The 69,207-nt window shown below is 43.4% G+C and overlaps 2 protein-coding genes across 2 annotated transcripts; one reads left to right on the forward strand and one right to left on the reverse strand.

The window, feature by feature from the left end:
• Nucleotides 1–19,871: 19,871 nt before the first annotated feature.
• DYDC2 (DPY30 domain containing 2) lies at nt 19,872–28,161 on the reverse strand. Its single transcript, XM_081105203.1, has 4 exons — nt 28,103–28,161; nt 22,718–22,872; nt 22,283–22,405; nt 19,872–21,136 (listed from the first exon to the last, which is right to left on the reverse strand). Exons 2-4 carry the CDS (start codon nt 22,862–22,864, stop codon nt 20,933–20,935), a joined length of 474 nt encoding a protein of 157 aa, XP_080961329.1. The 5' UTR covers nt 22,865–22,872; nt 28,103–28,161; the 3' UTR covers nt 19,872–20,932.
• A 3,454-nt stretch (nt 28,162–31,615) lies between these two features.
• On the forward strand, nt 31,616–47,507 carry DYDC1 (DPY30 domain containing 1; the record flags this gene model as incomplete). Its single annotated transcript, XM_081105289.1, has 6 exons — nt 31,616–31,762; nt 32,267–32,368; nt 37,901–37,990; nt 46,384–46,440; nt 46,901–47,020; nt 47,467–47,507. 6 exons carry the CDS (start codon nt 31,616–31,618, stop codon nt 47,494–47,496), a joined length of 546 nt encoding a protein of 181 aa, XP_080961415.1. The 3' UTR covers nt 47,497–47,507.
• Nucleotides 47,508–69,207: the final 21,700 nt, after the last annotated feature.

A 69,207-nucleotide genomic window follows, 5' to 3' on the forward strand; every position in this document is an offset into this window, starting at 1 on the left:
TGATTGTTTAGCTGTACCACTTCCCCTCTGTTGGTGACACTGTGATTGCTTTGGGTTTTTCACTGTTGTAGACATAATTTTATGAACAGCTTTGTGCATACATCTTCATACATCTTGACAAATTAAAAAGCTTTTCCTCATACCTACTGCCTTTGTGGGAGCAGAGAGTCTGCAAACAGAAGCTGAAGAGCTCTTTCGAGAGAATTCCTCAAGACTGCGGGCAACAAGGACCTGCTTTTACAGCCAGGTGACAACAGGGGGCACAAAGCGGCAAGCGGCTGTCTCCCCTACTGCTGCCAACATGCCCCATATGCTACCAACTCTGCCTCTGGGGACAAGGTGCCACCTTAGCCCTTTGAGGGTGAGCAGTGCAGCTCCAGACAGAGATGAACAGAGATGATCTATCTTAGCAAACAAAAATGTAAATAGTAAGTATAATAGTAAAGCCTATTAGTACCTTAACTTTAGGGGAGGTAGGCCTCTGGGGCACCAAGAGGTAGGTAACTTGCTCAGGGCCATACAGCTAGTAAGTGCCCTTGATTGGAATCGAACCCTGGACCCTTTAGTCCTCAGGCCAATGCTCTATCCACTGAGCCAAACCAGTTAGGGCCCCATATAGTCATTTGATTTTTCTTTGGAGTTTCTGAAGGATTTGATGCATCTTTAGACCTGATGTTTTGTTATGCTGTTGAAAATCTCTTAAGCAATAGCTTCTTAGATAATTTCACCATCATTACTCATGTCTAAGGAATATCACTTACCCACAGTGGAAAAGTTATTTCCCCATAGAATAACCATTCTTGAGAAGGAATTTTACTCAGATTGGGGGATATCAGAAGCAACTCAATTTTGATTAACAGTCCCAGGGGACTCGTGTCTTGTGAGGAAGCTTGCTCATGAGTGTGGCTGGCTCATTTATTTCTTCCCAGTGATGTCTGTTCACTGGCTTGACCTCCAATATCCACCGCTCCTGGAAAGACAATCTGGTAAACATCCTCTCTCAGCTGCCAACTGGTCTCTGAAGGCGGAAACACGTTGAGAACGTCTTCACTTGCTACAGGAAAGCCTTTGGGAATCATTCCTCGGGCAACTTCATCCCCACCGACCTCATTCTTTGATGCTGTGACTTTCTCTTTTGTTTGCTAAGGTAATTCATCTTTGTTCATCTTTGTCTGCGGTTACCTTTTGTGAACATTTTTGAAGAGATGACAGTGGTCCTCCTTACCTGTGGTTTCAATTTCTGCAGTTTTAGTTACCTGCAGTCCATCTGAAAATATTAAATGGAAAATTCCAGAAGCAAACAATTTGTAAGTTTTAAATTAGGTGCTCTTCGGAGTAGCATGACGAAATCTCGAACCATCTGGCTCTGTCCCGCCTGGATGTGACTCACCGCTTGTCCAGTGCACTATGCTGTACGTGTTCCCGCCCCTTAGAGCTGCCGTGGTCATCAGTTCGACTAGTGTGGTATCACGGTGCATGTGTTCAAGTAACTCTTATTTTGCTTAATAATGCCCCCAAAGCCATTCACATAACTTTTATTACAGTATGTTATTATAATTGTTCTATTTTATTGTTAGTTATTATTGCTAATCTCTTACTGGGCCTAATTTATATATTAAACTTTATCATGGGTAGGCAGGGATAGCACATACAGGGTTTGGTACTATCTGTGGTTTCAGGCATTCACTTGGGAGAAGACTTGTTGGTGATTTTGCTAACAGGTCAGTCTGAGGCTTAACCCTATATCGGCTCCCCACATTGAAAGATTAGCGTCCACCAATAGAATTGGCCAGAAGGAGATAATACAGGAAAATAAAGCCTAAAGATGAAAATGTTCAGAACAAAACCTCAAAGCCTTCTCCCCATAGGTAAGGGAGGACTACTGCACCTTTGAGGCACTAAACGTAAGCAAATTAAACCTGAATGGAGAAAATCTTTGCGCCCTCGTGGCTGTCTAGAAATGGGTCTTAGAATACTGAAGGCCTTCTGAGACGACATCTGTGGGAATAATGGGCCTGGATTTGCTTTACCTTGGTTATCTGTTTCTCCTGAAGACACATGAAGTGAGATCACGGAACCAAGCCCAGGAGAGGTCATTTCTATAGGAGAGCAAGCAGGACACTTCCTCCTGGTGGGCCACAGGCAAACGGCATTGCGAGCTCGCCGCCAGCGCAGTTTCATCTGAACGCCTGCTGCTTCCTGACATTTTGCCTCCCTTCTTTCTCTTTGTTGTGTTTCTTCCCTGCAATAGTGTTTGCCAGGGCATCTCACTGAGGTGGATCCTCTCCAGAGACTTCCCGGCAGCGTTTGCTGGGAGAATTGCCCTGCCTCCCAGGATTCAGGGCTGTGTCTCTCTGAAGAACTGCGTGGAAGATATTCATCCTGACTAATCTAACGCTTGAATCTTTCCATCTCCACATGGCATTATTTGACTAAGCTTATGTACTATTATCTGCCGGGACATTTGCTGAGAAGTTGGTTCTTTATTTCGGGTTTTTACTTAGTAGCTTTACCCATGAAAATGACAATTCTTCTGATATTTTGTGTTTAAGGGACCTGGAGGTGAATATTAATGTTCCTGAAGGCATATTCTCAGGAAGATCACCACGCAGAAGCTCCCCCGCACACCTGGCTGTTCCCATGAGTAATCCCAGGACACTGCCTTGGGGCCTCCCTGACACATTGGTTTCACTCCTCCTGTTTCAAGATTTGCTTAGTTTTATCGTTTCTCATTGAATCAACAAGTCACCCTTCAGAGTCCACCTCCTTTGAGGTTTTGTTCTGAACATCTTCATCTTTAGGCTTTATTTTCCTGTATAATCTCCTTTCTGGCCAATTCTATTGGTGGAAGCTAATCTTTCGATGTGGGGAACCGATATAGGGTTAAGCCTCGGACTGACCTGTTAGCAAAATCACAAACAAGTCTTCTCCCGAGTCTTAAACAACCCAATCCGAGAGGTGGCCACTGATTTACACACGCTGTCATTTAAAAAATAAAAATGGGGGAATTTGCCGGAAGCCGGTCCACCCTTGGTGCTTGACGCAGTCGCTGCAGGGAAGAAACATCTGCACAGCTTATGTTTCAAGGGACCTGGCGTATATGGCATATGTTTGCTCCCCCGCTTAGCGCTATGTGTTTTAAACAGGACCACCTCCCTGAGAAAGATTGTTTCCCCAGGTTAGGGATTAACAGGACTAAGGAAAAGAATGAATCAGTAAAACCCCCTAGTGTGACAGAAATACCATGTACTACTAATGAAGAACTTGGACTAAGACTGTTGGCAATAAATTTGGGACTTGTTGGGCCCACATCCCCAGGGGTCTGCCCACCAGGGAAAGCACCAAAGCCTATACCCCTGGAGACCCACTGGCACAGGGCAGTCCCAGGGAAGCCAAGCAGCGAGGCTGGGAGGACATAACCTTTACTGGCTAGGATAATCTCCTTCAGTCACTTCTTTGTAGCCTATCAGTAGAGCAGTGACCTTGGAATAGCCCTTGTAATGGAACACGGAGATTAACCTAGACAGGATTAAACTCAACAGAACTAGATGGAGACAGGATTTTTGGCAAAGGTCAGATAAGAAACAAGGAACTGTAGAACGTTACCCAAAACATACCATGATATGATTATAGAGGTATGCTTATAGGGCCAAATGGTATAAATATAGATGTAATAGGAGAATAAAAAGAGAGCCTCGCTATGCTGATCAACTGAACGCTGCCTCCGTGTCCTTCATTCTTCGCCGACTCCGTCCACACCTTTGGGAACCTGGACCAGCTGGGGCTGAACCCCAACATCTTTCTAAGGCTGTTTTCTCAGTAATTATGTTCTAAATGTAGCACTGGAAATGCTTCTTCCTGACCAGAATTTTTGGGGACTTTCCCCCTGGATGTCTCTGTCAATTTGACTCAGTGCTCTTGAATAGGCGTGAGGAATCACTTGTTGGTCAATCTCTTTTCTACATGGTAATCCCCCTGAAAAAGCTGCTTGGGGAATGGGACCCCAGTTCCATTTGTCCACTGATGAGATAGCCATTGATATCACTTGAGCAATGTGCCCCTATCCTTTTATGAAAATTAAAATTATTTTTTATTCTTTATTTTTATTGATTTTAGAGAGAGAGGAACATTGATGTGAGAGAGAAACATCAGTTGCCTCCTGTATGCACCTCAACCGTGGCTCGAACCTGCAACCTGGGTATGTGCTCTGCCCAGGAACTGAACTTGTGACCCTTTGGAGCACAAGATGATGCACAATCAACTGAGCCAGCCAGGGTCTATTTTTTTTTCAATGAGCTCATGTATAATGAGCCAAATATATGTATTCATATATATTAAAGTATATGTTTATTAAAAATTATATAAGTGAAAAATAAAATTATATATTAAATATGTATTATATAAATATATATTTATATATTTTAAGCATTGCTTTTTGAAGAGCCTTGTCTTTTTTTTTTTTAAACAGGGTAAGATCAAATTTTAATACATGCACATGGGAAATTCACATAAGCATGAAAATTGCAAAGACAGTGAGGCAACATTAGGTATATATGAAATTTTCACAAAGGAATAAAGGTGGGGAATGGGTCTTAGTTTTTAGAAGTGAGAATTGGGCAATTTACAGATAATTGAGGAAGAGCAGAACACACATGGCAGGCAAATTCTTGCCAGGCGACGCAAGAAACCATGATACAGGGAGTATCTAGCTAAAAGGCTCCTGCCTAAAGCTCCTTAATTCAAATTAGGCTGACATGAGCATCCTAAAACTTCCTTCCTATGGTAGGTTTTTCTGTCTGAATCTTAAAGAGCCTTGTCTTGCAGAGTTTTAACCAAGGATCTTAGGCCTTCAAGGGACCCTCCTGGGCTAATTATTCTGTGGCTGATTTTACTCATAGAATCTCTTTTTTGAGCAACTGGTTTTTGAGGCGACTCACAAACACTGATTTATGCACTGATGGTGACAGTGGTGAACAAGGAGGAATTTTCCTCTGGCTGGCTTTTCTCATAACATTGCTTTCTATGGGTCATGTTTCAGGAGGGATTTTCTTGGCCAGGTGCATCTGAAGAATTTACCTTCCCTGGGGATAATTCTTGCAGTCTCTCCTCAGCTAGTTGTATCCACAGAGTTAATTTCTCCAGATAAATGATTTGGAAGTTTTGCCTTCTGGCACAGGATGGTCTTGGAATATGTCCCTCAAGTGGTGACTTTGGGGGGGGGTGGTGGTGGTGGTGAGGAGGTAACTGTAGCCTGGCTGAAAATGGCTGGGTTTTGTCACTAGGGGCAATGATTTCTCACCAGTTCCTCCTTTCTTGGAATTACATATGGATCCTTTCTTTTCTGTTTCCTCCTGTGAAGCAATTTTTGCCCAGTAACCTCATCTGTGCACTGTACATCTCCTGGCCTTTTTCATTATTCCATTCCACTTCAGCTAAACTTACCCACAGTGTGGTATTTTCAGACAATGAGATCTTTGGATCTTGTCATTTTATTTCAGAGGGTCATCTTTTCTGATGATCGCAACTGAAGAATGTTTCCTTTTCTAACAATTTCTTGGGAAGGGGTGTCTTTTGATCAGGACGGTGAAGAACAGCAGACCCAAGCTAGTGCCAGCACGACTCTCACCATGGCTTTCTGGGGACCCTTCCTGAGATTTTCCTCCCTCCATGCATTTGGACTTGCCTTTTGTTGAAAGGCATCAGACGTTTCTTCTTGGCAAACAGAACTCAAACATGAAAGCAGAAAGACCCCGAGAACCTTCCCTTTAATAGGAAATGTGCCACTGTCTCAGCTGTGAGTCATCCTTGTGTTGGCTCCAGCCTCAAACTGTCTTCATAATGTTATGGGTTGGCTCAACGAGATAGACCACCGACTCAGAATTTAAATTTAAGAGCCTTTATTAAGCTGGCCAGCTGACCACAGAGCCTATCTCCCCCTCTGGGAGCTTCGGAGCATGTGGCAGACAGAGATCAAGGGTGCAGTATGATCCTTTATAGCAAAACAGTGTTAAAAAAATACAAAGCATTTCATTAGCTGTCCCTTAGAAGGTCACAGAAAGTTCATAAGCACAAAGGGGAGGTAAACGGAGTCACACCTGGCTGGAGCATATCATAACATATTGTTTTTCTAAGACAATCTAGCAATTTTTCTTCCATGGTTCCTAACCCTGACACAATCCTTCTCCATATCCTGACACAGTCCCCCCTCCCAGCACATTCAGTTTCTCATGTTTCATTTCCTCCCCTTAGCACATTCTGTAACATTCTGTAACCCTTCCATGGCTCAGTCCCACACCCTGTAAGAATACAAACCACAAATGTTAGTCCTGCGACGAAAACCCCTCACTAGTCATTCTTTGCTGACAAGCATCTTTTTTTTAAAAAAAAATTATTTTTATTGATTTCAGAGAGGAAGGGAGAGGGAGAGAGATAGAAACATCAATGATGAGAATCATTGATCGACGCCCCCCTATAGGGGATCGAGCCCGCAACACAGGTATGTGCCCTTGACTGGAATCGAACCCGGGACCTTTCAGTTCACAGGCGGATGCTCTATCCACTGAGCCAAACCAGCTAGGGCACAAGCATCTTCTTATAGCTACATTTTTAGTTGATGTAGCCATTTTATTCTCAGATTCTGAAAATATCTGGTGTGATATCACAGCTTTTGTATTAATTTCCCAAAAGTCATATTCTTTTTATTTTTTTATTTTTAATTAAATCTTTATTGTTCAGATTATTACAGTTGTTTCTCTTTTTCCCCCCCATAACTCCCCTCCACCTGGTTCCCACCCCACCCTCTGCCCTGACCCACCCCCACTGTCCTCATCCATAGGTGTACAATTTTTGTCCAGTCTCTTCCCACACCCCACACATCCGTTTCCCCTGCGAGAATAGTCAGTCCACTCCCTTTCTATGCCCCTGATTCTGTTATAATCACCGGTTTATTCTGTTCATCAGATTATTTATTCACTTGATTTTTAGATTCACTTGTTGATAGATGTGTATTTGTTGTTCATAATCTGTATCTTTACCTTTTTCTTCTTCTTCCTCTTCTTAAAGGATACCTTTCAGCATTTCATATAATACTGGTTTGGTGGTGATGAACTCCTTTAGCTTTTTCTTATCTGTGAAGCTCTTTATCTGACCTTCAATTCTGAATGATAGCTTTGCTGGGTAAAGTAATCTAGGTTGTAGGTTCTTGCTATTCATCACTTTGAATATTTCTTGCTACTCCCTTCTGGCCTGCATAGTTTCTGTTGAGAAATCAACTGACAATCATATGGGTACTCCCTTGTAGGTAACTGATTGTTTTTCTCTTGCTGCTTTTTAGATTCTCTCTTTGTCTTTTGTTCTTGGCATTTTAATTATGATGTGTCTTGGTGTGGTCCTCTTTGGATTCCTTTTGTTTGGGGTTCTCTGCGCTTCCTGGACTTGTAAGTCTATTTCTTTCACCAGGTAGGGGAAGTTTTCTGTCATTATTTCTTCAAATAGGTTTTCAATATCTTGCTCTCTCTCTTCTTCTGGCACCCTCATAATTCGGATGTTGGTACACTTGAAGTTGTCCCAGAGGCTCCTTACACTATCTTCATATTTTTGGATTCTTTTTTCTTTTTGTTTTTCTGGTTGGGTGATGTTTTCTTCTTCGTATTTCAAATCTTTGACTTGATTCTTGCGATCCTCTAGTCTGCTGTTGGAATTCTGCATAATATCCTTTATTTCAGTCAGTGTATACTTAATTTCTAGTTGGTCCTTTTCCATAACCTCAAGGGTCTCCCTAGATTTCTTGAGGGTCTCACTAAATTTATTGGCGGTCTCACTAGATTTCTTGAGGGTCTCACTAAACTTATCAGCGGTTTCTAGAAAATTCTTGAAAAACCTTAAAAGTGTGGTTTTCAACTCTATATCCAGTCAGTCGTTTGCTTTCCTCCATTTCTGTCATTTGTGACTTGTTTCTTTGTCTCCACATTTTTTATGCTTCTCTGTGTTGATAGAGTGGCTTCCTGTGTTAGGTGTCCTATAGGGCCCAGTGGCTCAGCCTCCCCAATTACCTGAGGTGGACACTCTTTGTGCACCCCTTTGTGGGCTGTGTGCACAGTCTTGTTATAGTTAAGCCTTGATTGTTGTAGATATCACTGGGAGGAATTGACCTCCAAGCCAATTGGCTGTGAGAACCAGCTGTCTACAGTGGGAGAACTTCTGTGCCGAAGACACCCTTATGGGGCAAGACTTGCTTCAGTGGGCCTTTGGTGCTCACTGAGTCTGCCCCTGAGTGTGTCCCTTATGGATCTGAGGAGTTGTAATCTGGATGGTCCCATTCTGACCACTGGGTACACTGGCTCTTGGATCTCTAAGGAGGTGCTATTTTAGCCTCTGCCTGAGGCTACCCAGCAGGAGCTATGGAGAGATCTGCAGATTCCTCTTCTTTGTTTGCGGTTTGGAGGTGCTCAGATGAGGCCCAGCTGTGAAGCAATGCAAGCGGCTGTGGGGCCTTGGACCTTCTTTTGGAAGTTCTGGGTCTCTCTGATTCAGCTGCGGTTTGTTAGGTAATTTTCAGGTTGCAAAGGGCCAGGCCTTTCATATGCAAAAGCCTCTGCGCACAGCTTGGGTGGGGCGGGGTCTCAGGGGATCAACAGGGCAAAGCAAACAGCTATGGCTGCTCCCCAGTCCTGCCCTAAGAGGCCCCACGTCTCAGTGTTCCGGTAATCACTGCAAGCACCTCTGAGAGAAAGCCACCCTTGAGTTCTGAGTTCTTCCCGCTGCCAGACAGCCCAGTTTCTCCCCGTATGAGTCTGGGTCCCCAGAGACTCACCTGGAACTGGAGTTCAGAGCAGTCGGGAGCTTGAGACTCCCTCCCGATTGAAAAAGACAACTGTGTCCTCAGCTGCCAGCCCTTTCCGTGTGCACCTCTGTACCTCTGCACTTTATTTCCGCACCTCCTCTGAGTCTCAGTGCTTTTCTCTTTCCTTCTAGTTGTAGAATTTCCACTCAGCCAGCCTTCCTGTGGTTCTGGATGATGTCCGTTTTGTCTTTTAGTTGTATTTTTGAAGTGATTATGTGAGGCAGCAATTTCCGGTGTTTACCTATGCTGCCATCTTGGTTTCTCACAGTCATATTATTCTTATTTTCTTCCTAAAGATAGATAAAGGTGGTTTATTTTTCCACAGGATATTATTCAACCTTTAGAAAAACATATTTACAATCTACATAAGGATCATAAGAATGATATCACTCAGTAGTAATTATTCTAAAGAATGTTTTCCCTGGAAGATTTTATTCTGTCACCAGGAAGAGTTTGAATATGTGGACTTCATCACTTACATGGTTATAACTATGTCTTGGAAAGACCTCACATGAATTTTTGAAGTATCCTGTTTGGGACTGTAAATGCTTAGAGCAGTGGTTCTCAACCTTGGCTGCACATTAGAATCACCTGGAAATCTTTTTAAAATCCTGATTTCTGGGCCTCATCCTCCAGAAATTCTGTTTCTTTGTTATGGGGTGGGGCCACAACATTAGTAACAAAGAAACAGAATTTCCGGAGGATGAGGCCCAGAAATCAGGATTTTAAAAAGATTCCCAGGTGATTGTAATGTGCAGCCAAGGTTGAGAACAACTGACTTAGAGCCTTGGCTGATTTTGGCTGATAATCAAGAAAATAAAATATGCATAAGTGAGCTTAAATGCTCTGGAAATGAGCCTTTGGAAGCTCTTTGAAGATTTCATTTCACCTAAGTCTAAGAGGTAAGATAAAGACAGACTGACTTGGAGCAAAATTTTAGCGGACACGGGAGTTAGACGCTTTTATTACAAAGCATGGGCAGCATGGCCTGGCGCTCAGGTGTGGGCTCCTGACAGAGAGACCGAGTGCCACCTCCTGGGCGTCTGACCCCAGGCCAGCCATTAACCTTTGACCCTTGGTGGTTTCCTCATCCATGCCTGGGGCTTCTTAAAGTGCCCAACTCTCGGAGCGTTGTGAGAATTAAACGCGATGTGCCTGGCATATATTGAACATCCAACGCAAGCAAGTATTATTATTATCGACAACTAGGATAATGCTTTTAAACCATGTCTGTCTCTTTCCTGACCAGGTGTGGAGGAATAAACTGGAGTGGCAAGGGGAAACTTCCACATTCCCTTTAGAGGAGCCTAGAAGTGTGATGAGCACACAAGCTTCGGGGAAGACCTGCTCCATGCCGGATCCTAGCTCTCTGAAATGGTCCTGCTAAGAAAGGCACTTCTAAGGCAGGCATTATTGTAGGAAAATGTACTCGCCCCCTTAATTTCCTAAGCAAATAAAAGCTGAATTTCTTCTAGACTTCTCCCTCCCACTCACTGTAAATCCCTCCCTCCCCCCAACCTCTCTCACCCTGAGTCTTGCTCCTGCCTCCATGCCTTTGCACCTGCTGTTCCCCTGGCCTTTCCCCTGCCTTTGTTTCTGCCGTCATCTCTCCCTGCACTGGACTCGCGCCGTGGTCACTGACCACCTCCCACATGCTCAGCACTGAATCCCTTACCACTCCGGCCCACCAGCTGCCCTAATGGACAGACAGGACAGGTGAAGAGAGCTGCCAGTCACAAGAACTAGGAGACAGCGAAAGTAAGACAGCCTGTCTTAATTTAGTCTCAGTTGCTCAATAAGAGCAAAGCAAGCTTGGTCAGAGCGAGCTACCCAGTGCTTATCTTGGAGAGAGGGGAGGAATGCTGTCCCTTGGGGAAGGCATTCCGCTCCCGTTTGAAAGAATATGTCCACCAGAAGGGGGCAGCACAAGCACTAGCTCGACCTTGACACACGCCCCGGGGAGGGAAGAGGGACTTTACTACACTCCCCTCCCTCCTCCCCCAAGCCCTGTCCCTAACCTTGCGATCACTAATCTAGTCTCCATTTCTGGAATTTTGTCTTTTCGAGAACATCATACAAAAGAAATCATATAGTATGTAACCTCTTGGGATTAGATTTTTCCACTCAGCATAATTTCCTTCAGATTCATCCAAGTTCATGTATCAATACATTTCTTTTTATTGCTGACTATTGCATGTTGCGGATGTATCACAGTTTAGCTCTTCCCCTGCTGAAGAATATCTGGGCTATTTCCAGTTTAGGCCTATTCTGAATAAAGCTTTTATAAACATTTGCATGCAAGTTTATGTGTGAACCTAAGTTTTAATTTTTCTGGGATAACTGTCCAAGAGAACAATTGCTGGGTCAGGCAGTAGTTGCATGTTTAATTTTATAAGAAACTGCCAAACTATTTTTTGAAGTAATGGTACCATTTTACATTCCCACCAGCCAAGTATGAGTTATCCAGTTCACCCTCACTATCACTACTGTTGTCACTACTTTTTATTTTATTTTTTAAAATCCTCACCTGAGGATATATTTATTGATTTTAGAGAGAGGGGAAAGGGGAAGGAGAGAGAGAGAGAGAGAGAGAGAGAGAGAGAGAGAGAGAGAGAGAGAGAAACATTGATCTGTTGCCTCCCATACACACTCCAACTGGGGATCGAAACCTAGGTATGAACCCTGACCAGGAATTGAACCCTTGGTATACGGGATGACGCTCCAACCAACGGAGCCACCTGTCACGGGTGTCACCACTTTTTAACTGTGTGGAGTGATGCATCACTGTGATTTTAACCTGCATGTCCCTAACGGCTAATGATGCTGAATGTATGTTCATACCTTGTGTCATGTGTACATACTTTTCGGTGAAATGTCTGTTCATGTCTCTTTTGCCTCCCAAAATGCAAATACAGTGTACCCATGAACAACATGGGTTTGAATTGCATGGGTCTGCTCATACTTGGATCTTTTTCAATAAATACTGTAAATATATTTCCTCTCCCTTACGATTTTCTTAATAACATTTTCTTTTCTCCAGCTTGTTCTATTGTAAGAGTAGAGTATATAATACATAAAACATAGGAAATATGTGTTAATTGACTGTTTATGTTAACGGTAAGGCTTCAGGTGAGCAGCAGGCTATTAGTAATATTTTGGGGGAGTCAAATGTTATTTAGAGGTGGATTTTCTACTGTGTGAGGGTCAACACCCCTAAGCCCTGTGTTGCTCAAGGATCAACTGTATTTTTAATTTAGCAAGTCATAGTTCTATCACAGAGATTTACTAAGATACATGTACAAGAAAGTTCACTATAGCCCTAGCTGATTGCTCAGTGGTTAGAGCACTGGTCTGCAGATGGAAGAGTATCGGGTTTAATTCCAGTCAAGGGCACGTACTTCAGTTGCAGGCTCCATCCCTGGCCCCACTGTCAGGGCTGGTGTGGGAGGCAAATAATCCATATCTCTCACATCGCTGTTTCTTTCTCTGTCTTTCCCCCTCCCTTCCACTCTCTCTAAAAAATCAATGGGGAAATAAAAAGCATCCTTAGGTGAGGATGAACAAAAACAAAGCAAAACAAAACAAAGAAAGTTCACTTTAACATTTTTTAGCAATAAAACAGCAACAAAACCAACCCTGGCATCAGCGTAAAGAACGTTAGTGCGATTGATTACATTACCACAGCCCTCATTGTAATCAAATACTAAAACAAATAGTATGGAATCATTTAAAGTAGAGAAAGGTTACAACTTACCTCACACAGACTGTGACATCCAAGATATAAGGGCTCTGGGTAGAGGACAAACTTCTTGGACTCGTCCCTTCACTTCTGGGTGAGGATTTGAGATCTCCGGGCCTTTTTCAGCTACTCTGACCTTCTGGCCGCACCCCTCCCACCAGATGCAAATTAGCATCGATGACCTCAGGGCTTTATCAGAGGAGAGAGTGGATCACCGCAGGCCACTCAGCTTCCTAGTTCCACCCTCTTCAGTAGGGTCTTCGCCACTTTTTGTTCTTTTTTGATGTTTGACTGCTGACAGCTTTTAGGCTTCAACTCTCCCTCTTCCCCTTGTGCCCACATCTGGGCAAGGTGATAAGAGCAGGTGCTCGCAACGTTGGAGTTTCAAACCATGGGAGCCACTTCCCATGCATGGGGACTCGTACCTGGGCCACTCCCTAACCACAGTACTAACCCCAAGCTGGTCTCTCCTTGCTCTCTCAAGCCTTTGCCAAACCAGCGCGGAAACCCTGTCCTGTTTTCCCTGAAAGCTTCATTATGGAAGTAAAAGCCTTCTTATACCCTCTTGGTGGGTGGTCACCCACCCTCTCTAGTTAGTCGGTGCCTGAGGCCCTATTCCTATGACCCATCACTAAAATCTATTCCTGTAACCCATCCCTAGCCTAAGGGTTCATACTTTTTCACCAGTAACCAGTAGGAATTAAACTAACCTTTTTAATTTTATCTTTTAATAAAATATTCTTTATTCAAATTATTATTGTTTAGTCACACACATACACATCACTCCAGTGTAAGGAGTGTTAAGTACATGGTCCTTCAGTAGAATCCTCTACAATTAATGGATACAAGCAATGAAAGGAACAATTAAGAAAAATACAAGTTTGTGTATTTTAGCCTAGCATTTTTCTTTAACCCTTAATTTTCATAGACACCAGTGGCATTTATTATGCACAGTTTTATTTTGAAATCCAATTTCTTTCTTTAAAATTTTATTAAATTTATTGGGGTGACATTGGTTGATAAGATTATAAAAGTTTCAAGTGTACAATGCTATATGATCTGTATATTGCATTGTGTTCTCCACCCAAAGTCAAGTCTCCTTCCATCACCATATATTTCACCCCCTTTACCCTCTTCTACTGACGCCGATGCCCCTTCCCCTCTGGTAACCACTTGGTGTCTATGAGGTTTTTTGTTTGTTAGTTTGTTGCTTCCTGCTTTATATTCCACAAATGAATGGAATCATGGTTCTTTTCCTTTTCTGTCTGACTTATTTTGCTAAGCATGATACTCTCAAGATCTACCCATGTTGTCAAAAATGGCAGTATTTCATCTTTTCTTACTGCTGCATAGTATTCCATTGTATATATGTACCACATCTTTCTTTCTTTTTTTAAAAATATATTTTATTGATTTTTTACAGAGATGAAGGAGAGGGATAGAGAGTTAGAAACATCGATGAGAGAGAGAAACATTGATCAGCTGCCTCCTGCACACTCCCTGCTGGTTATGTGCCCGCAACCCAGGTACATGCCCTTGGCCGGAATCGAACCTGGGCCCCTTCAGTCTGCAGGCCAACGCTCTAGCCACTGAGCCAAACCGGTTAGGGCACATCTTTCTATCTAATCATCCATCAAAGGACACTTGGGTTGTTTCCATGTCTTGACCAATGTGAATAATGCTGCAATGAACATAGGGGTGCATGTATCTTTACAAATAAATGTTTTCAAAATTTTTAAGTAGATACCCAGAAGAAGGATTGCTGGGACATATGGTAAGTCTATTCTTTTTTTTTTTTTAATATATTTTTAATTGATTTTTTACAGAGAGGAAGGGAGAGGGATAGAGAGCTAGAAACATCGATGAGAGAGAAACATCAATCAGCTGCCTCCTGCACACCCCCTACTGGGGATGTGCCTGCAACCAAGGTACATGCCCTTGTCCAGAATTGAACCTGGGACCCTTCAGTCTGCAGGCCGACGCTCTATCCACTGAGCCAAACCAGTTAGGGTGGTAGGTCTATTCTTAATGTTTTGAAGAGCCTCCATACTGTTTTCCATAGTGGTGATACCAATCCACACTCCCACCAGCAGTGTCTGAGGGTTCCTTTTTCTCTAAAACCTCTTCAACAACTATTTCTTGTCTTGTTGATAATAGCCACTTTAACAGGAATGAGATGGTATCTCATTGTAGTTTTTATTTGCATTTTCATTACAGCTAATGAAGGTGGGCATCTTTTCATATATCTGTTGGCCAATTGTATGTCTTCCTGGGAGAGTGTCTATTCAGGTCCTCTGCCCATTTTTTAAAATTGGATTGTTTATTTTTGCTATTGTTGAATTGTAGTAGTTCTTTATATATTTGAGCTCTAATTTCTTAAAGATCTTTGGACAATTACATAGTAACCACAGCAATGTAAATTTAAAAAGTCAATGAGATGTGTAAGCAAACACAACTGTATTAATATTAAGAATCATTAGAGGTAGAGAACTGTTTTATAGATGGCATGTGTTTTCATGAAAGTATTTAAAAATGAGGGTTGGGAGTAATGATTTGGGAGCAGCAGTTAAGGCCAGAATCCCGGCCTTCTGAAAGGGAGGGCTGCTGGGCAGGTAGGAGCTTGGGGAACCACCAGGTTTCTTCTGAGGCAAGGAGTAAACTCTGCTTATAACCAATGAGCCTAAAAGAGAAACTTGAGTCTCCCAGCAAACACCTTGAAAAAGAGACTTGAGTAATCCCAGCAAACAACTTGATTTCAGACTTGAAACTGTGAGCAGACAACCCAGTGTAGTCTCGCCTGGACTTCTGACCTACAGAAATGTGAATAATAAATACTTAGTGTTAAGCCACTAGTTTGTGGTAATCTGTTACACAGCATAGAAAACTAATACATACAGTCCTTTATATTAAAACTAGAGGCCCGATGCATAAAATTTGTGCAAGGGACTCGGCCCTCACAGCCCCGGCTTTGTCTGGAAGGTTGTCTGGAAGGACATCTGGAAGGTCGTTTGGCTGTCCAGTCTAATTAGCATATTACACTTTTATTATTATAGATGCAGAGCACAGGGTCCTCAATCTTTCCTCTGTCCTGGCACACTAGTGACTGGATCATCAGGGCAAGGATTTCCCTAGGGATGGGAGGGTTGTCTGAAGGGACCATCAGTTGACTCTGTTCACTACTATAAATGATTTAGGCATTTTCTTTCATTTTTGCCAAATATCAAAACACAATATGAAGATGATTTTACATTGCTGGCCCTTAGTTGATTTCTGCCCCTATCACTCATTGGCTCTTTCCTGCCCATCCTCTAGGCCAGTGATGGCGAACCTTTTGAGCTCGGTGTGCCAGCATTTTGAAAAACCCTAACTTACCTCTGGTGCTGTGTCACATATAGAAATGTTTTGATATTGGCAACCATAGTAAAACAAAGACTTATATTTTTGATATTTATTTTATATATTTAAATGTCACTTAACAAAGTAAAATCAACCAAAAAAAAAAATGAGTTCGCGTGTCACCTCTGACACGCGTGTCATAGGTTCGCCATCACTGCTCTATGCTATCCACCTCAGATCCCCATTGAGTCAGCTGCGTTTTGTCCCATAAAAGAATTACTTGATATGGCTGAACTCATTACTACCATGCACCAGCCAAATTAGCTTGTGTCAGGATCATCTGGAAAAAGTGGAATGTTGGGGTCAGCCCCAGAAGGTCCAGGGGTTTACAAAGGTGTGGACGGAGCCAGTGAAGAAGGAAGGACATGGAGACAACGTTCAGTTGATCACCATAGTTGGGTTCTCTTTTTATTCTCCTGTGACATCTGTATTTATACCATTTGATCCTATAAGCATGCCTCTATAGTCACATCATGGTATGTGTGTTTTTTTTAAATATATTTTATTGATTTTTTACAGAGAGGAAGGGAGAGGGATAGAGAGTTAGAAACATTGATGAGAGAGAAACATTGGTCAGCTGCCTCCTGCACAGCCCCCACTGGGGATGGGCCCGCAACCAAGGTAGATGCCCTTGACCGGAATTGAACCTGGGACCCTTGAGTCCACAGGCCAACACTCTATCCTGTGAGCAAAACCGGTCATGGCTCATGGTATGTTTTGGGTCCTCCCTTAACCTACTACATAGGTTTCATGTCTATAGTTTCTTATCTGACCTTTTCCAAAAATCCTGTCTCTATCTAATTCTGTTGATTTTAATCTTGTCTAGGTTAATCTCTGTGTTCCATTATAAGGGCTATTCCAAGGTCACTATTCTACTGCTTTACTGATAAACTATAAGGATGTGACTGAAGGAGATTATCCTAAGCAAAGATTATGTAGTTTAAGCGTGATTGTTCGTAGTTAAGGTGATTAACTACCCGCCTGGCACTTAGTTAAGGGTTCTACTGATTTATTCCCTTCCTTAGTCCTGCTAATCCCTAACTCCAGGGACAAATCCCCACCTGGGGAAACAACCTTTCTCGGGGAGGTGGCCCTCATAGCGCTAAGAAGGGGAGCAAACATATTAAGAACAGTACGCCAGGTCCCTTGAAACATATGCTGTGCAGATGTTTCTTCCCTGTAGCGACTGTGTCAAGCAACAAGGATGGACTGGCCTCCGGCAGTGGAAGAGAGACCATTTTAATATTGGTTTTAAAGCATAGCTAAGGCCAAAACCGGTTTGGCTCAATGGATAGAGCGTCGGCCTGCGGACTGAAAGGTCCCGGGTTCGATTCCGGTCAAGGGCATGTACCTGGGTTGAGGGCATATCCCCAGTGGGAGATGTGCAGGAGGCAGCTGATCGATGTTTCTCTCTCATCGATGTTTCTAACTCTCTATCTCTCTCCCTTCCTCTCTGTAAAAAATCAATAAAATATATTTTTTTTTAAAAAAAGCATAGCTAAGAAGCTAAATTTGCTTCTGGAATAGGAAAAAAAAACACCCACAAAAAATACCAAAATGATGCCCTTCTAAGCCAAGCATCATTATCTCCTAATGTCTAAGAGTTTCTCTCACAGGATGTCAGATATTCAAAATAAACTCAGAAATGAACAGCTTACCATTTTCAGAGTGAAATTCAAACCTTCTGAAGCCCCTCTAGATGGTGTACAGCAAATTTTATCCCCTGTGTTGGCAGCGGGCTGGGCTGGGATCTTTGGACTTCCTTGGGGCTCAGGGGAAGGGGCAGCTCAAGGCTGCCCTCTCTTGTGGCATCACCTGCCTGTCCCTCGCACAGGCGCTCTGTATATATCACGCCCACACCTGCTCTTCCTCCTGGGAAAGGCCGCCACCTGAGGAGCCCATATCTGTCTCTGACCTGGACTAGCCATCCACACCCATGAGACAGAGCGGTCACACGCAGCAGTGGGTTCCAAAGTTCTGAGCATTTTCCTTAAGCCTGGCACATGGGGAGCCCTTTGGCAGCCTTTATTGGTGTGTGTGTGTGTGTGTGTGTGTGTGTTGGAGGACAGTAAGAGAGCTCACTTATTCTTGAGAGGGTAGTTGTGTGAACTTTGATGTATTTGAGCTGTTGATCCTGAGGCCCCACCACAGAAGCTCCTTGTGGACAGCAGCTCTGGCTGGAGCGGGGTTGGCTTCATGAGTGTGTGGCCTGTGCAGGCGCCCAGGGCCTGCATGTGGAAGGGCAGCACATGTGGTATAATGCTTTGTTGTCACTAGGGTGACATATGTAATCATTTTTGAACAAGGAAGCCCATATTTTCATGTTGCACTGGGCCCCACATATTATGTAGCCAGTCCTAGGCTAGAGGAAGGGGTCAGGAATCTGGAATTGCAAAGCAATCCTTGTGCCAGTCCAAAATGGCTAGCTTGCCATTTTCATATTTGCTCTGAGTTTCCAGTCCTTGTGTAAGTTCAACTCATTCATTCACTTATTTGACAGATATTTATTTGGCACCTCTGGTGTGCCGGCACTGTTTTAGGCACTGTTTCTGCGCCGGCACACACATATAAAATCCCCGTCTTCATGGAGCTCACATTCTACTGAAGGGCACTGACAGGGAAGAGGTTATCAAATGTGTGTGGAAGTCCCCATGGGATGTATATGTTTATATAGGAAGCTCAGTTAAGATGTATATGATATATATCCTGGATGTATAGACAGGAAATCTATCTATCTATCTATCTATCTATCTATCTATCTATCATCTATCTATCTATCTATCTATCTATCATCTATCTATCTATCATCTATCTAATTCAGTGATGGTGAACCTATGACACGCATGTCAGAGGTGACTCGCGAACTCATTTTTTTGGTTGATTTTTCTTTGTTAAATGGCATTTAAATACATAAAATAAATATCAAAAATATAAGTCTTTGTTTTACTATGGTTGCAAATATCAAAAAATTTCTATATGTGACACGGCACCAGAATTAAGTTACGGTTTTTCAAAATGCTGACATGCTGAGCTCAAAAGGTTCGCCATCACTGATCTAATTTATAGATACCTATTTATATGAAGTACAGATAGGATGTGTGTGTGTATAGTCCCCAAAAATGTATACACACTATGAGTAATTATAAAGGCAGTGTTTATTAAAATACATTTCATTTTCAAAATGTAATAGAAATCAACTGTTAAAGTGTATATACATTTTGGGGGAATGAATGAATCAACTGTTAAAGTGTATATACATTTTGGGGGGAAAAGGCTTCTTTGAAAAAATAAGGCCAGCCCTAACTGGTTTGGCTCAGTGGATAGAGCGTTGACCTGTGAACTGAAGGGTCCCAGGTTCAATTCCGGTCAAGGGCATGCACCTTGGTTGCGGGCACATCCCCAGTAGGGGGTGTGCAGGAGGCAGCTGATCGATGTTTCTCTCTCATCGATGTTTCTAACTCTCTATTCCTCTCCCTTCCTCTCTGTAAAAAATCGATAAAATATATATTTTAAAAAAGAAAAAAAGAGAAAAAATAAGGCCATTTTCCTAGGTGGATGTACAAAGAGGAGCTCCTTTATTGGCCTTTAGAGATCTACTTCAGAACTACGGACCACATTTCCTCTCATGTGGTTGCTGAGGAAAATCTTCCCCATTGATAAAAATGTGTCACACTGGAGACACATTTCATTTCCTCCTGCATGAAACTGATGGCTGTACGCCATGTACCGCATTATGCCGTTTTGTAAACAATATGTAAATACAAAAATAAATAAAAAAGGCAACTTTTCTTCAGTGATGAGGATAGACTGGAGAAGGTCAGGGCAGGAGAAAGGAGACCAGTTAACAGGCTATTGTAATATTCCAGGCAAAAGATAACTGTGGCTTGGGCACTCAAGTGTGTGAGTTCTGGTTTTATTTTGAATGGAAAGCCAACAGACCAGATGTAGGGTGACCAAAAACTGAGTAAAGGATGAAACCAAGAGTTGTGACCTGAGCAAATAGAAGAAGGGAGAGACGCTGGTTCAGGGAGAATATCAGGGATTCCGTTTAGGTAAGTTAAGTTTTGAGGTGTCCATTGGTCATCCAAGCAGAAGTCAAGCAGGCAGTCAAGTTCAAGAAAATCTTGATTAAAGATATAAACCTAAAGTCATCAGCATATAGATAATATTTGAGTGAATACAGATGGAAAATAATTTTTAAAGATGCTCCAACCTTTGAGTTTTCCTGACACTGGAGCTGTTGCCAGTGGCACAGGTACACCCTAGTCCAGTGACGGCGGACCTTTTGAGCTCGGCGTGTCAGCATTTTGAAAAACCCTAACTTAACTCTGGTGCCGTGTCACATATAGAAATGTTTTGATATTTGCAACCATAGTAAAACAAAGACTTATATTTTTGATATTTATTTTATGTATTTAAATGCCATTTAACAAAGAAACATCAACCAAAAATATGAGTTCGCGTGTCACCTCTGACACGCATGTCATAGGTTCGCCATCACTGCCCTAGTCCATGTGTCACACTCTGCCTGCAAGGCTTGGTAGAGTGAAGACAGGAACACGTGGGATGGCTGTGTGTTCATTAGTCTCCCGCCCAAAAAATGGTAACACGAAAAGAAAACAGCTCATCAGTTGGATTACTTAATTTAAATCATTATTATGAGTTTACTTTATCCTATAACTAATTCACATTTTCACATGATTCAGGAATGTTCGTGGTTATAGAAAAGGATTTGGACTGGAGAGTCCCTCAGACATCTCCATCTGCGTGCGTACAGCCCCTCAAATCTGGATTTAACCCACATATTTTCATCTTTAGGTAAGAGCTCTTCTGGATGGCCATGTTCTCGGCTTGCAGCTTGGAGAGAAGCATCATTAGAATGATCTACCTGCTGATAACCTAAGAAGGAGATTGGGAGTCGTCATGCGTCTCGGGAGAACTTCATGCTGAAAAGCCTAGTAATTTATTGCTGGTGGAGTTTTGACACTCCAGTCAGTCTGGCCAGGTGAATCAGAAGACGGAATCTGTTGAGGCATTTCTGGAATCTTACTGGAGGTACCTGGCAGGCATTCCTGCTTCCACGCCTCATTTTCAAGGGATTTTGTGTTCTCCTGCATGAATATGGTCTCCTTTGTGGAAATAGCTGCAGACACCAGTGGCTAAACAGAAAAGAAAAAAAAGCAAAAAAGTCATTAGCAGGGACTAAAACACACTTGGTATGGCAAGAACACAATACTGCCATTTTCATGCACAAGGCTAAGAATGAAATGGAAACAGACTTGCCCTAGCGAAGCATAAGAAAAAATCTGATAGGATAAGATGATTCAGCGAGAATTTAACTTCCTGCCAGAACAAAACTAAACATTGATTGGTTGCCTCCCACACGGCCCCGACCAGGGATCAAACACGCAACCTGGGTATGTGCCCTGATTGGGAATAGAAACCAGTGACCCTTCTGTGCATGGGATGATGCTCAACCAACTAAGCCACAGTGGCCAGGGCTAGACTTTTAAAAAATCTATTAATTGTTTGTGAAAAAAGCTGAGCATATTGTATAAATGTAAATAAGCTTAATACTTTCATGTTTCCAAAGTGGACTTCGTAAACTAGCAAAAGCTAGTTAAGTGTATAAGACTGCATTAAAGGTTTTAATGCACGGGATGTAGTATAGTTATAAAGATGTCAGGTATCAAGCCCAATAAGTCAATTTCCTATCTGGGTATCATGTACTTTGCAGAAAACATCAAATGACACATTTTCCAGAAGATTGTGGCAAAAATTACGGAGATGAAAGATATGCTTGTCCGACTATTCCAAGTTATCAATTTATGACCACGATTTCAGCACCACAGTGGTGGTGGCATCTGTGGCTTGATCATAAATAAATAGTATGCAATAAATAAGATATTCAAGTAAATAGTATAAATAAAAGAACAGACCTAAAGTATATAATGATAACCATATTTGGTTTCTAAAAAATATTTAATAAGTTTTGAAAAGGGCTCAAAGGACCTTATATAAAAAATATATTTGTTCCAAGTGACATATGAGATGTAAAAAAATTTTTTTAAACCAGTGACATCTAAGGTACTTCCTGAAATCTAAAATGGAATCACCTTTAAACATTTTCTTTTTCCACTGATAATGATCTTATTGACAAAGGTTGTCAGTAAGACTGGTTTATAAACACGGAGGGAAAAGTAGGCTTGTGGGCCTCAACCTGCCTTGCGCTGTGGCCAGGCTGACCGTGGATTCCTGGTACCGGCTCTGGGATGCGCGCCCAGTGCTGAGTCCCTCCTTCCTACCTGGTGACACTTTTCATGCTCCTGCTGAATCTGATACTCCTCTTGCTTCAGCATTTCTGTCATTTGGGTTTCCTTGAGGCTATTATCATATTCCTCCTTCAGCTGGATCTTCTCCTGCCTGCCCTGGGGTAATGTGACAGAGGAAATCAGACCAGCCCTTGGGAGGCATGCACAGATGGGCCCCTCCCTGGGATTGCCTCCAGCCCTTCAGGGCTCCCGGGTTTGCTCCTAGAATAGCTTTAACCTGGTGGTGGCTCCAAACCCATCAGCTCCATCACTCCTGTGAGCTGGATTCCCTGCGCTTCCAGGATACCTGGGCCTAAACCACCCTCACAAACTGAAAAACCCAAAGCTCCCCAAGCCAGCTCCACAATTCTGCTTTGGATTTCCAGTTACTCTGGGCAAGCTCCCCAGGCTGACCCAGTGCACACACACCTCTTCCTGTGCTTTAGTGATTTTCCTGTAGTGAAGAAGCCAGTGAGCCAGGTACTCTATGGGGTCACTGGGCCGAACCTTCGCCACCTCTGCCAGTGCCTGGGCAAGGCAGTTCCCAAAGCACCTCTTCAGGTAGTCAGTATCCATCCTGTGGGCTGGGGACACATCAAAAGAGTCACGCTATTTAAAAAAATAGACACATTCTAACCAATAAGAATTCATTTCAGGATAAATATGAGATATTTCTGGTTCCCACCCTTCCCCAAAGAATCAATAAATACATATGTGCCAATAGCTCTTACATTGAAATGGCCTTTTCCCTAAAGTCCTAGGTCAGATAGTAGGTGCTGGGGTGTTCAGGCATGACAAGAACTTGATAGATTGATGGTTAAGGGGGGCTAAACCTCTCCACTTACCCACATGTCTACCCTGGCATGAAGAGGAAATAACTGAGCAGAAATGGGTCCCCACAGGGGTGCTGAGCACCCAGCAAGCTGTGCTATTATGAGGTTGGAAGTAACCTATGACATAATAAGACAGGCTTATTTATTTCACCAGGGATCACTGAGCAGCCCTGGGGAAGAGCAGGAGGGAAATACCAGGCACCGCAGCTACTGCTGCCAGCACTAACACAGTGTTCCACTCTCTAGTTTTTAGGCAAGAAACTGCTGTAGATTGAGTGGGTGGCCCTGGATTCACTGATTTCAAGAGCTGAGGTAGTATAGCCTGAGTTGGGCCACAGGTAGGAGTGGTCCTGGGGCGCAGCAGCTCAAACGTAGACTCCACGACAGACTACAAGAGGGCTCCCAGACTGCAAGAGGGCGCAGGCGGGGCTGAGGGACCCCCTCCCTGACCCCCCCTGCCAGTGCACAAATTTCATGCACTGGGCCTCTAGTAAATACATATAAAGCACTAAGCCTGGCATACAGTAAGTGTTTAATAAATACTAGCTATTGCTGTGGAAGTTTGTGATATGAAATGGCCTAACACCTGGTCTATTCCTGACCAACTCCATATTCCTCAAGTTTATGTATTTTAACTCCAAAAGAGTTAATAATAAAGTGACTAATAAAGGCTTAGATCCAGTCTTAACATTTTCTGGAGGCACTTCTCAGTTTAAAGAAGAAAAAAACCAGATAGATACATAGATATGAATATGAAAAAATGTATATTTCATAGCTCTTCCCACTGCAAAGGCTAGAGGCAAAACCACCTCAGTAGCAATGAGCACACTGAGCATTCTGACTTGTCTTTAAATGGCTGTCACCGCTTCAAAGGAATCAGGGCTCCTTGGAGAAATGGCTAATTCCAAGGTCGAGGCAGCAAAAGTCCCATAAGCCTGGACTATTTTGTTGTCCCAGAAAGAAAATGTTGAAAAATAAAAGGGTTGGGTACACAAGAGCCAGCTTGAAGGGGCTGCTACTGGCCAAATCTGGGGAAATTTAATCATCAAAATGCATAATGACTGTAATGGATTACAACTAATTGAGTAAAATAAGGATCTATGAGTCCATATAAAAGCAAATAAATAAGTGCATGGGAGAGACAGCATATAAATACCAACTAATAAATGTGGAAAAAATAATGGAGCTTTAAGTAATCACCATTTTATAACCATCATAGTATAACAGAATCAAGCCAGAATCATCAATGAATAATAAAACTTAGTGACTATTTGAAAAAGAACAGGATATTTATATAGTCTCAAAGTTTCTCCCTACACAGTATAGACCAAGTCCAAAAGGAAACAGAAATTTTACAGTGATAAAACCTGGCCAACAAAACCTTAACCAAAATATCAAAATAAACATCATCAATAAGGAACAGTGACAGCCCATGTCTCCTAATGTAATACACTTCTCAGTGGCACATAATACGTTTCTGGATTCCTGCCCCAAAGGCAAAACTTGAATCTGATGGAGGAAACATTAAACCAGCCGTGGGCAAACTACGGCCTGCGGGCCGGATTCGGCCCTTTTGAAACGAATAAAACTAAAAAAAAAAAAAGACCGTACCCTTTTATGTAATGATGTTTACTTTGAATTTATATTAGTTCACACAAACACTCCATCCATGCTTTTGTTCCAGCCCTCCGGTGCAGTTTAAGAACCCATTGTGGCCCTCGAGTCAAAAAGTTTGCCCACCCCTGCATTAAACTAAGCCAAATTAAGCTACAGTCTACAACTGACTTGAACTCTTAAAAATGCCAACGTCATGAAAGGCAAAAAAGAGATGAGGAACCATTCCAGGTCAAAGGAGCCTAAACAGGCATAACAACAGGTACATGCTCCTGGATTGGATCTGGACCAGAAAAAACATTTCTATAAAGGACATTGTTAGGCAAATTGGGCAAACAAATGTAAATTGTAGCTTGCATAACAGAATTACATCAAGGTCACATTTCCTGGGTTTGGTAGTTGAAATATGAGTAAGAAAATGTCCTTGATCTTAGGAAATGCACAGAGTGGTAAGGCTGAATAATAGCTCCCATAGGTGTCCAAGTCCTAATGCCTGAAACCTATGAAATATGTTACCTTATACGGCAAGGACTTTGCCGATGTGATTACATTGAGGACTTTGATTTGGGGAGATTATCTGGACTCACCAGGTAGGCACAATGTACTCACAGGGCCTCTAGGAGAGGGACAGTGAGGTTAGACAGAGATGTGAAGATGGAAGTAGAGGGAGAAAAGGTGATGTGATCCAGCACCAAGTCGAGCCTCCTTCGCATCCAAAGCCAAGAAATGTGGGCTGCCTCCAGAAGCCCGAGAAGGCAGGGAATGAATTCTCTTCTAGAGCCTCCCCTTTTTAACTCTGTGAGACTCATTTTGGATTTCTGATTTTCAAAAACTGTAAAAGAATAAAAGTGTGTTTGAAGCCACTAAGTTAGGCGTATTCAGAATGAGTCACTCCAAGATGTGCCTCTGTGATACGCAGACTGCTTTGAGCTAAAGGCAACCAAGGCCATTCGGATTTAAGAGAAGCTTCTTCACCCTCCCCCTGTGGGAGGCAGTTAGACATGAGCGGAGCAAGGATGAAGGGCAGGCAGAGAAGGTCACCAGGGTGGAAAGCCCCAGGGGCCTTTGGGGGGTGGGACCTCATCCCCAGGGTGTACATTCCTCCCCTAGCATATCACTGGTCATACCATTTGGACTCCCTGACCTTTCCTCCCTAGAGATTACATCTAACCTTGGTTCTATTTCAGCTCCAGGTCCAGAAAAGCAGCAAAAGCAGACAAGCAATGCTGACCTCAGGTCCAGCTGCATTAACGAATGACCCCGGTACCAACCAATCAGTGGAGACCACCGCCCTGAAGGGACACACCTGGGAAGCTAAAGAATATTTTATTGCGATTCTCCCCCGGGACCTCCCCTAAGATCGCTGCCTTAAAAAAGCTGTTAGGGCAGCATCCAGTGCTTTCCCCGCAGGGAGCACGCCCACACCTATTCCCCTCCTCCACCTCTTCCCCCAGGTCAGTACCACTACCTTCCTCACTCCAAGCTCCACGGCCCTCCTTTGGCCTCTGTAACTTGTTTCCGGAGCCCGTGTCTTCCAGCACTTACTTCTTCCACCTCTGTGATTTTCTAAATAAATGTCCTCTTATAGTTGGAGTCTTGCCTCTGAATTTGTTCCTAGCCAGAACTCAAGTACAGAGGTTGCTGAACTGAGGTCCAGTCTGACCCCACCGGGCTAACACCTGGTGCCATTCTCCTCACCATCAACACCCCCAACTACCTAGAAGAATTTAGATTAGGGGCTTTGCCCACAATAAGAGATTGTGAGAGGTAACATTTTTTTGACCTATGCAGAGGTCAGGGGAAACTTCTAATTACTGAACATCTGCTCTTCTTAGTGTCCTGCAATGACCTACCACCCCTCTCAAGTCCAAGGTGATCCTTAGCTCAGAATGTCATATATACTTCATTTCCCCCTTTCTGTCTTTGAACCTCTCGTGTGTGTGGGGTCTCGGACTCTCTCCTATGCGCAGGGTTTTCATACATATGTATGTAATTAAATTTGGTCATTTTCTTTTGTTAATCTGTTTCATGTCTAATTAATTATTAGACCAGCTGACAGAACCTTAAGAGTAAAGTTTCTTCCTCTCCCACAGAGGTAGTGATGAAGGGTGGGGATGGGGGTGTGGGTTGTCTCCTTCTGACACCCAGTGGCCCACCTGAACCAATGCTCCTGGATAAACTACCTTCTACAGCCTGTCTTCTCCAGGGTGGCCCATGACCAGCAGCACAGTATCACCTGGGGACTTGCTGAAATGCAGATTTTCAAGTCCCATCCCAGGCCTATAGATTCAGTCCACATGTTAACAACATTCTCAGGTGATTTGCAGTTACCGATCCACTTTGCCTTTATCACTGTAGAACGGCCCTTCCCAGAGGGTAGAATCACCCATTTTGCATTCCCAAGAAGTCTCTCCACTCCCAGTCCTTGGGTGGCTGCCACACTGTATGTATGGCAAACCCTTTCTGAAGAAAACATCTGCTCCTAAGTGCACATTTGCAACGATGATCTCAGTGCAATATTGTTGACCTGACAGTTCTCAAGACTTGCCACAGTAACAGAACCACAGTGTGTGGCTTGGAGAGGACGGTGGCAAAGGGCTTTTACAGCCCACTCCACACTAGCTCAGGGCCCACTCACGCAGAGGGAAGGGGCTATTTTCAGAGTTTCCCGGAGCTGCTGGTTCTTCCAGTTCGTGGCCTTGCACTCAGTAGGCTGGGCAATAAGCGTGGAGACGGTCTTTGTTCACACTCTATTCCCAATGCTAGGCACACAGTAGGTGCTCAGTAAGTATTTGCTGACTTAATCAGCTAGGACTCCGATGCCTGTGAGCCCAAGCAAGAGCTGGTGCTCCCTTCCACCTGTCAGTGCCCGCTCGGGCACTTACTACCTCAGCCAGCGCTTAGCCAGGCTTCTCCTGCACAGCACTGCCCGCACGGGAGAAATTCCAGCTGAGTCAGACCGCTGTGGCTTCCGGAGGTGGGGGCCCTGCGCTGGTTCTGAAAGGAACCAAGCGGAGGTTGCCAGCAGGTGCAAAGGAGCGAAGTCGTGAAAATGCAGGACCACTGAGCTTGTAGCGATTGTCTACTCTGGCCAGGTGTCCTGGGGCCCGGGAAGGGGGTAGGCTGTCCCCTGCCTTTCACACACAGGTAGCCCCTCGAGACTCCTCCCCGTGAGTCCGCTGCCCCTTTCTCTCTTCCAGTGCGCGAGGGCCTCCCCGCCCCCCTCTTTCCTCTCTCGGGCAGCCCGACCCTCTTAGTAGCAAGTCTCCGCTCCACCCTCGCGCCCTCTCTTCTCGGCCGCGCGTCCCCGACTCCCGACTCCCGACTCCCGACCCCCGACCCCCAACCCCTGACGCGTTCTGTTCACCCAGCAGTGCTTCGTGTCCTGTTTGCGTCACGCCTCCTTCGCGCCCAAAGCGCTTTCCGCCCGTTGCCTAGCGACGGGACGCGACTCGGGGACCCACGTGTCCGCAGTGCGCAGGAGGGCGCAGGCGCAGTGGGTGCCTAGTGCCCCGCGGAGGTCGGGCTGCGGCGGCGGTTTGGGCGCTGACCTGGGAGTGGAGCCCAGCGGGGTTAGTTCAGCGCCGAGGGCCGAGGGCCGAGGGCTCGGCGGCCACCTCCGGGCCGGCTCTCGCCTCCTCCTCCGCAGCGAGGAGCGGCGGGGCCGGTGGAGGCGGGGACGCTACGGCGGACCCCGACGGGAAAGGACCCCGAGCCCCCGATCCAGTTGCCGGGGAACACCGGACTCCCAGTTAAACTTGCATGTCAGAGAAACAAGGAATAACCTTTTAGTACAAGCAGAGCATGATAAACACCAGTCGTTGCTGATCTGAAATTCAAATTTAACTGGGCATCTGTGTTTTTATTAGCTAAATCTGACGGCCTCCCCGAATCCTCTCCTTTCCCACTCAGCCGGCTGGCTTCCCCCAGGCGCGGGCGAGGGACCTTTTTCTGTTTCTTGTAGCAACTTCTCCTGGCTCGATGCGGCTGTTCTGTGGGAAGGGGCCTTCTTACATGAAAAATAACATTCCTTAAAACAGCCTTCGTAGGATGGGTATTATGGCGATTTCAGGGACAGGAAACATGTCGAGCGACGTGAGGAGGCTCACCTGGGTCCTCCCCTAATGCGAGGCGCCCATCAATCTGAGACTGACCCTCAGCGGGGCCCCGCTCTTGGGCCAGAGGTTTTCTCCATTAGGGTCCGCGGTCCCCTTCCTGTGTGTTATCTTTATGGAGCAGCAGCAAGAATCCGTACTCTGCCCCCCCCCCCGCCCCCCTTATTTGATCTTACTCCACTTCAAATGAAACTGAGATGTCAGTGTAGTTATTTTTGGTTTTAGAGTATATCCCATGGAAGGAATACAGTCAAGATACCGTGTTCCAAATTCAGCTGTGATCATTGTTTTCTCTGTGTGGTTAAGACACCCATGTCAGAGTTTTAGGTTTTTGGACTCCGTTGACCTGCACACGCGCACACCTGCTTTCCCCACTGCGGTTGCTAATACAAAGGGTGGCATACGCTTTCTCCCCCTTGTTTTGCATTTCATTCCACGCTGTGTCCTAGAGTCACCCTCTGTCTAAAAAGACCTCCCTCATCTCCTGTTATATCTGCGCAGCCGCCCACTGCGTTGCTGTATCTCACCAGCCCCTGGATGATGACCTTCGGATGGGGTTCCAGTTTGGGCATTCTACGTACTGGTGCAAAACAGCCACGTGTATATTTGACTTCATCTTTTTGTAAGCTAGGGTTCCAGAAGTGAGACTGGGTGGGCAAAGATAAATACACCTGTAACTGTAGATGTTGCCAAATTCCTCCTCTTAGGGATTATTTCATTTTGTACTCTCACCACCAGAGTATGAGGGAGAGCCATATTGGGGTCTACGGATGAATCTCAGGAGGTCATTTTTTTTTAAAATGAAGTATAGTTGAAAGATAATATTATATTAACTCCAGGTGTACGATATAGTGATTCCGCATTCATATATATACCTTGCACTGTGATCACCACACTAAGTCTAGCAAACATCTGTCATGGTGCAAAGTTATCACAATATTATTGACTATGTTCTGCACCCTTTTCATCTGTCCCTCCTGCTCTCATCTGGTGACCGTCAGTTTGGTCTCTGCTTCTGTGAGTCTGTTTTTGTTTTGTTTTTCAGATTCCACATGTAAGTGAAACCATATGATACTTGTTTTTCTCTGTCTGAACTTACTTCACTTATCATTATACCCTCTAGTAATTTGAAAACGTTTTTGCAAAATGTTAGGTGCATTTGTCTAGGGACAGGTCTAGACACACTGGCATTCTACCCTCTATCATACTCATGCCTGACATATAATAGGTACTCAGTGTCTGTATGTATAGATATTGCTATATAGATATAGATAACTATAGATGTATATCTATGTATATAGATAGATATGGATATGCCAGATGGGAGGGGGGTTGGGGAGCTGGGTGAAAAAGGTTGAAGGAATTAAGAAGTACAAATTAGTAATTGCAAAGTTGTCACAGAAATGCAAAGTACATCATAGGGAATACAGTCAATAATATTTAGTAGCTATGTATGGTGCCAGATGGGTACTAGAGTCCCTGGGGGATCACTTTGTAAATTATATAATTGTCTAACCATTACGCAGTACACCTGAAACTAATTCAAAATAATACTGACTGTCAACTATAATTGAAAAATAATATTTTATATATAGCCAGCAGAGTCTGGATTCCATAAGGATAATTTGAGGGTGATCAGTTTTTTCATAGCATCTGAGATATAATGGTTGCTACATTTCTTTCTTTTAAAAATACCTGGTTTGAGGTTATCCCTGTCCATCTTCATAACTGATAGACTGGGAGAGTAGAGAACTCATGCATTTGCCACGACGGAGAACCGGCTGTGTCAGCCCGTGATTCAAACACTCCTGGAGGAGCTAGAGGAGCTTGTCATTTAGTGGGAGGACAGACACTTGTGTATACAGACAATTCTCAGTGTGACGCGTGCTGTGTGGTCTGCTTGGGGAAGGAGGAATGTCTGTGCTTTGCTGGGAAAGCTCAGGGAAGGACAGATGGTCTGTTTTGTGCAGGTGAGGAGATGCTGTCGAAGCTGAGGGAGAGGGAGGCATCATCATGTACAAAAGTCATGGAGATGGAAATGTGCAAGATGAGATCAGCAGAACGGCAGGGTGTTCAGTGTAGCTAGAGCCCAGGGTATGTGGGAGCAGAAGAGTTGTCTGGAGATGAGCTTCGAAGGTGTCAGGAGCCTCATATAGTATTCTTTGAAAGTTTAATTTTTTTATTCTTTGGACTTGGCGATTCAAGAAATCTTTTTTTTTTTTTTTTGAGGTGGACTGTTGTGATGTTCTCTAAAAATGATTCCCATGGCTTGGGAGGAGCATCTTAGTACAGACATTAGGGTGACGACTCTGGAATCAGGAGTTGGGTATGAATCCCACCTCTCCCATGTGCCACCTGTGTGATCCTAGACTCTTCACTTAGGCTTTTTGTGCCTGGAATTCCTCATCTGAAAAATGACATCCATTTTTCAGGTATGTTGTGAGGATTAGGTGAGACATACATTGCTTGGCATAGAGTCCTCTCACAATCAATACTGACAGTATCCCTCTTCTGCTCTTGGACTTGAGGGCTCTTCGGGATTTTAAAACTATTTTAGTTGTAGTGACTTCTGTGGAGACTTTTTTTGGAAACCATTAGAAGGTTCCAGGGGCCAGCTTGCTTGTGCCATCATGAGGTGAGGTGCCCATGACTGGTGACAGAATGGAATGTTTTGTTGGCCTCACTGGACTCTATTTTTATTGTGCCTTCATTGAAAATTTTACGGCATTAATGCAAAAACATCTTTTAGAAGTTCGGAGTTAGAAATGGAGTCGGCATATCTTCAGAAGCACCTTGGGAAATGTCTAACTCAAGGTCTTGCAGAAGTGGCAAAACATCGCCCAGTGGATCCGATAGAATATCTAGCATTGTGGATGTATAAGTATAAGGAAAATGTGACCATGGAGGAGCTGGTAAGTACGGATCTTCTTTTAGAAATGTAGAAGAGTAAAATAATTGGTCCCATTTGTCTGCTTTCTAAAAAAGTTTGTTATTATTGCTTTCTGTTATAAAAATAGTGTGTTTATTTCACAAAAACTTGGACAACATGAAAAAGTAGAAAGGAGAAAATTCCCAAAGAAGACCACTACTTATATTTTTAAGTATTTCTTCTAGTCTTTTTTCTAAACATTTGTCTGTAGATTATTGTACATAATGATGATCATATTCAATGTATAATTTTAACTCTGTGCTCGTTATTCAAATAAAACACATATTTTCCCAAATTATTATACAGTTTTCAAGTAAAACGCAGACCTTCCCACATTATTATACAGCTTTCCCAAATTATTAGACAGTGTTCAAGAGACTATACTTTACTTAATCCTTTCCCAACTGTTGGTGATTAAGTTGCTTTCCAAATTGTTTTTGCAAGTTGTGTTCATTAGTCATGGGATACTGTTTCTAAACCATGCTAGAGACGGAAGGAAATGGCCGACCTGCAGCATGAAAGGGAAGTAGCGCGGCTGGAGCAGGAGCGGCTGGAGAGGCTCAAAGCGGAGGAGCTCATGTTTCAGCAGGTGAGACAAGTGAGAGAGCCAGAGGCCATGGAACTGGCCTTGTCAGCCTCGGCGTGGTGCTACCCACATGCTGAAAGACTCCGCATCTCTGGTTACTTCCATATGGGTTTCTTATATCTTCATCTCTGTGCATGCGTTGTCTTCGCTGGAGAAGCAGCAGCGAGGCAGGAGGGAACCCAGAGAGCGGGCTCTCACGGAAGCCAAGAGGAGAGGGTCTCAGTGAGCCCTCTGTGCTCAACCACCTGTAGGCTGGTTGAGTGGGACAGGATCTCAAAGTGCTCACTCAAGGCCACTAGTGGGACTGTGGTGGGAGCAGTGTGGGTGGGGTGGGTATAGCAGGGGAGAGGGCGAGGATCAGTAATGCTTTCAAGCAGATTTTCAGGGAAGGACATTTTATTTTTCCCTTTTTCCTTTTCTTTTCTAAGGAACATAGTGAAATAGAGGGGATGATTTCTAGAGTGAGCTCTCCATGAAAAGGAAATTGAGCCTGGAACATAGGTTAGGCAGGTAGAAGGGCACTTCTTTGATCCCTTGATTCAAGGAAAGAGGAGAGGATGGTGTAGGTACATGCGGGTGTATTGGTTTTGTGGCACAACGTTGCAAGCAGTTTCTGTGTGACTTTCTTCTTTATGAAGTAGAGACCATGATCACCTTTCAAGAATGAGGTGGTAAGGAAGGTGTTGGAGAGTGGTGAAGGTTTGAACTGGTGGCCTTGGAGAGCGGCAGAGAAACTTCGCATTACTTGGTAGCGTCAAGTACCCTCGTATAGTTGGAGACCAAGCATTTATAGTTTCCATCTGATTTGACTTTGTGGGTAGGTGATTTTCTGCGTAGGCAGACCCTTTGACTGAAGCAGGTTGGGGTGGCAGGATTGGGGAACTGGAGATGCTGGTAAGAGAATAGTTGGAGGATAGGTCATGGAGTATTACCTAGACAGGGGAAAGTTCCAGAATGGCTGCTGGACTAATTTAATTTATGGAGAGACTCAACTAAACTGAAGTCACCCCTATAGTTCTACCTTATAGTACTTAACTCTAGAGTCTTAACTCAGGTCTACGCATTTAAAAAGGGAAAGAAGTCAGTTATTTGGGTGTGTGGCTAAAAAGTTAAATATAGACATGGAAACTAGCTTTTTTTTTTTTTTTTTTTAACCTAATCTCCCATTCTTCATAGTGGGTAGAACATTCTAGGCACCTTTGATGGCTATGGCTGCTGAAAATATTACTGTGTATGAGCCTCCATTTTTCAGTCCTTTGCCTTATTGTTGTGGGGAAGTTGCAAACTGTTGAGTTGGACATCAAACGACCATCCAAGTAGACACGTGTCTGCTGCAGTAGCTCCACATGGAGTGAGGACCTTCCCTTCCTCTTAGCAGCTCCTATGGCTGCTGTCTGTTCCCCATCTATCAGAATAAGGAGAACTTCTCAGCAGTTCTTCCCCAAGACAAATTACACCATGAATGAGGAGATACTTAACTTTCATGAACTCATCTACTTCAGCTTACCTAGACAAAATTTGTCAATACTGGAAATCAAACATTTCTCAAGCTGTATTGTGTTGATCAGTATAAAGCAACCCGCATATAAAGCAATCCGCTGTGTATCAAACCCTAAGCATTATATTGAGAGTGAAAGATATAATGAAATCTGCAAAAGATTTTATGGTCAAAGAAGTGGACTGGTGGGCAGACACGGATGAAAGAAGGAGAAGGGACGCATGGAGAGACGGACCAACAGAGAAAAGCTTAAGAGAGCGAGGCTGAGATGAAGAGAAGCAGGGAGGCCTCTTCATACTCCCGGAATCAAGTGAGCTGGGGTTCAGATCTCTGGTCACCTACCTGTTGATTGCAAGAGCAGGTGTTCTCATAGTAATAATACTGACTTGGAATTATTTGAAAAGTTAGGTGTGAACAGGCTAGTATTTGGATTGCTGTTTCCTACTAAAGAACTTATTTTGTAAGTAAAAGCTGTTTTTTGTTTGCTCTGTTTTGTCTGAATATCTTCCTAATGATTTTACTTCCTTTGTGTGAAGAAAGGAATTGGATTTTGAAAATTTCCCGAGAATGTTCAGACACTGGTTGGTATTTAACAACTGCACTTTGCATTATCATTGAGAGTTTAGTCATTTCATTTCCTCTACCAATGTCTGAATGTTGATTGAATGATATGTTCCTGCATTTCAGCTACTTATCTTAGTGGGGAAAATGTAGGAATGTGAAGACACTACTCTTAACAGCTCTTTGTGAATAGGTATTAATCACTGTTCATTATTTCTGTTTGTTAAAGTGTATTATTTTAAAAATGTAGTTTTAAAATGCTCAATAGGCTGACCTTATTAGGTAGCACTGGATCGATGGTGAGAATTTATTTTCTGGCTTAGAGGTTGACAAAGTCTACAAAGGTAGGTACTCTAGAGGCAAAATTGAAGATATTATGTAGGTAGTATGGTGTATTAAATAGATATAGCAAGTGAGAAAACAAATTTCCACAAATGTTTTATTGATGAAATAAATAATAATATTTGAATAGAATTTTTTTTGTAATATAAGCTTACTACTGAGAATAATTAAATTCTTTTGATAAAGATAACATTTCATTTAGTTGGAGTTCAAAGTTAATGTTTTTTATCATCAAAGTTGATTGAAATTGTTTATCTGTTAGTGCTGATCTGAAATTAGATTTTATGTATGTATCTTTGAAAGTATCTTTTCACACATAGGTCCTGCCAAATATTGATATCAATCCATGTACATATAATTTTGAGCATATTCATCTCTTGGAAGGCATTTGTAGAATTCTCTTGATATTTGCTTTTTAGCATCTCATTGTCTTGTAGATTAGTCACTTCCATTTGAAGGTAAGAGCTTCTCATTACACAATTAAATGGGTTTTGAAATATGAAAATTTCCTTTTTATTTATATCCTGGCCTAACAACACTCTGGAACAATAGTTCGTGCTTGGAAAATACATCAGCTGCACCTTTGTGTGGGAATGGAGGCGTAGTTCCTTGTTTTGTTGGTTTTGTTTTGGGCAGCACTGGCAGTATATAAAGCAGCTAGCCATTGGGAGTCACACATTAATTGTTAAAGTGATTTTTCTGCAATGGAAGTTTTACATATAAGTACCGTTTTGCCTTAAAATTTAAGTTGAATTGATTAAAAAACATTATTAAGTCTGCAGCAAAAAGCTAATGGCCAGAGCCATTTAATTTTTGATAATTGTGGCTAAGAATGGTTCTTCTCATTCAGAAAAAGTTCCATCTTGGAACTTTTATAGTAAAAATTTATAGTAAAGCATTCCCACTGTTAATCCAGGAAACTGGTGTGGTAGGGTGAGTCAAGATTTATTCAGCTCCTGTTTCTGACAAAAATATGTACAGGACTGATGATGATGTTCATAAGAGTGAATGTAGGACACTGTTGACATTACTGGCTCAATATGCATGATAGATTCAAGTATTTCCTGCATAGTAGCTGAATACAATGAATTCTCACAGGCTTTAAACACTATTTTCACAAGCTTTGTAAAGTTGTCCAACTAAGCCTTTTTCTGTTCCATGGTTCCACACGTATTTTTATCATCATTTGTTGTAACACATCTTAGCAGATTTCACTTCTGGTTGTACTGAATTAATGTTTCTCAACTTCTATGAAAAAAAAATTATTGCTTGTAGTTGTCCCATGAAAAGTATTCCCAGCAGCTGATTTTCCCGTCTCTTTAAACTCAGCACTGACTCCTTGAATAAGCAACGGCTGAGCAGCGTTGGGAACATTTGTTTACTCATCAAGAGCTAGGGACAACCACTCAGAATCATTGTGTTTAATTGACTATTTTTTTTTAAGGATATAACTTTTTTTTTATTGCTTAAAGTATTACAAAGAGTATTACATATGTCTCCTTTTTTCCCCCCGCCCTTGACAATCCCCTGGCCTCCCCTACCCCCCAGTGTCTTATGTCCATTGGTTATGCTTATATGCATGCATACAAGTCAGTTAATAGTCAGACTGTTAATTGACTATTGATGCTGCTCCCACTGTCACCAGCTCTGTGAGCAACTGTCCTCGCCCAAAGGCTAAACATGTTAAGTAAGCTTGTTTTTCCGGACACTGAAATCAAGCATGTTTTAATTAAATATCGCTTGGAAAATATGTGTCTTTACTTGACTAACAAATGAGCCACTTAGAAACTTACTTTTATTGTAGCCTCATTTTCATTTTTAATTTTGTAAAGAAATTCTGTTGTGATGAAATACTTGTCTTAACTTTTGAAATATTTCTGACCTTTGCTCTTGGGTGAATTGATAATATTGTGATGAGTGCTTAACCTGGTAATATTGACACTTACTGTATTCTTTTAGTATAGTGTCCACTGCTTAAAAACACCATCCATCCCCTAGCTGGTTTGGTTCAGTGGATAGAGCGTAAGCCTGCAGACTGGAGAGTCCCGGGTTTGATTCCAGTCAAGGGTTGGGGGCTCGCTCTCCAGTGTGGTGCGTGCAGGAGGCAGGAGATCAATGATTCTCTCTCATCATTGAATGTTTCTATCTTTCTCTCTCCCGCTCCCTTCTCAAAAATCAATAAAAATGTACTTAAAAAACAACAAAACAAAAACAACATGATCCTTGGTCATTTAATTTGATAATTAAATAACCCATTCTCTACTGTGTCTTCAAAGGACAACATTCAAAATCCACTTCTTGTCTTTACATGATGGGTATACACTGATTAAAAATAAATATCGCAGTGAGACCATGGCCCTGCAAAACTGTTGAGGTATAATCAAGAGACTGTGAGCTGTGGTGTGTGAGCAGCGATGCAAAGTGATGAGAGCGCCACCTATGGTCTCCGTTGCTCAACTGTGCTGTTGCAGTGCAAAAGCCAGTAGTCAAGGGAGTGACCTTGACAGTGTCTCAATCACACTTCATTTATAGACACTAAAATTGGAATTTCACATGATTTTTATTATTTTTATTTGATATTTTTCAACCATTGAAAAATATACAAACCGTTCTTAACTTTAGGGCTGTGCAAACACAGGAGTTGGGTCAGATTTGGCCCACACAATTTAGTTTGCTGACCCTATGCTAATGTGGCATATATGTTGAGTTGGAACCAAATATATTGTTGGTTATCAATGGTTTCAGATAGTATACTTAGGAGTTTCTCATCCACCTCTGCAACCAAGTTTTGGTTGTTTGAAGACCCATCCAGCTATGCTTAACAAGATTTCGTCTGAAAAAATTACTGCAATCTCATTTGTTGCTTCAAGAAGAACAGAGAAAATGACTTGGTTTTGTACATATTGTGTTTCTCTAAATTAGCAGTTAAGGAAGATTCCTTTTTATTTTATATTTCAGGAAATATTTGTAAAAGCCAAACTATTAACAGTGGCTGTGATCATTTATTTTTGTAAGTTTTTGAAATTTAGGTGGGTATAAACTTAATTATGTTGGGACATTTCAGAGTGATACAGTTAATCCCCTGCAATTGATCTGACTCTAACATAACTTACTTTTTTCCCCTGAATATTCAGCAACAGCTGGCCTTACAGCTGGAGTTAGAAATGCAAGAGAAAGAGAGGCAGAGAATAGAACAACAGAGAGCTCAAGAACAATTAGAGAAGGTAATTTGAAGTTTTATAATTGTCTGTTTTATTTAAAACCTCTTAGAATCCTCAAGCTGTTCTTTCTCAATGCTATATCATGGGATTCATAGTCTAAAGACCTGCCACACAGCTGTGTGACTTAAGCAAATCTTAGAACCCTCTTAATCTCAGTTTACCGTTTGGAAAAATAGAGATAACAGTATATTATTTTTAGCAATATCTTACTGGATCATTTTAAGATCAAATAAGATTGTGTGTGCAAAACTGCTTTGTGAGCTGTTTTATAATAGTGATATTAATAATATTGTAATAGTGATATAAGAGTTGGTTGTTCCTAATTATAGTGGTTGATGTTGAAGGTCAAGCTCTTTGTAATATCAAGAATATACTAATCTCTGACATAGTAATGCATCTCTTTTCTTTATGTTAGATGTATTATCAATAATAATTTACATTTAAATGTTATTACTATGGATTTTTTCATGTCTTGTAGTAAATAAACTATGCAGTAGCTTAAATAAAAAAGTTCATCTCGCCAAACCGGTTTGGCTCAGTGAATAGAGCGTCGGCCTGTGGACTGAAAGGTCCCAGGTTCGATTCCGGTCAAGGGCATGTACCTGGGTTGCGGGCATATCCCCAGTAGGAGATGTGCAGGAGGCAGCTGATCGATGTTTCTCTCTCATCGATGTTTCTAACTCTCTATCTCTCTCCCTTCCTCTCTGTAAAATATCAATAAAATATATTAAAAAAAAAAAGTTCATCTCTAGTTACTGTGTTCGTATAAAATGTTAAGCCTCTAGTTTGGCCAGTGTTCTCTGGTATCCCCAAAGTATGTGTTATAGAGACTAAACTTCTGAGGGACCGAATTACACTTTTTAACTGGATATTTCATATTGTATGCGTATAGCTCATATCTGTTATGTAAATGTTACTCTTCTATTCCATAATAATAATAATAATAATAATAATAATAATAATAAATAGAAGCAGGTTTTATAGAATATCTATATTAGCAGCTTAGATGAGAGCATCATTACTTAAAACAAGTTTTAAAAAGTTGGACGATGGCCCTGACCTGTTTGGCTCAGTGGATAGAGCATCGGCCTGCGGACTGAAGGGTCCCAGGTTCAATTCCAGTCAAGGGCATGTACCTTGGTTGCAAGATCAATGTTTCTCTCTCATTGGTGTTCCAAACTCTCTGTCCCTCTCCCTTCCTCTCTGTAAAAAAATCAATAAAATATATATTAAAAAAAAAAAGTTGGACGATGAATTGAATATAAAAAAGATGAATTTTACTGGGGATGTGCCTGCAACCAAGGTACACACCCTTGACCGGAATTGAACCCGGGACCCTTCAGTCCGCAGGCCGACGCTCTATCCACTGAGCCACACCGGTCAGGGCTAAAAAGATGAGTTTTATTTTATTTATTTATTTATTTATTTATTTATTTTTTATTGCTTAAAGTATTACAAAGACTATTACATATGTCTCCTTTTTTCCCCCCGCCCTTGACAATCCCCTGGCCTCCCCTACCCCCCAGTGTCTTATGTCCATTGGTTATGCTTATATGCATGCATACAAGTCCTTTGGTTGATCTCTTACCCACCCCCCTCCTGCCCTCCCACCCTCCCCGGCCTTCCTGCTGTAGTTTGACAGTCTGTTCGAGGCAGCTCTGCCTCTGTATCTATTTTTGTTCAACAGTTTATAATGGTCTTTATTATCCAGAAATGAGTGACATCATGTGGTATTTTTCCTTCATTGACTGGCTTATTTCACTTAGCATAATGCTCTCCAGTTCCATCCATGCTGTTGCAAATGGTAAGAGTTCCTTATTTTTTACAGCAGCATAGTATTCCATTGTGTAGATGTACCACAGTTTTCTAATCCATTCATCTACAGATGGGCACTTAGGCTGTTTCCAAATCTTAGCTATGGTGAATTGTGCTGCTATGAACATAGGGGTGCATATATCCTTTCTGATTGGTGTTTCTGGTTTCCTGGGATATATTCCTAGAAGTGGGATCACAGGGTCAACTGGGAGTTCCATTTGTAGTTTTTTGAGGAAACTCCATACTGTCTTCCATAGTGGCTGCACCAGTCTGCATTCCCACCAGCAGTGCACAAGTGTTCCTTTTTCTCCACATCCTCTCCAGCACTTGTCGTTTGTTGATTTGTTGATGATAGCCAGTCTGACAGGTGTGAGATGGTACCTCATTGTTGTTTTGATTTGCATCTCTCGGATAATTAGTGACTTTGAGCATGTTTTCATATGTCTCTTGGCTTTCTGAATGTCCTCTTTTGAAAGGTGTCTATTTAGATCCTTTGCCCATTTTTTGATTGAATTGTTTATCTTCCTTTTGTTAAGTTGTATGAGTTCCCTATAAATTTTGAAGATTAGGCCCTTATCAGATATGACATTGGCAAATATGTTTTCCCACACAGTGGGTATTCTTGTTGTTTTGTTGATGGTTTCTTTTGCTGTGCAGAAGCTTTTTATTTTGATGTAGTCCCATTTGTTTATTTTCTCTTTAGTTTCCAATGCCCTAGGAGCAGTATCGGTGAAGAAATTGCTTCGGCATATGTCTGAGATTTTGTTGCCTTTGGATTCTTCTAGTATTTGTATGGTTTTCCGTCGTATATTTAAGTCCTTTATCCATTTTGAGTTTATTTTTGTGTATGGTGTAAGTTGGTGATCTAGTTTCATTTTCTTGCATGTACCTGTCCAGTTTTCCCAACACCATTTATTGAAGAGACTATCGTGACTCTATTGTATGTTTTTGCCTCCTTTGTCAAATATTAATTGAGCGTATTGGTTGGGGCTGATTTCTGGGCTCTCTATTTTATTCCATTGATCTATATGTCTGTTCTTGTGCCAGTACCAGGCAGTTTTGAGAACAGTGGCTTTGTAATACAGCTTGATATCTGGTATTGAGATCCCACCTACTTTGTTCTTTCTCAGGATTGCTGCAGCTATTCGGGGTCGTTTTTTATTCCAGATGAATTTTTGGAGAGTACGTTCTAGGTCTGTGAAATATGCCATTGATATTTTAATGAGAAGTGCGTTGAATTTATAGATTGCTTTGGGTAGTATGGACATTTTAATGATGTTGAGTCTACCAATCCAAGAACATGGTATATTCTTCCATCTGTTTATGCCTTCCTCTATATCTTTTTTCAACGTCCTGTAGTTTTCTGAGAAGAGGTCTTTTACCTTTTTAGTTAAGTTTATTCCTAGGTAGCTTAATTTTTTTGGTGGGATGGTAAATGGGATTGCTTAAAAAGATGAGTTTTAAAAAGGGTAAATCAAAGCCTTATACATAATTTTAAAATATATAAATGCTGATGCTTAGTCCAAGTATAACAGGGCACACTGATATGCATGCACACATACACATATGTCCCAGACTGGGCCATAGATCAAACCTACAACCCAAGTATGTGACCTTGACCAAGAATTGAGTCTGCACTCTAACCACTTAACAACACTGGCCAGGACTTAACTTTTATTTTAGTTAAATGCACTTTTTAAAATTCATGTTTTGTGGGTTTTGTCTTTTAATATATTAATGAAACATTATCAATTCTTACAACATATTCAACCTGATTGTCTTTTAAAATTACTTTCATGTTTTTAATTTAGATTTTTCAAAGTAGTTTTCTTCAAGTAAAGTCAATAATCAAACTGAAAATTTAAAATTCAGGTAAAGCATAATTTTACCAATCAAAACATCAACAGAAAAAAATTTAAATGAGGATAGTTTAAGGGACAGCATCAAGTATAACAGCATTTGTATCGTAGGGGACCAGAAGCAGAAGAGAGAGAGCAAGGGATTGAAAACCCATTTGAAAAAAATAAAGACTAAAAACTTTCCTAACTTGGCAAAGGGAATCCTATATAATAAAAGGGTAATATGCAAATTGACCCTAACAGCAGAACCACTGGAAATGACTGGTCACTATGACACACACTGACCATCAGGGGGCAGACATTCAATGCAGGAGCTGCCCCCTGGTGGTCAGTGTGCTTCCACAGGGGGAGCTCTGCTCAGCCACAAGCCAGGCTGCCAGCTGCCAGCACAGTGGTGGTGGTGGGAGCCTCTCCCGCCTCCTCAGCAGCACTAAGATGTCTGACTTCAGCTTAGGCCTGCTCCCCGCTGGCAATTGGACATCCCCCGGGGGCTCCCGGGCTGCCAAAGGGATGTCTGACTGCCAGCTTTGGCCCAATCCCCCGGGGAGCAGGCCAAATAAGCAGGTGGTCGTACCTTGAGAGGTCCCAGACTGTGAGAGGGCACAGGCCGGGCTGAGGGACCCCACTGAGTGCACAAATTTTTGTGTACCGGGCCTCTAGTAGACATATAAGCCCAGGAAGCACAGAGTCCCAAACAAGATGAACCAAAAGAGGCCCACACCAGGAAACATCATAATGAAAATGCCAAAGGTTTAAGACAAAGAGAGAATCTTAAAAGCAGCAAGAGAAAAGCAGTTACCTATAAGTTAGTTACCTATAAGGCAGTTAGTTGCCATAAGATGGTCAGCTGATTTCTCAACAGAAACTTTGTAGGCCAGAAGGGATTGGCAGGAAATACTCAAAGTGATGAAAAGCAAGGACCTAAACCAGTGATGGCGAACCTTTTGAGCTCGGCGTGTCAGCATTTTGAAAAACCCTAACTTAACTCTGGTGCTGTGTCACATATAGAAATTTTTTGATATTTGCAACCATAGTAAAACAAAGACTTATATTTTTGATATTTATTTTATATATTTAAATGCCAATTAACAAAGAAAAATCAACCAAAAAAATGAGTTTGCGTGTCACCTCTGACACGCGTGTCATAGGTTCGCCATCACCAACCTAAACAAAGGTTACTCTCCTTAGCAGGGCTGTCATTTACTAGTACAGTTACATTGAATAATAAAAACAATTCTAGTTCATAACTTGAACATTGATGATGTTGCTGAAATGATATCTTAAGTGCTAAATATGAATCTATTGCTTAACTCATCTCCACCATTGCTAATGTTTTTTGCCTTTTAATTTGATGATTAAATACTTTTTTCAGCCTGGCCAACATGGCTCAGGGGTTGAGTGTCAAATCTATGAACCAGGAGGTCATGGTTCCATTCCCTGTCAGGGCACATGTCTGGGTTGCAACATTTTCAGTAGGAGGTGTGCAGGAGGTAGCCAATAAATGATTCTCTCTCATCATCGATGTTTCTCTCTCTCTCTCTCTCTCTCTCTCTCTCTCTCTCTCTCTCTCTCTCTCTCCTTTCTTCTCTGAAATCAATAAAATCTATATTTAAAAAAAAACATTTAAAAAAAAGACTTTTCCCCCCCAAGGAGCCCAGAGAAGGGCTATTGAATCAGAGGACTCTGAAGTATAAGTTAGTGTGAGAGAAGTTATCAGGTGGGAGGAGTGCAGTGAAACTAAGCTAATGGTGGTTGGCAGGTGCAATTTTGTAAGTCCCAGAAATGCTCCCCTCCTCCAAGATGTGTCCCATGTGGCCACACTAGCTGGAGTGGCATCAGCTAGATTTTCATTTGCTTTAACACTGGCCAGTGTGGCTTAGTTGCTTGGGCATCGCCCAGTGCACTGAAAGGCTACTGGTTCGATTCCCAGTCAGGGCACATTCATGGGTTGCGGACTTGATCCCTGGTAGAGTGTATGCAGGAGGCAGCCGATCGATGTTCTTCTCATATCAATATTTTTTTCTCTCTCCCTCTTACTTCCTCTCTCTCTAAAAATCAATAACAAACCTTTAAAAAAAACACGAAAGAAGTAAAAAAAGAATATCAAGAAGACAGTGATCAAAATGATCAGAGAATTGAAAGTATTTTTATCAAGATGCTATTGTCAAGCAATGGTCATTTGCAGCAATTCAATACCAACAAGAATCCCCAATTTGGGTTGCAGTGAAAAAGGGAAGTGTATTCAGTGCAAAACAGCTCAACTGTGATTCCACACGGATGTGAAAACAGCACAGCTCTAGAGCAGGTGTGGGCCCAGCCCCTCTTCAGTAGACAGCTGTGCATCCTCTGCCTCACTCTGCTCTGCCATACACCTTTCAGTGTTTCAGCTCAGCCACAGGTGCATGGTGGAAAGGCTTTCCCAGACAGAGGGGAGCTGGCTTATACAGACAGAAGTCCCCGCTCCTGGTCCCTGATTGGACCATCCTCGTCCAAATCCTGATAGTTTGATTGGTCCAAAAGGCACTGTCCTGATTGGTTAGGCTAAAGTTTCTCTGATTGGTTGGGACTGCACTGCTCCATGGCATAGGGCAAGCCTTAGTTCTATTGGTTGAAATAAAATTCCAGGAAATTCTTATAAGGACTGGCTCAGATGGCAGGAACACAGTGCAGGGAGGCAGCTGAGTGCAGAGGCACACAGTTCAGCACGAGCTTTTCCATGAAGTGCAGTTTGCACGAGAGGCCCAGGAATGGCTTCTAGGCTCTGTTTTTAAAAATCTGAGCCCAGTTAGCCACCAGAAGCCCTTCTTACTAGGTGTCTTTTTTCTCAGGGCTCACACTATATTTGACTTATGGAAAGTCTATGATTTATAGGAGGGTTTCCAATCTGTTTTGTGGCTCCACAAGGGCTACTCTCTTTATTTAGTATCTGCGGGCATCATGAGACCTGATGACCAGGGCCACAATAACTTCAATAATCCATATTTCTACTGCTTATCACCCCTCCCCTCTCTCATGCGAAGCACGCCTGCCTCACCCATTGCTTGGAGATGAGTCCTTTTGTCTTTTCACCCTGGCCTTCTGGTGGCTGCAGAGATACAACTTAAACTGTCATTTGCAAAAGGACATTTATTGGAAGGATCCTGGGTTGAAGGAAGGGTTTTGCAACTGAACTATGAGGGGCTCTGGTACTGTTGGGCCTTCTAGACCCTTGGTAGTCCGAGAGTCACATGCTACCTGGGTTCTCACTTCTTCTGTCCTCTGGCCTGGTTTGCTGCGCATCGGGGAGGCACCTGGTCCATAAAGGCTTTCAGGCCTCATTATGTTGTAGCTCCTACCCTCTTAGAATAGTGGATTCCTTTTTTGGTTTCAGTTAAGAAAAGCATCTTGGGGAAGGAGTCTGACTGGCTCGATTTGTGTCAAGTATTCATCCTCTGGCTGGGGCAAGGTCCTATGAGAACATGGACTTTCCCACTACAGCCAGGTGGTGGGCTGAGGTGTTCCAGGAGGATGGAATGGCCTTGAGAAATGTACCAGATGTGTCCCCTATAATTGCGGGTCATGAGATTGATCTTTGAACAGCCAAGATGAATCAGCGCAGGATCAGCTGGCTTAGAATACAGAGGCCATCGCTAGGCCTGGTTGCTTAGAAGCAGGCCGCCCATGTGCTCAGAGCGCTACAGAGCGCATTGCTCGGGCTGTACGAGGATGCTCACCTTGGATAGTGACTTGGGCCACATTAATTCCCTCAGAAATATTCACCTCTTTCTTACTATGTGTACAATTCTACTTAACGGCAAGTTCTCTCTGAAATCTCCTCTTCTGAGAGCTTATTACACTTTTTTGTTTTGTCACTTTTTATATCTGCTAATGATCTGGCTTCAGGCTTAATGCTCAGCCCATTTCATTTTTTAAAAAATTATATTTATCCCAAGAAACCAGAAACACCAATCAGAAAGGATATATGCACCCCTATGTTCATAGCAGCACAATCCACCATAGCTAAGATCTGGAAACAGCCTAAGTGCCCATCAGCAGATGAATGGATTAGAAAACTGTGGTACATCTACACAATGGAATACTATGCTGCGGTAAAAATGAAGGAACTCTTGCCTTTTGCAACAGCATGGATGGAACTGGAGAGCATTATGTTAAGTGAAATAAACCAGTCAGAGAAAGATAAATACCACATGATCTCACTCATTTGTGGATTAAAAAGAACAACATAGATAGACTGATAAACAGGGACAGATCCAAAGACAGAGAAACAGCGGTCAGACTATCAGTCCCCAGAGGGAAAGTAGGGGAGGGAGGGGGTAAGGGGAAGAGATCAACCAAAGGACTTGAATGCATGCATATAAGCCAAACCAATGGACATGGACAACAGGGTGATGAGAACATAAGTGTGTGTGTGTGTGTGGGGGGGGGGGGGGTAATGGGGGGGGGATAAGGACACATTTGTAATACCTTAACTAATAAAGAATTAAAAAAAATTATATTTAATTGTAAACAAAACATGGTCATCTTCTATTAGTATAGAGTATTGAATGAACCTGATTGGCAGTTTTGTATTAATTGTGTTCAAAACATTTCTTTAAGAGTGATACCCTTTTCACTGTTAAATTGATCATAGCATTTTGTAAAAGTAAAAATTCTTGGAAGAGTAAACATGTAATCAATATGAAAAGCGTATTGAAAGTATTTTTCTTTTTTTATGTGTTATAGGAGATGAGAATGAATATGGAAAATCTAGCTAAGGGTGAAGGTGGTTCACTTTCAGAGGTGAGAAAAAAAGTTATTCTATGTTCTGTGAAATAAACGAGTATCCTGGAATTTAAAGCTTAATTTTGATGCATTAGTAGCTAAATGTTTGATAAGGAGATTATCAAAACTGATAGGCCAGATATAAATTCTAGTAATAACAAGCCACAGATATGGTGTGCTTAAATTTTATAGCAAAAATCTCAAAGTGGATAAAAATTGGACATTCAGTCGGTGTTTTTAAAAACCAGAATAATGTGAGATATTGACCCTGTGATTACTTACAGTGGCATATTTGAAATTTCTGAATATATTTCTATGCAAGTTTAGCATCTATTCCTAGAATTCTCTTGTCATTAACAGATCTTGGTTCATTTCATTAATTGAAAATGCTGAATTTTGATGGTGTAATTCAGAAGTTTCTGCCCAGATGTATTCATTTTGAAACCCTTTAAAAGTAAAAATGCATTTTTGGTTGCAGGAAGCGGCCGCAGCAGCAGCAGCAGAAGCAGCAGCCAAGACGCTAGCAGAGATCAGTGACCGCTACGGGGCGCCTAACTTGAGCCGAGTGGAAGAACTTGATGAGCCCGTACTATCGGATGTAAGTATCCTCACGGGAGGGTTTGGTGAAAGCCACATTTTTTCACTGTGGGAAGCCTTGTGCATATGAGACCAGGATTGGCTGGCAAATCGGTCTTTTGCTCCATAGAAAGAAAACCAGTTCCCTAATAGGGTGCTGACTGTACCCCTACTTGGCCCTCTGCCCTTTTGTGAACGCATGCAGCTGGCCACCAGGCGAGGGTGGGCACGCATCTGGCTCCTTCCAGAGGTGTCAGCCCTGACAGGGCAGTAGCTGGAAGCTTGTGCTGAGGTATTAGTGTGCCCCCTGTGCACCGTTATGCTGAATTTAGATTTTATTTGAAATTATGAAAAAGCTTCATTTATATAGTCACATGGAAATTTCCTGAACTCCATTTTCTTTGACTCATACACTTTTGCTGTTCTACTTGTATTAAAGCATTTTTTATTTATTTATTTTGCTTTTAGGTTGCCTTAAACATTGATCAAGATTTGTAGGATCAACCAAGCTAAGAGTAATAAATTTTTCTGCTTGTTTCAACTTTCAAAATACGAAGTATCCAACTGTAGTTTTTGCTTTCAAACTTGAACTCTCCTCTCCCCCAAAGACAGCGTTGTAAGCGGTGGTCTTAAAATACTGCTTTGGAGCCGCTATGCAACTGGTGATTCCATTGAGAGAACAGGATAAATTCCCCAAACAACCAAAAGGGGCAAATGAGAGAGAAACTGAAAGAATGTGAGGCGGAGATTGCCCGCGAGGAAAGTCATTGTGAATAGAGGAAGGGGCTGCCCTGTGTGGGGCTCTGGAAGATCCAGCAGGTTTTGGGGTGGCATTGCCTCCTGCGAGCGAACTGCAAAGATTCCCCCAGTTCGCTCGCTCAGAAGTGATGCTTCCTAGTACCACTGACTCCAGGATCAATGGTGGGGCCGGGATGGGCAAGGACACAGAGAAGCATCATTTCTTCTGCAACAACCAGTGGGCGACTGCTCGGGATACAGGCCATGCGGGTGCCTCCTGGACGGGAGGGTGGCCTGTGGACCCTCCCTGCACTCCCGGCCCCTTGGGAACTTCAGGTCTAGGCTTGAACTTTAGGGAGAACTTTGCTTCCTGTGTAGAAATCTCCCAGGTCTGCAGTCTGTGTCTCTTCTGTCCCTTAAGAAAGGGTGTAGGCATGGAGACAAATGCCAGGACGAGGCTCCTTTTTTTCTTTCGGGTTAAAGTCTGACCATCTCAAAGCTTCTAAGGAGGTAGACGCGTGGGAGTTCACGTACATTGCTGTCAGGGCTACGAATCGGTAAAACCATTTAGGAAAGGAGTTAGGTATTACCTAGAAACATTGATCATGAACACATTTGGCAGTGGACAATCTGGAGAAACGCTTACATGTGTGCACGGAAAGACACCTCGGACATATTCATAGGAGCATTGTTCCTAAGGGCCAACACCTAAGAGCCAGCATCTAAGCCTTTATTAACAGAAGTGTGCATAATTAAACGGTGCTACACTCATACCAGCAGCAGTATCACGGCTGAACCTCAAAGAGAGAAAGCTGAATGAGAAAAAAGTTACTATATTACTCTATTTATAAAAAGTGAAGCCGTACTGGTTTGGCTCAGTGGATAGAGTGTCGGCCTGCGGACTGAAAGGTCCCAGGTTCAATTCCGGTCAAGGGCATTGTACCTTGATTGAGGGCACATCTCCAGTGGGAGGTGTGCGGGAGGCAGCTGATCGATGTTTTTCTCATCGATGTTTCTAGCTCACTATCTCTCTCCCTTCCTCTCTGTAAAAAATCAATAAAATATATAAAAAAAAGTTTAAAAAGATGGGAAAGCTAAATATTTTGCCTGGGGATACATTTATGTGCTCAAAGAATCATTAACACAAAATTCAGAATAATGGTTCCCTCTAGGGTGAGGGGATACATAATGAGTGTGGAGCTACTAATAATATTTTATTTCTCAGGCTAGGGAGTAAAAACAGAGGTAACAATTTTATTATTCTTTAATTCCCATGATTTTTTGTTTGTCTGAAAAAAAGATCTTGAGAATAAAGAAAGCATCATCTTAATTTTAAGGAAATTAATGTACTCATCCTGCAAGGCTAATGGGAGATTTATTCTTGGTCATTACAAGGGTTCTCCAATGTGAGAATTATAAAACTATTTGCTTTTCCCTAACTTGAGGGTTATGCAAAGATCCTGAGGTTCTACATGAGCCAGCCCAATAGGAAGGCCCCTCTGGTCACCACCCACTGTCCAGTCTGGTCCACTGCAGTGGAAATTCACTCCATGGACATTGTGTACCTAATACACGCCAAGAACTATACTAGCTTCTCAGGGGAACTTATGCAGAAAGCATGGTTTCTGCTCTCAAGTCACTGGCAGTTTAGTGGGGGATAGAAAGAAACCAATGGTGAGTGTGACACCTTCCATAGGTTGACATGGAAACTGATTGTATGGATGTAAAGGACATAGGAAGAGCCTGGGATCTGGAGCAATGAGGGGGCCCTATATGGCTTAGAAAGATCCTGCAGAGGCACAGGTCTGAGGCAGGGAGGGACACTGGCCAGCTGTACAGCAGGATGTACGGGAGAAGCTCAGAGCTGCTTGCTGCTGCTCTCACTGACCCAGAGAGGAGGGTGGGTGTGTCGGGGCGGGGGGAGAGCGGGGCATTGTTTGGGGGACTCTAGAACTGACAGTACATTTTCAGGAGACCAGTGGCTGAACCACATAATATACGTAAGAAAAAACCCGTTCCAAAGTGTCACCCTCATGAAAAATATTCAAGTACAGACCAGTGAAAACACAATAAAAACAAAAGCACAAGTTTTTAAATTTTGTGACAATTTAATTAAACCTAGAATTCAGATATCAATAATAACTGAGTCAAGGTTGTTTCTAATTGTGCATTACATTGTAACTATTTCTGCAACCACTAGATGTCACAAATATTCAGTTTTTAAAAGCCCTGCCTCTTGTAGATTGTAAGTGTTCTCACCACACACACAAAAGATAAAATAAATGATAACTATGTGAAGTGAATGTGTTAATTAGCTTTATTGTGGTGATAATTTCATAATGTATATGTGTACCAAACATCAAATAGTACATCAAATAGTACATACAATTTTTATTTGTCAATTATACTTCAATAAAGCTGGGGTGGGGGAAGCTCTACCTCTTGAGGCTGTGGCTTTGAAAGATTTCCTTTTGTACAGAAATAAGGTTTTCTAGCATTCACAACTATAATGAATATACTACTTTAAATTTTTTAATTACGAAGTTCTCCAAATATGTGTAAGAGTATACGTTAATATAAGCAATATCTTTTACCCCAACCCAGATTTAACACATATTAACCTTTCACCATATGTATGGTAGCTTTTAAAACACTAAAGCTTATAGTTGGTGTTCTCTTTGTACTCCTCCATCTCATTCCTTTCTTTCCTGCCCACAGATAACCCTTACCTACAAGTTAGTAGATGGACTTCCCTGGTGTTTCCATACAAATGTTTACTTATGCAAATGAAGATCAATTTTGGGGTGAGATTTGAACTTAAATGGTATTACACCATATAGGCGTCACTCTGCAACTTGCTTTTATTCATTCAGCATATTTTCAGGACTTACCCCTGCTGATTCATGTATACCCACTTCATTGATCTCAACCTCAGCATAACGTGTCATTGTACCCATTCTTCTGTTGGCAGCTGTTTAACTTTTGTACGTTTTATTTTTATACGTACATCTTGCATGCACCTCAGTGTGTAGATGTGTGCATTGAGGAAACCTGATTGTCTGCACACTGTCCCTGCCCCTCGGCGACACTGTCCTGTGAACCAAGGCCTGTCAGACGGCCTTCCAGGAGAAGGTCGAGGACCATGTCCCTAATGTCCTGACATGTCCCACCGGTGGGAACAGTGGGAGAGCCTCCCTGGGCAGCGGTCCTGCAGCCTGAGCACATCAGAACCTGCTGGAGGGCTTCTTCAGATGCGCCCGGCAAGGCAGAGTCTGGGCTGGGCGGAGACTTTGCCTTTCTTGTGAGCTCCCAGGGGTCCTGCTGCTGCTCAGCAGCCACCTTGGTAAACACTGCGCTAGGGTATCTGAGCCCACCTGTGCAGTCCTGGTGCCCGTGCTCAGGCTGCCAGACAGCCCTGCAGTGCTTCCTGGAGCGGCCCTGTGAGCAATGAGATGATTCTGCCAGCGGGATACGGGGTCCTGTTGTACTGTTTCCTTTCTGATGCTCAGTAACGTCACACTTCAGTATCTTTGCCTGTGACAGGAGTGTAATGTGGTAGCTTCTTTGTGGCTTAATTTGCATTTCCCCTGATTATTAGCGAGGTTACAAATCTTTTCATGTTTATTGGACAGTGGGTTTGCTCTTCTGGGAATTGCACGTTCATATTATTTGCTTATGTTCATTATTGATTTGTTTGACTTCTTATTGACTTTCTTTGTTGGCTGCATGTGTTGGGAAACCGCTCCAGGTGGTAGGTTGCCTTTTAGCTTCCTTTATGCTCTCCTGTTTGGCAACGAATGTTAGCTTTTATTTTATTATTATTTTTGTTAATCCTTACCCGAGGATATTTTTTCCATTATTTTTAGAGAGAGTGGAAGGGAGGGTGGAAAGTGGGGGGGGGGGGAAGAGAGAGAGAGAGAGAGAGAGAGAGAGAGAGAGAGAGAGAGAGAGAGAAAGAGAGGGAGAGGGAGAGGGAGAGAGACAGAGGAGAGAGACACATCGATTGGTTGCCTCCCACAGGCGTCCCAGACCGAGGCCATGGACAGAACCTGCAACCCAGATATGTTCCCTTGACCAAGAATCTAGCCTGCGCTCTCACCACCTGGAGCCACACTGGCCAGGGCTTAACTTTTATTTTAGTTAAATGCAACTTTTTTTAAGTTCATGTTTTGTGTTTTTTGTCTTTTAATATGTTAAGGAAAACATTATTAATTCTTACAACATATCCAAACTGGTTGTCTTAAAATTATTTTCATGTATTTTAGTTTAGATTTTTTCAAATTAATCTCCTTCAAATAAAGTTAGTAATCAAACTGAAAATTTAAAAATCAGGTAAAGCATAATTTTACCAGTTGCACTGAATAATAAAAACTATTCTAGTTCATAACTTAGACATTGATGATATTGCTAAAATGATATTTTAAATGCTAAATATGAACCTATTGCAGTTTAAACACCTTGACCTATCCACCACTGCTAATGTTTTTGGCCTGTTCATTTGATGATTAAACACCTTTTTCAAGGAGCCCAGAGAAGGGCTTTTGAATCAGAGGACTCTAAGTATAAGTTAGTGTGAGAGAAGTTATCAGGGTGAGGTGTGCGGTGAAACTAAGCTAATAGTAGTTGGCAGGTGCAATTTTAAGTCACAGAAACGCTCCCGCCTCCAAGATGTCTCCCACGTGGCCACACTAGCTGGAGTGGGAACAACTAGATCTTCATTTGCATCAACGCTAGTTTGCGATGCAGTTACTTCTGACATTACAGCCCATTCATTCTTTCGAAGGGAAGAGAGAACACTTACTGTGAGCCAGGCACGGTACGCCAGGTACTCAGCAGTATGTCTTCCCCCATGAAAGGCAGATGCTGTCCTAGTTTACAGAGCAGAAACGGAGGCTCGGAGAGCATGGAAGGTTCTGAGATTCTCACGGCGGATCATTGAGAGGGTTGAGGTGCAAACCCAGATTTTCCTGATTTTAAAACTTGGTTGGTACCACTGTGTTCTGTCAGTCACATTCCACCAGAGCCCACTGTTAGCAGGCACCGTGAGCTATTCGTACTTTAATGTAAAGTAGCCCAAGCTATTTTGCTAAAAATGCAAACCTAGCTGAATAGGATATCCTAGGGTAACAGGTGAGCGGGTGGGCTGGCACTGGAAGGTTTGAACTTGGCCTGGAGAACTGGCATCAACAAGGACCACATGGGGTGGCAACCAGACAGGAGTAAGTTCTCTTGCTTTGCCATTTCCCTAGAGTAGTGCTTCTCAAATTTTAATTTCTTTTAAACTACTGGGGGATTTTGTTAAAGTGCAGATCTAACTCCTGAGTCTAGGGTGGAGTTAGGGAAACCGCCGCCCCAGATTTGGCGTCTCTAACACCTGGGCAGGGGATGCTGTGCCTCCTAATGAGAGGCTCAGGCTGATAACAAGGGCCCCACGTGTACAGAGAAGGCGTGTGGGTGGACAGTGATCGGAGAGGAAAGAAAAAGTGTTTGATGAGACTCGGGTTAGTGTTGCTGTTCCAAGGAAGGCGCAGGAGGGCTGCCTGGGTGCGGGGGGCGCAGTGCTGGCAGTGCCTTTGGTTCAGGCTGCAGGCTCTGAGCTCAGGCTGAGCAGTGTCCCTTTCTCCTTATGGTGCCTATTTGGACACAGAGCCGTGGTACAAATGGCACTTGTGGCTCAAAAGCCAGTGGAAGCAGATCCCACTGAGCAGTGGATTTAGAGATGGGTTTGCTTCATTGTCCAAAAACTCTGTGGGTTAGTTCTGGGGTCTCCAATGGCAAGCTTTCTGCAAGTGAGTCTCTGAAAGGCTTTTGTCTAAGCTCAGGTGGCAGAAAGCATTAGAGTAGCTGGTCACAGATAAACAAGGAAAAACAGTTTATAGGTAATTACTTTTATTATACTGAATTAGGAAAAAATTGAAGTGTTAAGTGGGAGCACAGTGTGGGGAAAGGAGACAGTGCATGGGCTTGGAAGTGCTACATTGGAGTGTGGTGTACCTACTAGCTGTATGACCCCAAATAAGTCACCTGTTCTCTCTGGGCCTCAGCTTCCTCCTCGGTTGAATTGGGACAATACCCTGCCTGAGTCATGAGAGCTGCACGAGCTGACACGTGTGGGAGTGCTTTCCAAATGGCAAGACTACCTCTGTGCACTCACTAACATGGAAGGTTGGCGTCAGACGAAGTAGTGATGAAGACTGCTTCCCACAGGCTTATTTTTCATTCACTCAACATTTATTAAACACCATTCTCTTTCTTGTTTTACCTAGTCTCTTTTAAAAAAATTTTAGTTTTCAATTTCAGTTTACATTCCATATTATTTTGTATTAGTTTCCGGTATACTGCAAAGTAAAGTGTCCCCTCAATATTTCTGGTACTCACCAGGCCCCACATATACAGATCACAGTACAACTGACTGTACTCCCTATGCTATCATCTACTACTAACAGAGTTTGTGTGCACCCAAAAAACCCAAGAATAAATTTAACCAAGGAGGTAAAAGACCTGTGCTCAGAAAATTATGAGACACAAGTTAAAGAAGATACAAATAAATGAAAGCATATACCATACTTATGAATAATTAACATTGTTAAATTGTCCATACTACCCAAAGCCATCTATAGATTCAGTGCAATTCCTATCAGACTACCAATGTCATTTTTCAGAGAACTGGAGCAAATAATTCTAAAACTTACATGGAACCACAACAGACCCCAAATAGCCACAGCAATCTTGAGGAAGAAGAACAAAGTTGGAGGAATCACGCTACCTGATATCAAACTATGCTACAAGGCTATAGTAATCCAAACGGCATGGTGCTGGCATAGAAACAGGCACATGGGTCAATGGAATAGAATAGAGAGCTAAATAAATCAATGCAAAGGAAGCAAGAACATACAATGGGGTAAAGTCAGTCTATTCAATAAATGGTCTGTGTAAAGTGGACAGATCATGCAAAAAAAATGAAACTATATTACCTTCTTATCCTATCTAATAATAGACAAACATGGTAATTGACCATACCTTCGCTATGCCTCACATGGGCTAATCAGAGAGAGATGCAAATTAACCCAACCAAGATGGCGGCTGGCAGCCACGCAGCTGAAGTGAGCAGGAGGCTTGCTTGCTCCAGTGATGGAGGAAGCCAAGGGTCCCCGCCTGCCGTGGCCTGGCTCAGAGCTCCAAAAGCAACAAAGTTTCAATTATAGAAGCTAAACAAACCCCAGATACCTGCTTTCAGCAGGCCGTGGCCTCAGAGCTGGAGTGAGTAGGAGCTGGCTCTCAGCTCCAGTAACGGCAACAAAGTTTCAATTATAGAAGGTAAATAAATCCCAGAATAAAAAAAAAGAAAAAAAGGAGAGGCTGGGAGCTTCAGTCGCCGGCCAGCCTGAAAACGGCCCTCAGCCCCTCACCCAGACTAGCCAGGCACCCCAGTGGGGACCCCCACCCTAAAGGGGGTGTGGCCAGCCTGAAAACAGCCATCAGCCCCTCACTCAGGCTGGCCAGGCACCCCAGTAGGGACCCCCACACTGAAGGGGGTGTGACCAGCTGCAAACAGCCATCAGCCCCTCACCCAGGCTGGCCAGGCACCCCAGCGGGATACCCATCCTGATCCGGGACACCATTCAGGGCAAACCAGCCGGCCCCCACCTGTGCACCAGGCCTCTATCCTATATAGTAAAAGGGTAATATGCAAACTGACTCTAACAGCAGAAAGACTGGGAATGACTGGTCACTATGACACACACTGACCACCAGGGGGCAGATGCTCAATGCAGGAGCTTCCCTCTGGTGGCCAGTGTGCTCCCACATGGGTGAGCTCTGCTCAGCCACAAGCCAGGCTGATGGCTGCCAGTATAGCGGTGGTGGTGGAAGCCTCTCCCGCCTCCTCAGCAGCGCTAAGGATGTCCGACTGCAGCTTAGGTCTGCTCCCCGCTGGCAAGTGGACATCCCCTTAGGGCTGCCGGGCTGCCAGAGGGATGTCTGATTGCCAGCTTAGGCCCAATCCCCTGGGAAGCAGGCCTAAGCTAGCAGGTGGTCATCCCCCAAGGGGTCCCAGACTGCGAGAGGGCACAAATTTTTGTGCACCAGGCCTCTAGTATATAAGAATAAACTCAAAATGGGCCAAAGACTTAAATGTAAAACCTGAAGCCATAAAACTCCTAGAAGAAAAGATAGGCAGTAACATCTCTGACTTATTATGCCTTCGGGAGAGGAGCTCTTGACCCAGGAAAGTTAGCACCTGTGGGTGGTGTGGGAGAGGGACTCAGCACAGGGAAATTGGCGGCTGTCCCTTCAGCCCTCTCTCTGAAACCACACAACCCAGTCTCTCCCAGTATGACTCCAGTCTTCTCTGAGTTGCCATCTCTCTGCTGGAATCCAGGGTGAATGCACACAAACAAAGTTTTGTATGTTGGCCCTTTAAGAGGGCGCCTGCATTTCTTACTGTGGCATACAAAACCCCTGCTGACTTTCACAGACAGATGTTATACAGGCTCCTCTTCCCATCACTGGAGCCTGGCATGGCATTGGGATCCCACACTCCTCACGGGGGACCTTTGCAGCTGAGATATCCCTCTGGAGTCTCCACCGTCACAGCTGTGGGCAGGGCCAGTCTTTCCACATCTCTGCTCTTCCTACCAGTCTCCATGTGGCTTCTTCTGTAAATCCATAGTTATGAGACTTCTGTTCAACTAGTCCTCAGTTGGTTATTTGAGTTTCTTGTTGTGTAATTTAGTTACAGTTCAGATTTGGACCTGGGAGGAAGCAAGTGTAACTTTCACCTATGTTGCCACCATCTTGGATCCCCTTAACATAGGTTTTTAAAATCTGCTCTCAAACCTCCAAATAAGACTATTATCTAGACATTTCTAAACATGAAACATTTCTGTCCAAATTTTGTTTATTTTTGGAATAAAAGCTTGGGATGGGAGGGTCAGTTTGTCCAAAAATTGCTTAAATAATTATTTTAGCTTAAAAAAAAAACAGCTTCCATTTCATTTAAAATATTTTGATCCTTAACAACACTTTCATTATTATCAAAATATTTTCTAGGGAAATAAGGAAAAGACAAAATATCAAGAGAAAACTAAAGCCAGATTACTTCATGACCATAATTTTCTTTGTAAAATGTTTGCATCTAAAATGTTCTGACTCCCTGTTTAGTTGTTTGTGACGGATTTGTTTGGTGAAGAAATTATGTTCTGGGAAAGGGGTGACTTGACTCTGCCTCTACCATAGCTTTTGTGAAACTTTATTGTGAAACCTTAGGTCAATGATTTAGCTCCATTATGTAAAGTGTGGACTGAGTTCATATGGTTCTCTGTCAATCTGTACACTTCCCAGATTTCCCACCTCTGTTGTTGAGTTTATGGTGAGTTGACTAAGAGGGAAGGACATGATATTTTAAATTTCTATATATTAATGCAGTCAGTTGAGATAATCTTCAATTTTTATAATAGAACTGATCGATACTGACTGGCTGTGGCCATCAGGTTTTTATTTTAAAACTAGAGGCCGGGTGCATGAATCCATGCACCCTCTTGCAATCCAGGACCCCTCAGGGGATGTCAGAGAGTCAGTTTCAGCCCCATCTGCGCAGACCAGGCCGAGGGACCCCACTGGTGCATGAATCCATGCACCGGGCCTCTAGTATGCATATAAGATCTTTGGTTAATCTCTTCCCACCCTCCCTCCTTCCCTATGAGATTCATTAGTCTGTTCCTGTTTCCATGCCTGTGGTTTTCACTCCTGCATTGAGTGACTGCCTCCTGGTGATCAGTGCGGATCATAGCTACAGGCCAGTCAGCTGGTCGGCTGGTTGGCTAGTCACTTAGGCTTTTATATATATAGATGAAAGTTATGTGCATACATGTGATCTTTAGGGATGCTGACCAATGTCTGCATCTTAGCTGTCTCCTAAGTGAAGAAGTTTAGACTTGAGAGGTGATGGCTAATTCCTTGAAACCATGTATAGTACATTTAACATTCATATTGATAGTTATGAATTGATTTATAGGTTTGACTCTGTATTGTTTGTGCTTTAAAAATATTAAAAGTTAGGAACTGCCCGTCAAGATGGTAGAGAGGTAAGTGCTGTGCTCACCTCCTCCCAAGACTACAACAGATTTGCAACTAAATTATGGAAATCCACTCTTGAGAACCACCTGAAGACTAGCTGAGCAGAACTCCTATAACTAAGGATATAAAGAAGAAACCCCTGGTAGGAGGAGCAGAGGTGTGAAATGGGCTGGACCTGCACCATGTGTGGTGGTAAAGAATCGGTAGAGCTAGCTCAGCTGCAGAGGTCTTCACTGAGGAGCAAGGGTCCCAGCCCAACACAGGGCCCCTCAGCTGGAGCACCAGTGCTGGGAAGAGGAGTCCCTATGACAGCTGGCTGTGAAGATCAGCAGGGACTCGGTTCACATGAGACGGAGGGCTGCTGGAGTCCCAGATGCCCTGTTAAAGTGCCCGCATGCAAAGTTACTCAGTCACAACACTTGCCCCAAACCCCAGAGATGGGATAGCAGCTAGAGGTGAGAGCAAATATACGTGGGGAGGAACTGAATTGTCTGGCTTCAGGGTGAGGGCTGGAGGGGCAGCTCTCTCCAGTGCCTGTGGATACCACTGTTCCTTTGTTGAGCTCTCCATCCACTCAGCTTGCTGATGCAGGTGGGTACCAAGCGTGAATCTCCATTAATCTGGCTAACACCATTCTCATCCTACCCCACCCAAATCATTTGCCCAGCTGGAACTTCTTTTGAAGTCTAAACCATCCAAGGGACCAGTTTGGGTCCACACTACAGACTTTCCTAAAATCTCTCAAAGGTCCACAAATCCCTAAAAGTATCAGCTGGCCTTGGCATGCCCTGTACCTCCTGTTAAGCAGCCAAAACTCAGCACTAGTGGCAGCCACTCTTGGTTCACAGCATACAACTCCCCGGTGCCTCCAAGCCCAGTGCCATTGTCAACCAACTGAAGATCACTTCACAGCTTCTACCAGATGGCCCCAAGCTGAACACAGGCAGTGGCTGACCTTGGCATGCACTGGAGCATCTCCCAAGAGGCCGCAGAAATAACACCCAGCGGCTGGCTTCAGACCACACCAGAGCACCACTCAATCAGTACCACAAATAACATATCCAAAGTGTAGAGTTAACAAGCTTCTGAGCCCCCCTGAGATAAATCCTGCTCCAGGGGGTCAGGACCCACACAATAACTTGTCTGCTGAAGTCATGGCCAGTCCTCACAGCCAGTCAGCCTGAGGGTCCCACCCACTGATGAGCCAATAGCAATCAAGGCTCAATTACAACACAAGAGCACACACAAGCCACACAAGAGACACCCCTTGAGCACCTGGGATAAACATATATGTAGAGGGGGTGCGTAAAAATGGTAGTGATTATAGAATATGTTCAAACTTAAGCAACCATCAGCTTAAAATAGCCTGCCATAAACATAGGTTGTTACATATGAAGCACATAGTAACCACAAACCAAAAATATACAAGAAATATACAAGAAATAAAGAGAAAGGACAAATATACCAATGGAATATTAACCATAAAAAGAATGAAGTCTTACCATTTACACAAACATGGATGCACCTAAAGATATTGTGCTAAGTGAAATAGATTGGACAGAGAAAGACTAACACTATATGTTTTCACTTACTAGTATATGTGGAACCTAAAAAACATAATAAGTGGACGAAAAAAGATAGAGGCAAACTCATAGATGCAGAGAATAATCTGATGGTTGCTGGGGGTTGGGGGGCTGGGTGAAAAAGATGAAGGGATTAAGAAGTACAAATTGGCAGTTATAAAATAGTTATGGGGACCTAAAGCACAAATTAGGGAATATAGTCAGTAATATTGTAATAACTGTAGGTGGGCCCAAGACTTACTGGGGGGATCACTTTGCAAATTATATAAACATCTAACCCTTATGATATACACCTGAAACTAATACAATATTGAATGTCAATGTAATTGAAAACATTTTTTAATTTAAAAAAGATTAAAAGTCATTCTACAGCAGTGATTATTAGCTAAGTAGAAAATTTCATGGAAGCACAATTTGTGATTCCCTGTTTAAAAATAGTTGGGTTTATGTAACCCTCCTTCTTTCTTACCTGCACCAAGATTACTCTGTGTTGGGAAATCAACTAACCAATCATATGTTGCTTTTCTATCCCACCCAACTTCCTGATTTTTTCCTCTGAAATTACTGGCTAGTTTTAAACACACCCATGTTGGCTCCATTTTTACTTCAGTTGGATAATAAGTGAGTGTGCTCGCTTATGTAAAATGAGTACTGTTTATTTAGCGATAATCACAACCTTCAGAATAGTGCTTATTTAATATAGAATCACATATTTATTTTTTAAGTCCTTGTAGGAGTTTCTTTATTTATCAGGGTATGGGATTGTTTTCATATTTTACATCTAAAATATTTGCTTTAAACTTTTTGGATGCTTATTTAACATATCCTGGTCTATTGAGCAAGGCGTTACTTGGAAGAAGGCCTGGAGCATGCACGTGAAAGGCAACACTAGTATTTACAAGGTGGGAAACCAGAATAGGGCACTGGGCACCCGCGTGTCCCCAGGGCGCCAGCACTCACTCACCTCTTGGCAGTGCCTAACCCATCCTGGCAACACACTGTGTTTGTGTTTATTGTCATTACCAGTCTCCTCTGGCATTTTGTGTATTCCTCCAGGCCAGAGACTTGGAAGTCATCCCTGAATCCTCCTACTTGTTTACAACCTACATCCAGTGAGGTATCAAGTTCCATTTCTACTTTCTGACTATGCATGTAACCCAGCCATGCAACCTCCCTGCTTCAGCGGAGCTCTCCTAGGTCAGTGTCCTCACAACAGTAGCAGCAGCGGCCAAATGGCTTCCTTTTTGTGCGCCTCTGATCATATGCCCCACCCATGCACCCCTTGTGCTGGAAACGCTTCCTCGGCTTCTCTTGCCATCAAGAAAAAGTCTAGGTTCCTTATAGGACCTGTAGAGCCCTTCATGATCTGCCCTCTGCCACCACCTCCGTCTTCTCTCGTGCCATCCCCAGCCCACACGTCACACCCCAGCTTCACTGAAACACTTGAAATGTCATGAGGGTTTCTAGCTCCCATTAGCTTCTGAGCCTCAGTAAATGTTCTTCTTGTTGCCCAGAACAGTTTCTCCCCCTGTCACCTGGCACACCTGTGTTTGTCTTTATTGTGGAGGGCTACCCCATTCCAGACATATAGTAGGTGTCTAGTTCATGTTCAGAGAATGAATGAGTGGCATGTGAGGTAATGGGAGGATGGGTGATGGGTGCATCCCTGTGCATCTGGAGTGGAGCCTGTCCTGGTCCTGTTGTCCATCTACCCTTCCTGCCTGCACAGCCCCTGCTGCGTCAGCACCGCCACAGGGCATGTGGCTTCCTATCCACATCTCATCCCCTAGGAGGAACCAACAGCTAACCTGGCTCTCTGCTGTAAGACTAGACTCAGGCCATTGTTCCTGTGGGGCTGAGAAGCGGGGCCTCCTGGTATGGATTTGTCTCATCTGGTTTCAGAGCTGCCTTTTGCTCCTCTTTGGAAATCCTGATCCTTGATTGTCAAATTGTCAGATTGTATGGTCTTCAGTCTTGGCCTTTAACTTCTCAGAGATTCCCCTTCTATAATGAGAGCTCAAGGAGATAATTTTTAATTTTGAAAGTAGTGACTTCCCTGTACAGGTCCACCCCAGTGGTACAGGGATCCATGCATCCACCCATCCATTCATCCTCCCATTTTCATATTCCACTCATTCATTCTCTGAGCACGGATTACACACCTACTATATGTCAGGAATAGGGTAGGCCGAACACAGTAAGGACAAACATAGGTGTGCCCATGATTTGAAATTTTTAATTTTGAAAGAGGTGACATCTTCCTTCTATGATTGAACAACCCTTGGTGGTGTTTGTTTCATTTCCTACTGCACTGTAAGCTCCTTGATGGCAAGAATTATGTTTGTTGTTGTGGTGGTTGTTTTTTTTTTTTTTTTTTCTATTTGTATCTCCAGAGGCAGTACCTGGGACATAGTAGGTCCTCAATAAATAATTCAGTGAGTCAAGTGAATGAATACAGGAATGAATGAGCCAGAGTAAATATTTAGTTTAAAAAAATTTTTTTTTAAATTTTAGAACAGCTTTAGTTTTACTGATGAAAAAGATGGTAGAGTTGCTATGTGCCCTGAACCCAGTTTCCCCTGCTCTTAACATCTTGCATTAGTATGGCACAACAGTGTGGGGTCTCTTCCCTTTGGGATCTGCCCAGTGTTTTCCCATCTGGGCCTCCCTTGTTGGGTCCTTTGTCCAAAAACCTGGATGTCAGTTACCCCACTCTGTGTGCCCTTCCCATCACTGTGTCTGCGTCTGAAGCACAGTGGGAGAAAAGGCGATAGAGACTTTGGCTCCACCTCCCTCAGATCACACTTCTCCAATCAGAGAGGAAGTTTCCTCTTCTTCTGAATGTTAGGTGCCTGCAGGGCCCACTGGGGCTTGAGAAAATGGAAAAATGAAAAAGAATAGAGGATTTCCCTCCACCCTCTCAAAGTGTTAGGAATCCCTTTCCTGCTCCTGGGTTAGAATAAGAGGGTCTCCCTGGGGTTTCCTCTGTGCAACTGGTCCCCCTTCCAAGTTCTGTGCTGCCTTGGGTCCAGGCCAGGGGGTACAGGAAGGACATATTGGGAACCTCACTGCCTCTTCAGTGGTATTTTGAATTCTGGTCTTCTTCCCCCATTTTCAGATCCTCAAACGACTACTCCATGCATTCTGTCCAGATTTATACTGTATTTGGGGGAGACGGGTGGACTATGCTTATTGTGTTTATTCCATCTCACCTGGAACTGGAACTCTATATGTTTAATTAACTTTTAAATTTTATCTAAGTAATACATACAGGGGACTTTATCTATATAGACAAATAGATATATTTCTGTCAAGAGAAAATATACCAACATATTAATTATGGTTATTAATCTATTAATAGCAGGATTAGAGTATATTATTTTTATTTTCTGTTAGTTCTAAATTTCTTCCACAGTCACCATACATTACACTGGAATAAAACCCAATAAATGTTCTTTTCAAAGGGAACCCTAATACAATTGGATATTGTGACTAGAAGTTCACAGCACCATTTATCAAGTGATTCCCAGCCTCCTTAGCCCACTACTTTGATCTTTATGGAGCCAGACAAGTTTTAAAAATATATTTGATTTGGACCTCAGCTACATGGAAATTGTTTAATTGTAATCCTGTTTCATTATACACACTGTTCATTGGTCCTTACATGACTCAATTTTGTTTGTCTATCTAATCTACACTAATAAAAGACAAAGATGCTAATTGACCGTACCTTCACTATGCCCCAAGCCACACCCACCAGCCAATCAGAGCAACTATATGCAAATTAACCCAACCAAGATGGCGGCCGGCAGCCACGGAGCTGGAGCAAGCAGGAGGTTTGGTTGCCCAGGCAATGGAGGAAGCCAAGCTTCCCGCCTACCCTCAGCTGGCTGTGGCCTCCGCTCATGGCAACAAAGTTTCAATTATAGAAGACAAATAAATCCCAGATACCTGCATCCAGTCAGCCTCCATTGGGGGCTTGGGTGGCTGAGGGCTGTGGCCAGCCTGCAAACAGCCATCAGCCCCTCACCCAGGCTGGCCAGGCACCCCAAGGGGGACCCCTACCCTGAAGGGGCTGTGGCCAGCCTGCAAACAGCCATCAGGCCCTCACCCAGGTTGGCCAGGCACCCCAGTGGGGACTCCCACCCTGAAGGGGCTGTGGCCAGCCTGCAAACAGCCCTCACCCAGGCTGGCTAGGCACCCCAGTGGGGACCCCCACACTGAAGGGGCTGTGGCCAGCCTGCAAACAGCCATCAGCCCCTCACGTAGGCTGGCCAAGCACTCCTATATAATAAAAGGGTAATATGCAAATTGAACCTAACAACAGAAAGATTGGGAATGACTGGTCACTATGACACACACTGACCACCAGGTGGCAGATGCTCAGTGCAGGAGCTGCCCCCTGGTGGTCAGTGTGCTCCCACAGGGGGAGTTCTGCTCAGCCACAAGCCAGGCTGAAGGCTGCCAGTACAGCGGTGGTGGTGGGAGCCTCTCCTGCCTCCTCAGCAGTGCTAAGGATTATTTGTCCTAGTTCTATGAAAAATGCGACTGGTATTTTGATAGGAATTGCATTGAATCTATAGATGGGTTCAGGTAGTATGGACATTTTAATGATGTTAATTATTCCTATTCATAAGCATGGTATATGCTTCTATTCCTAGCTTCTTTAATTTTTGTCTTATAATTTTTGAGTACAGGTCTTCTACCTCCTTGGTTAAACTGATTCCTAGATATTTTATTCCTTTTGATGCAATTGTAAATAGAGTTGTTTTCTTAATTTCTCTTTCTCATAGTTCATTATCCTATACTAGAGGCCTGGTGCATGACATTTGTGCACTGGAGGGGGGGGGGTGTCCCTCAGCCTGGCCTGTGCCCTCTCGCAGTCTGGGACCCCTTGGGGGATGTCTGCCTGCTGGCTTAGGCCCAATTTCCACAGGGAGCAGGCCTAAGCCAGCAGTCGGACATCCCCTGAGGGGCCCTTAGGGCTGCTGAGAAGGCGGAGACGCTCCTGCCACCGACACTGCACTTGCCAGTTGTGAGCCTGGCTTCTGGCTGAGCAGTGCTCCCCCTGTAGGAGTGCACTGATCACCAGGGGGAAGCTCCTGCATTGAGCATCTGCCCCCTGGTGGTCAGTGCATGTCATAGCAACTGGCCGTTCTGCTGTTCGGTCGATTTGCATATTAGCCTTTTATTATAAGGAGAGCAGGCCTAAGCCATCAGTTGGACATCCCCTGAGGGCTCCCAGACTGTGAAAGGGTGCAGGCTGGGCTGAGGGACCCCCCTCAACCCCAAGTGCACAAATGTTGTGCACCAGGCCTCTAAGTGGTGTATAAAAATACAACCAATTTCTGAATATTTGTTTTGTATACTGCTACTTTATGAATTTATTTATCAGTTCTTGTAGTTTTTTGGTGCAGTCTTTAGGGTCCTCTATGTGTTGTATCATATCATTTGCAAATAATGACAGTTTCACTTCTTTCCAGTTTGGATATCTTTTATTTCTTTTCTTTTCTTTTCCTTTCTTTTTTTTTTTGGTCTGGTTTCTATGGCTAGGACTTCCAATACTATCTTATATAATAAAGATCTAATATGCTAATTAGACCAAACAGCAGAACGACCTTCCAGATGACCTTCTGACAACCATCTGGACGACTTTCTGGAAGAAGCTGGGGCTGCGAGGGCTGAGCCCCTTGCACGAATTTCGTACATTGGGCCTCTAGTGTTGAATAAAGGTGGATTTCCTTGTCTTGTTCCTGATCTTTCAGCTTTTCCCCATTGGGTATGATGTTAGTTGTGGGAACATAAGCTGACTCTTGACTTAACCTATATCTAATAATAGGCCCTTTCCCTCCTGTCTCACTCACCATCATGCCTCCACCCAGACTAATTATAATCCCGAATCCTGTGTTCATTAACCTTTTGCTTTTTTTATTAAGGTAAAAGTTGCATAACATAAAACTAAGCATTTAAAGTGCACATTTCGGTGACATTTTAGTACACAGACAATGTTGTAACTATCACCTCTATTTAGTTCCAAAATATTTCCATCACTCCCCCAAAACCCCAAACCCATTAAACAATCATTCTTTATTTCCCCTTTCCCCTGATGTTTTCTGTCTCTATGGATTTACCTTCAATGGCCATTCTGTATAAATGAAAACATATAGTATGTGGCTTTTATGTCTGGTTTATTTCACTTAACACATTGCTTTTGAAGTTCACATGTTGTAACATGTGTCAGTACTTTATTCCTGTTTATGGCTGAATAACATACCATTGTATGACTGTTTTGCTTATCCAGTTGTCTAGTGGTGGATATGTGACTGGTTTCTGTACTTTGGCTATTGCGAATAGTGCTGCTATGAACATTCCTGTCTAAGGTTTTGTTTGAACACATGCTTTTATTTTTCTCGGACATATAACTAGGAGTGGAATTACTGGGTCATAAGATAATTCTAAATGTAACTTATTGAAGGACGGCCAAGCTGTTTTCCATAATGGCGTCAACATTTAATATTCCCAAGGGGGAGTTTAACTCTTGTGTCTGATTCTGGAATCTTCTTCCTCTACTCTAGCTTGGATGTTCCTGTCCGGCAAAAACTCCCACTTCATTACCTCTGCAGGGCTCCTTACGGCTCTGAGCCCCAGCTCCTGGCCTGCCTGGCTCCGTCAGGCGTGGCGGCAAAGGGCTCGTTGCTTCCCCCCAGCGCTGCGGCCCCAGGCAGTGCCTGTGATCAGGTGCCCTCGGAGACCCTCGTGAGCTGCTCAGCGTGGGGTGCTCACACTGCCCATTGGAAGCCAGGTGTTCCCGCTGGTATTTTACACCCAGAGGTTCCTCGGGGTAAATCTGACTGAACGTGAGATGTGCTTTCAGAGCCACGTTTCCTCCAAGGCCAGATGGTGAAGATTCAGAGGTGAAGGTTGCGGCATGGAAGGGAGTGCGATCACCTGCAGCCTTTGACACTTTGGACTGGACTTAGTCCTCGCTGCGGCTGGGGTGGCATCGGGACAATTCATGCGTAAGGGGGAACAGGACAGTGTGTGCGTAAGGGAGGCTTTCGTTTGCGTGTGTGATGACACGTTAGGGCTCTGAAGTCCTTGTGGGTTCAACTCTAAGTAAGATCTTTGCCAAGATCTGCCAATTCTTGCCGAAGGGGCCAGATTGAAGCTGTGATTTTAACTCTTGGTTGAAGTGCTAATTCTTCTATCCAACTGGTAAAAATGTACTACAAAATGGGCATATTTTGGCTAGTTCAGGGCCTTGCATTTTATCTTTTTGCAAAAGCATGCCAACGACTAAGTGTCTTCCCTGTAGCATCATAGCGACAGTAGACAAAGAAGCTGCAAGGAGCCAGCAGGGAATGAATGGTTTAATAGTTTATGGTTATCTTACCGGAGGATGTTGTTCAAGTGCTGCAAAATGAGGTCTGTGTGCATGTAGAGATATAAGCACAAGAAGAAAACAACATATTGCATTTTGCCTTATTGTGCTTCACAGTCTGTTGTGTGTGTGTTTTTTTACAAATTGAAAGCAAGACCCTCAACCAGCAAAAAGATTACAACACACTTTATTGCGATACTCACTTTATTGTGGTGGTGGTGGTGGTGGTGGGCGGCCTGGAACCCATCCTACGGTATCTCCGAGAAATGCTTGTATACCGTCATCTACTTTTGTTCAGGAACAAATGTATCTGTATACAGGAGGTACTTACAAATATTAGATAATATTTGTCAGGCTCTTATTGTGTGCAGCACTAGGCTCATTTCTCTCACACCTAAATGATGGCATTTAGTTCTCATAACACTGTAAGGTAGGCACTTGTTTAATTGATGAGGAATCAGCAGCCTGGGAAGGTTAGGAAGCCTGCCCAGGGTGTATTGTGGGTTAGAAGCAAAACTGGGACCACACCGGAAGCCTGCCGTCCCAGCCACCATGCTGGATGTGCTTCCCGTTAGCACTGATCCGCTGAAGGACTGTGAGGTGGGGTGGGGGTTATTTAGTGGGGACGCCATATGAGACTCTTACGTGAGACGGGTACTGAGCTAGATCGCTTCCAGGTCCTTCCTGCACTCCGAATTTGCGTCCAGGCTGCGGGAGCCTTCTGAAAGTGTCGCTTCTCGGTACAGGACCCCGCCCTCTCCCCACCCAGGGCCTCCCCACCCCATGATGCTATTCATTTTTTAAAATATATTTCATTGATTTTTTACAGAGAGGAAGGGAGAGGGATAGAGAGTTAGAACCATCGATGAGAGAGAAACATCGATCAGCTGCCTCCTGCACACTCCCTACTGGGGATGTGCCCGCAACCCAGGTACATGCCCTTGACTGGAATCGAACCTGGGACCCTTGAGTCCGCAGGCCGACGCTCTATCCTCTGAGCCAAACCGGTCAGGGCAGATGCTATTCATTTGGATTCAGAGGGCAGTTGGGCGACTTTGCTCGCGGACTCCTCGCTAGCTCTCGGGAACTTGACGGGTACTTGGTCCTTAGACTTCCCCTTGCCCTCACAGCACATGTAGAACAGAATGGCCGCAGTTCTGACTGCTAGGGTGACCTTGGTCTTCGGTTCACATTAAACATTAGCTCACGTCGCCTCAGGCCTGGAACCAATGTACCCAGAAGAACTTTACAAAGGGACAGCGATGTTGAAACAGTGTAAGGGCAAACAGGAGGATTCCAGGCGCTGTCGTCTAAAGTCCCTATTTGACTCGTCGTTTCTCCATCCCATCTCTGGCTCGTTCCTCTCTGAACTGTCCGCAGCCGCCTGTGCCTGAGCATGCCAGCCTCCCGTTGTTAAAGGCCTCTGATTCAGTCCGTGTGTGTGAAGCCTCTCACTTTATCTCTGAAGAGGTCGCTTCCATGTGGTTTTAATCGCCTGGAGGGATAGTGCTGCCACCGCTGAGCCATTGGCAAAACTCAAGATCTGGAGCCCCAGACAAGGGCTTTAAGTCTCATGTTAGAAGCACAGAGGGGATTTGGTCACCAGAATTGTTAGTCGGGATTATTACATCTTACCTTCTGCTCCCCACAGTCCAACCTCGGGTGCATCAGGTTTTGGTTGATTATTTTGTATTGCTTTCTAGTGGTTTCTCCAGCCATTCCCATTCCTGAGACCTCGGTTCCCTATTGTTGCTGGGGCCGGAGGGTGCAGCAGATCTGAGAGTGGGTGAGAACGAAGGGAGAAATGCCATCTTTTAGTGCATGAAGTGGTTAAAGATATATTCTGTTTATTGCTTTTCTTGGTCGAAGCAAAAAGCAATGCAGAGTTAGGTGAGCAGGGTGTTTACTAAGGGTACAGGGCTGAAGATGTAGGTGTCTAACTGAACATCTGGAAGCTTTGGGACACGGGGCTCTGACAGCTTCCCCGTAACGAATCTGTCTCTCAAGAGTCCTTCCCCCAAAGCCCGGACACTTTTTAAACATTTGCTTCTTCGTGTGATTGCCAGCGCCTCAGGGAAGCTGACAGTTTGGGTGACTTCTACCAGCAGAACAACGTGGCCTCCACATGAGTCTGTTGTGTAACCCCCCAGCGGCCTCGGAGCCCAGGCGCACGCTCTCGCTCTGAGGAGGCGGGAGAAGGGGGAGCCCATCCAGGCGGACTGTGGGGGAGGAGGGGACACCCAGCAGCGGGGGCCACCCTGTGCTGCAATCGCAGCCTAAACCAGATCCCTGGAAAGCGAGTGTCTTGCTGCCTGTGTGTGTCCCTGAGTAACCACGGCCCCCACCCTCCAAGGTGGGATGTTGACCTTGGGCAGCATGGAGTCTGGCTGCAGAGCCCGCAGAGTGTCTCTTCCACGGGGTCTCCGCAGC

The sequence above is a fragment of the Myotis nattereri genome (genome assembly GCF_964212035.1).
Source record: "Myotis nattereri genome assembly, chromosome: 13".
NCBI classification, from domain to species: Eukaryota; Metazoa; Chordata; class Mammalia; order Chiroptera; family Vespertilionidae; genus Myotis; species Myotis nattereri.

Coding starts and splice junctions, on each gene's coding strand:
- DYDC2 (XM_081105203.1), bottom strand. CDS start 22,864: ATGGATACTGACTACCTGAAGAGGTGCTTTGGGAACTGCCTTGCCCAG. Junction 22,406..22,717: donor TCACTAAAGCACAGGAAGAG/GTGTGTGTGCAC, acceptor ACATTACCCCAG/GGCAGGCAGGAGAAGATCCA. Junction 21,137..22,282: donor AGCATGAAAAGTGTCACCAG/GTAGGAAGGAGG, acceptor TTTTCTGTTTAG/CCACTGGTGTCTGCAGCTAT.